Here is a 71,864-nt window from a genome sequence, read left to right as displayed (position 1 = left end):
ATAAAATTGTGTTGATCTTGTACTCTAAAACATTTACAAACTAATATTATTTCTCAAGCTTTTTGTGGATTCCTTGGTATTTTCTCCATTTAGATTATCATCTCATCTTCACATACAGACAGTTTTACTTTTCCTTAGGCAATATAATAGGATATATTACTATTCAACATTCAGTAGGCTATATTCCTTCCTATTCAACGTAGTAGGAATAGTCCTTTTACCTTTTAAATAAACGTTTTAAAAATTTAACTTTTAAATTTATGTATTTATTTATTTTTGCTTTATTTTCTTAGTAGAACCTCCATTAATATATTTAATAAAAGTGGTGAGAGCAGATATCGGTGCCTTGTTTCTGATGTTACAGAGAAAGCATTCAGTCTTTCACAGTGAAATATAATGTCGGTATAGGTTGTTTGTAGATCCTCTTTATGAGTTTCAGTATGTTCCTTTTCTATTCCTAGTTTGCTTGGAGTTTTTTTTTTTCTTCTTTTTTAAAATTTTTAAATTTTATTATTATTATTTTTACAACTTTATTGGAGTATAATTGCTTCACAATGGTGTGTTAGTTTCTGCTTTATAACAAAGTGAATCATTTATACATATACATCTGTTCCCATATCCCTTCCCTCTTGAGTCTCCCTCCCTCCCACCCTCCCTATCCTATCCCTCCAGGCAGTCACAAAGCACCGATCTGATCTCCCTGTGCTATGTGGCTGCTTCCCACTAGCTATCTACCTTATGTTTGGTAGTGTATATATGTCCATGCCTCTCTCTCGCTTTGTCACAGCTTACCCTTTCCCCTCCCCATATCCTCAAGTCCATTCACAAGTAGGTCTGTGTCTTTATTCCTGTTTTACCCCTAGGTTCTTCATGACATGTTTTTTCTTAAATTCCATATATATGTGTTAGCATACGGTATTTGTCTTTCTCTTTCTGACTTACTTCACTCTGTGTGACAGACTCTAGGTCTATCCACCTCATTACAAATAGCTCAATTTCGTTTCTTTTTATGGCTGAGTAATATTTCATTGTATATATGTGCCAAATCATGAATGGGATTGGATTTTGTCAAATGCTTTCTCTGCATTAATGGATAGGATCACATGACTTTTCCCCCTTAATCTATTGGATATGGTAGATTACATTGTTTGATTTTCAAATATTTAACCAACTTTGCATAACTGGAATAAATACCACCTATCATGGTATATTATTCTTTTTATATATTTCTGGATTTAATTTGCTAATATCTGGCTGAGGATTTTTACAGGCAATTTCATAAAACATATTGGTCTGTAGTTTTCTTCTTTCTATACTATTCCTGTCTGGCTTTGGTATCAAGGTAATACTGGCTTCATAAAATTAATTAGGAACTGTTCCCTCTACTTCTATTTCTTATCAAATCATGTAAAATTGGTTTTAATTCTTTAAGTCTTGGGTAAAAGTGAAACATCTAAGCCTGAATATTTCTTTTGGGAGTTTTTAAATGAAAAATCAGTGTTTCTAATGGTTACAGGAAAATTGAGATGATCTATTTCATCTTGGCTGAGTTTGGGTAGTTTTGGGTGTAGAAGCATTGGCCCATTTCATCTACATTTTTGAATTTAGAGTGTAGACTTGTTCCTAATAACTTGTCCCTTACTAACCTGCAGGATAGGTCATGGTATGCCTGGTCGCATTTCTGATAGCTGTGATTTGTGCCATCTCTCTTTCTACCTTTATCAGTCTTGCTAGATCTTTACTGATTAAATTGTTTATTTCCAAGAACCAGCCTTTTGTTTCATGGATCCCCCCCCCATTTTCCTGTTTTCAGTTTCATGGACTTCTGTTTCATCTTTATTATTTCCTTCTTTCTGCTTCTTTAGTGTTTTTTCCTCTTCCTTTTCTACTGTTGTGATATAGAACATGAGATTATTGCTTTGAAATACTTTCTTTCCCAATCCAGTGCTATAGACTTCCCTCTCAGCATTGCTTTCACTTCATTCCACACACTTGGATCTGTTACATCTCCATTGTCTTTTATTCTATGCATTAAAAAATGTTTCCTTGACGCTGTCGTTTTTACCCATGAGTTCTTTGGAATTGTGATGTTTAGTTTTCATGTGATTGAAGATTCTCCTGTTGTCTTTCTGTTATTGATTTCTAGTCTGATTCCATTATGGCTAGAGAACATACTCTGTATGACTTTAATTCTTTTTAATCTGCTAATGTTTTTTTATCGCCCAATATATGGTATATGAGTGAATGTTCCACGGACACTTGGATATGTATTCCGCTCTTATTGAGTGTGTTCTTTAAATGTCAGTTATGTCCTGTTGATTGAGGATGTTTTCAGTTCTTCCACATCCTTGCTGATTTTTCGGTCTGGTAGTTCTATAAATTGCTGTGTTGAAGTCTCAAATAATAACTGTGGATTTAAAATTTTCTCCTCTTACTACCTTTTTCAGTGTTTGCTTCATGTATGTTGAAGTTCTGTTGTTTGGTGCACACACATTTAGTATCACTAGGTCATCTAGGTGGATTATTCCTGTTATCTTTATGTAATGACCCTCTTTGCCCCTAATAATTTCCTTTGCTCTGAAATCTACTTTATATGATATTAATTGAGCCATTCCTGCTTTTTCTGATTAACGTTCACATGATATATCATTTTCATCCTTTTACTCTGAACTACCTCTATCATGATGTTTAAAGTAAGCTTCTTATAGACAGGATATAGTTGGATCATGCTTGTGATTTTTTAATCTACTCTTCCAATCTCTGTCTTTGACTTGGCTATTTAGATCATTTACAGTTAATGTAATTATTGCTATGTTAAAGATTAGGTCTACCATTTTATTTTTTGTTTTGTCTTTTACCTTAGTTTCTCAATCTTGTGTTTCTCTTATTTTGCCTTCTTGTGGGTTACTTAAACATTTTTTAATAAGCCCATTTTAATTTAATTTATTTGTAATCATTTGTGTATACTGTTTGTATAGTTTTCTTAGTGGTTGCTTTTGGCATTACAGTATACATATGTAACTTATCATAGCCTACTGCAATCAGTGTTTTATTACTTCAAGTGAAGTTTCAAAATTTTACTTCCATTTAGGTCTCTTAATAGTCCCCAGTTTTAAAGTATGATTTTCTGTAGTATTTCCTTTCTCTACATTGAGAACCACATCACATGATGTCATAATTTTAGCTTTGACCATCATATAGTATTTAAGAAACTCACGAGGCTAATGATAGTCTCTTATATTTACCCCATTTGTTTTCACCCATTCCATTGTTCCCCTTTTCTTTCTGAAGTTCCCAGTGTTCTGTTTTTGTTTTCTTATGTTTTCATAACTGTAGGTGATATCTGGGCTTTCCAGTGCCATTGGATATGAGTTTCAGGAAACCCTGAGCCTGGCTCACTTAATACTGCTGAGTTGGAGGGTTTGTGTATGTGGGGTCTGTTGGCTCAGCAGATGCTAGCAGACTAGACTAATGTTGATGGGGCTAGTGCCACAGGAGGATGGGTTCCCATCCGGGCTATGCTGCTGCTACAGTAGAGCAAGGGCCCCTCTACTCCAAGTGTGGGGCAGTGACCTGCTGCTGTCACGGCTTTGTATTAGGCTGCTTTTGCCTCAGGTGTGTGGTGGGATCCCTTGGAAGCTGCTGCTGCTGCTGTCAATCACAAGGTTAAATTCATTTCAGAAATACTTAAGTATAAATATATAACCTGGCTCTTGCAGAACCTCTGTATTTGTTTTTCATTGCTTTCATACAAATTACCCAAAATTTAGTGACTCAAAACAGGTAAATTTATTACAAGTCTGACATTGGTCTCAATGGAGTAAAGTAAAAGTGTTGGCAGGATCGACAGACGAATGGATAAAGATGTGGCACAGGGATTCCCTGGTGGCGCAGTGGTTGGGAGTCTGCCTGCTAATGCAGGGGACACGGGTCCTGCCCCGCTCCAGGAAGATCCCACATGCTGCGGAGTGGCTGGGCCCATAATCCATGGCTGCTGAGCCGGCGTGTCCGGAGCCTGTGCTCCGCAACGGGAGAGGCCGCAACAGTGAGAAGCCCATGTACTGAAAAAAAAAAAAAAAATGTGGCCCATATATACAATGGAATATTACTCAGCCATAAAAAGAAATTGAGTTATTTGTAGTGAGGTGGGTTGACCTAGAGAGTGTCATACAGAGTGAAGTACGTCAGAAAGGGAAAGACAAATACCATATGCTAACACATATATATGGAATATAAAAAAAATGGTTATGAAGAACCTAGGGGCAGGGCAGGGATAAAGATGCAGCCATAGAGAGTGGACTTGAGGACACAGGGAGGGGGAAGGGTAATCTGCGATGAAGTGAGAGAGTGGCATGGACATATATACACTACCAAATGTAAAATAGATAGCTAGTGGGAAGCAGCCACAAAGCGCAGGGAGATCAGCTCTGTGCTTTGTGTCCACCTAGAGGGGTGGGATAGGGAAGGGAGGGTGGTAGGGAGACGCAAGAGGGAGAGGATGTGGGGATATATGTATATGTATAGCTGATTCACTTTGTTATGAAGCAGAAACTAACACACCATTGTAAAGCAATTATACCGCAATATAGATGGTTAAAAAAGAAAAAAAAGTGTTGGCAGAGCTACATTCTTTTCTGGAGGCTCTTAGGGGTGTTTCTGTTCCCTGGACTTTATCTGCTTCCAGCGGTCACTTGTAGTCCTTGACTCAGAGTCCCCTTTCTCCACCTACAAAACCCAAAATGTTGCATCCCTCTGATTCTGCTTCTATTAGGACATCTCTCTCTTTCACTTTCTAAAGTTGGGAATGGTTTTCTGCTTTTAAGGACTCATGGAATTAGATTTGTTCCATGAGTTAATCCAGGATAATCTTTCTATCTCAAGGTCTATAACTTCAGTCATATCTGCAATGTCCTCTTCACCATGTAAGGTAACATATTAATAGGTTCCAGGGATTAGGGTGAGGGCATTTTTAGGAGCCATTATGCTGCCTACCACACACTTAACAAGTGACCTTGAGAAAATTACTGAGATTTTTAAAGCCTTACTTTCCTCAAACATAAAATGGAAAGAAAGATAACTAGTTAATATCATGAAAGTGAAACAGTATATATGAAATCAACTAATTCAGAAAATAAGATTTCTTCTTTTTCTTTATGATTTACATGATTCTCAGAGTTCAGTTACTTGAAGAGTTACGTTTTTTTAAACAGAACTAAGGAATTTCAGGGTTCAGGTGCTGTAAGGTTGTCTGAATTATCTGAGTAACAATTAGCTAAGCACAGGTGTAAAGCATTTGATTTACTCCCTAGTGTTGTTTATCTTCTCATCCCACTAAATGCATATCCCTTGTCTAGCTCCAGCCAGTAGGGTCAGAGCTTGTTTTACTGTTTAACTAAAGTTCAATTTAAATTCTCTCTACATCTCCAGATTCTCAGCCCTGGTTGCATATTATAATCACCTGGGGAGATTTCAAGAACTACTGATGTCAAATTTCTACCTATCATGGATATTTGAGGAGGGACCTGGAATGAAATGCTCTAGCTTATGGTTTTTGGAGCCAAATCATGTTTCTACAGATACTGTAGAAAGTATCTTCTAGGTATGAAAAGAGTTCAGATAAGTCAAATTTCTCAGTAATAGATGACAAGACTATGGCTTAGGTGGTAAATTTTCCATGTCAATTTGTCTGGACCACCATGCCCAGTTATTTGGTCAAATATTATTCTGGATATTTCTGTGATGACGTTTTTGTGTTCTTAAAAATTTTTTATTATTTATTTATTTATTTATTTATTTATTTATTTATATTTTTGGCTGCGTTGGGTCTTCGTTGCTGCACGTGGGCTTTCTGTATTTGTAGCAAGCGAGGGCTACTCTTCGTTGTGGTGCACGGGCTTCTCATTGCAGTGCCTTCTCTTGTTGCAGAGCATAGGCTCTAGGTGCATGGACTCAGTAGCTGTGGTGCGTGGGCTTAGTTGGTCCACGGCATGTGGGATCTTCCCAGACCAGGGCTCAAACCCGTGTCCCCTGCATTGGCAGGTGGATCCTTAACCACTGTTCCACCAGGGTAGTTCCTGAGATGGTGTTTTTGGATGAAATTCATATTTAAATTGGTGGTGGACTTTGAGTAAAGCAGATTATCCTCCATAATATGGGTGGGCCTCATCCAAGCACTTAAAGCTCTTAATAAAACAAAGACTGACTTCCCTGTTGCAGAAAGGAATTCTGCCAGAAGACTTACAGAAATTGAACTGCAACTCTTCCTAGAGTCTCTAGACAGCCTAACCTGCAGATTTTGAATTTACCAAGCCTCTATTGTGTGAACCAGTTGTTTAAAATCTCTCCCTCTCTTTCTCTATCTTTATATAGATATGGATATAGATATCAATATCGATATCTAGATCTATATCTATCAATATATATGGGCACATTGTATACACCTGCTGTTGGTTCTGTTTTTCTGGAGAACCTTGACTAATATAGTGGCCCATATAAATAAAAGGATGAACCCAAGTTCACCCAGGTAGAAAGTAGTACAATGAGAACTGGAACTTAAGGCCTCATGACTCATTCAGCTGTGAACACTGACCCGGAACTGGGGTCCGCAAACTCTGGCCCACTGATCAGATCTCGCTTGACTCCTGGTTTTGTACCTAATGTTTTGCTTGAACACAGCCGCACCCATTCATTAACGTATTGTGCATGGCTGTTTCTGTGCTACAGCAGCAGATGGGCAGTTGCAACGGAGATGTATGGTACACAAAATCCAAAATATTTCCTATCTGACCCTTTACAGAAAAGATCTGCTGACCCTTGATCTAGGATGCCATCTGTTTTCTGATAGCACTGAGGAGAATAATTCATGCACATTGTGATAGATTGTTAATCTCATGTCCTCCTTAGGTCAAAGATCTCTCAAATGCTCACCCTTAATAGTCAGCTTGGGGAGCACTGTCTGAGGATGCAGAAATATTTCTTGCCAGGTCTTTCCAATCCACACTGCTCCCTGACTATGGTTCTTAAAACCTATTTTTGAGAAAATTTTTATTGGAGTATAGTTGATTTGCAGTGTTGTTAGTTTCAGGTGTACAGCAAAGTGAATCAGTTATACATATACCCACTTTTTTTTTTTTTTTTTTTTTTGCGGCACGTGGGCCTCTCACTGTTGTGGCCTCTCCTGTTGTGGAGCACACTCTTCGGACGCGCAGGCTCAGCGGCCTTGGCTCATGGGCCCAGCCGCTCCGAGGCGTGTGGAATCTTCCCGGACTGTGGCACAAACCCGTGTCCCCTGCCTCGGCAGGCGGACTGTCAACCACTGTGTCACCAGGGAAGCCCCACTTTTATTTTTTTTTAGAGTCGTTTCCAAATAGCCCATTACAGAGTATTGAGTGGAGTTTCCTGTGCTAATAAGAAGAGCAGGTTCTTATTAGTTATCCATTTTATGTAGAGTAGTAGTGTGTATATTTCAGTCCCAATCTCCCAGTTTAGCCTCCCCTCCACAATCCCCTGGTAACCCTAAGTTTGTTTTCTACATCTGTGCCTCTACTTCTAAAACCTGTCTATTTTAACCAACTACCACTCATTGCTTACTGTCTCTGTCTTCATGTACTTGATAATAAATCTACTTCTTATTCTATCCTGGATGACATGTTCCAAGGACTGAGATAATACCTTATTCTACATAACTTGTCCTTGATATTGTCTATCTTGGGGTCTTCATCTATGTCCCAAAGAAGACAGTCACACTCTGTCTTCTAGTACTATTAATAATACCACATTTTAGGGCATGAATTTGACCCAGTGCACTGAACTATCCTTTTAGAAGCTGTATGCAACCTGTCACTGGGTTTTAGCACAGGGGTAGAACTCAGATTAGTGTTCATATTTAAACAAATCTACTTGACCAGAAACTTTTTGTCTGACCATTTATTTTATTACACCAATAACTTCTGTCTTTGCATCTATGATGTAAATATTTTTAATTTCCTAAATTATCTGAAAAATTATTTAGAGCTTCCGTTTCAATAGGCATTGGAATTGCTGTTATGACTATTTCATTATTTTATTTCCAAATGTTAAGTTAGGCTTCAAGCTTTGGCCAAGAGTAGACAGGAAAGGGTTTAAAAAGAAATGAAGAGTGGGAAAGATTTCTGATGCAAGGGAGACTTAATAAAGGTTTGATTTGGAATCAATAATTTATAATAAAGGTTTGATTTTGAATCAATAATTTATGTCATTGCAAACTAGCTCCCTGGTAAAATTCCACTCTTTGGCCATCATTAAGTACAGAAATTAACCATCAAAATATGCAGCGCTCTTCTTCATTTTCTAAAAACAAACCTACATCTAGATGAGAGGAGAAGTCATTTCATCACTCAGGCTCTGGACTTACGACTCCAAGTCCTGTCTTCTTTCAACCATACCTGCTACGTTTCTGTCTAACTACTTGAGCATGAGGTAATGGCTTCAGCATTCATCCCCTTCCTCAGTGTATAGCTTGGTGACTATGAGTAAGCGATCTAAAACTTGAGAACTTGGGTTCAAGTCTTGACTCTACAATTGACTTGTTGAGTTCTCTTGAGCATGTTATCTGTTTTTGCCTCAGTTTTCTCATCTATAAAATAGAGATAACATTACTTCTTTCAGCGAGTTGCTATGAGGGTTAAAAGAGAAAATTCATACAATGCAAGAATTTATCAGTTCTTGGAACACAATAAATACCGAAAATAAATGTTAGCCATGATCAAGGGCCCCTCATTTTATGGATAATATAGATTAGTTTATATAGGTCTAATATTTACATATACATAAACAGTTTGTACCTATATGTGTGTGTACGTTCTTCTTAGAAATTGAGCAGTCAACATTCACATCTAAAAGTATGTGCTCTGTGAAATGTAGATCTCCTGTGTACAGACACAGTGCTATAGTTGTCTGTTGCTACATAATAAAGAAGTCCAAACTTAGTGTTGAAACAAACAAAAATTTTAACATGTGCTCAGATTCTGAGGGTCAGCAGTTCAAAGAGTACACAGAGGAGGTGGCTTGTCTCTACTCCATGACTGATATCTGAAACCTCAGCTCATGAGGATTCAAATGGCTGGGGCTGGAATCATCTAGATAATTTTAATTCCCATGTCTGGCTCTTGAGATGGGATGACTTGAAGACTGGGCCCAACAAGGACTGTTGCCTGGAGTGCCTATAGATGGCTGCCCATGTGGCTTGGACTTTTCATAACATGGTAGTTAGGATTCAAGATAGAGTATCCCAAGAATGAGTGTCCAGAGTTAAAGCATTCCACAAGAATCATGCAAAAGCTGCATGACCTTTTATGATCTAGTCCTAGATGTTACAAAGCATCACTTTCATTATATACTATTGCAGGCATTGGGGATCGTTTTCCATAAAGTGTCAGACACTCAATATTTTAGGCTTTACAAGCCATACTGTCTCTTTTGCAACTACTTAGCTCTGCTGCTGTGATGTGAAAACAGACAGAAACAATACATATACTAAGGAACATGGCTGTGTTCCAATAAAGCTTCATTTATAAAAGCCGGTAGAGGGCTAGATTTGGCCCACCAGCCATAATTTACTGACCCCTGCTCTATTGTTTGAAGCCATGGAAAGCCTGCCTAAATTCAAGGGAAAATGGCCACATCTGGATGCGAAGAATGGCAATGAATCTGAGACCCTGTATTAAAACCACTACATAAGAGGATCTGTCTGCATACCTTGTTTCTCCCATGTATGGTGGATATGAGGTATTGGGACATGTTACATCTCTGTAAGCCTGGGTCAAGGTCAAAGTTGGAATCTGAACTCAATGACCTTGATTTCTGGAATAATTGGTAACTCTAATTATGATTTCCTTACACTCCTTACCCCAATAAATTATACCACAAAAGATAGATTTCAAGTAAACAGTTGCTTTATGGCAGATTTTTATTAAGTCTCCATTGACTGAATTATTCCATTTTGGTTGGAAAGCATGAGTTTTGTTTCTTTCCTAAAGAGATCTGCAACTTTTCAGATGTGGCATTTCACTCTACTGAGAGGGTGGTGTAGGCTTTTATAAAAGGAAAAAGCAGGGCAGGCTGAGTTCACTCAGATCCTACTAATGCTTACAGGAATAACCGAAACTGGAATACAGGCTTCCAGGTTTTCCTGTCCTGTGCTCTTTCCGGTAGGTGCCATGGTCTGCTGGGCCTGGCAGTAATAAGTTTTGACCTTTACCTCTCTACGCTATTGTGAAGTGGTATTGGGTTTTCTTAGCTTTCTTATGAGTTTGTACTAAATTGTGTCCATAAGGTAGGCTGAATTCCTCAGGGAAGGATGATAGATAGCTGTTAGTGTGTTATTACTGCAAATGTTGTGTTGGTTACCTTTTTTTCTTTTGTCCAGTTGTATCCTGAGCTTAAAAGTTATATTATCCGAAATGAAAGATGTGCATCTGGTGGAAAACACTAATTTAAGGGATGAAGATTCCTGATGATTGCTTCAGTCAACCCTTAATACACACTGAGCTTCATCAGTAAATAGACAACTCTCACACCTTTCCCTTGGAAGAGGTCGCATAATCAGGCTTTGTGTTGATTTCGCATTCTGTTCCTTAGAGATAGAAGAAATTAGCATAATTGGCTGGTACAGGGAAAGCACAAAGAACTTTCTTCTATTTTTGTGATGCATCCCGTAATAAGGGTTGAAAATGAGACTGGAGGTAAGAACGTGAAACTCAGAAGAGCAAAGGAGAGAGGATATTGTTTCTTTGAAAATATTCTTTCAGTGTTGGTCCAGAAGAAATATGACGCTGAGGAAATTTTTTTAAAAATGATTTTTGTGTTAACGATGTGAGTGTGGAATTAGTAAGAACAAGGAAGCAAGCATCCTTTTCCACCAAGGACTTGGGAGCAAATGAAACCATAAATACTCCCTGCTCTTGAAAACCCTTTTGGAGCAGTAATCAGAGGAGGGTAAAGGCAAAGCCTCAGGGCAGAGGTGTTCAGAGCAAAGGGATAGGAGGAGAACAAAAGGAGAGTGGATATTTTTAGAGCTGTCATTTTGAAATTTACCTGCTTCTGATTCAGTGCTGCTTTGCTACTGTGTTGGTCCAGTGGAAATCCTCAAAGCAGGAGCAGCCCTATTTTAAAATAATAAGGTTAGAGCAAGTGACTTGAATCCAGGGCTCTTTAGCTCAAGAGCACAGAGAGGAGTGTGAGGAAAGAGTGAGGCCACAAGGAATCGTTCACTGGGTACGTTTTCCCCAAACCTCACTAGCTGGGAGAAACTGACCACTGGATTATGTGCCTTGAAGAAAAGCAAAAGTGTTGAAAGCAAAGAGTGTGGAGCTTGATTAGAAAGCAAGCTCTATCATTTGGTCACCTGCTGATGATAATAGCATTGGCTGAGACCTGATCATTTACAATGAAGGCACTTCTGTAGGTAATAAGTTCCAGGAGGGCCAGAACTGAGTATGTCTGTTTCAGCATTTAGCATGGTTTAGCATCTTAGAGCCCGGTACATTATTGGCATATAGTAGACTGAAAAATGAATATTTGTGGATTGTCTGAATGAGTGGATGGATGTGTGTGATTCATATCCTATTTGCAGGTCCTATGCCCTACAGTGGATTTTCAGTGTCAGATTGTGAAAGTATTTATGACGGGGATTGGCATTGTTCCCTATCTAATGGATAAAGATTACACATCAAAGGACTTTACATTGACATCCCAAAAGCCTCATAGGAATTACTTAACAAAAAAATAAAATTGGATTCTGTATAATTTCTAATTTATAAGCTGGCCAGAACACTGGTATTTCAGCCAGTCCTCTGGGAGTTCCAGTGATGTCCCCATGATCATCCAGGCATAATCAGAATGGCTTTAGGATTTGGGAGCCAAAATGTTCCTCAGTATTTACTGCTTTGCTAGTTCATTTAAGAAAATGGACTATTGAAAAAATAGCTTCAGACACAATATGGCACATTTTATGATTTAGCATGAAATCTGAGAAATATAGAGGTTATCTGAAGCCTGCAATGGTAAAGTTCCCTCTGCTATTGAAGTTATTGTCTTTAAACAAAGATTCTACATCAGTAATTATATATATATATATATATATATATATATATATATATGTATATATATATCCGGCATTTTATCTTGATGTAACTTAAGTATTTCTATATATTATTCCCACATTTGGGAACAGAAATGTTGAAGTTATATCAAGATAAGAAGTTATTTATTAACAGCAATGCTTTTTCAAGAATCTATCAGGCAGCATTTGGAGGAAGAATAACTTTACACTGTTACAGTCTCCACAAATATTGCACACAATGATGTAAATGTTAAAGCTCTCATATAAGAAGAGTGGTATTCATATTTCCATCTACAGCTTGCAAAGAATCTAAAAGTTGCTTTTTCTGAAATAATGTGTGGGCCATCAAAATTCTATTTTCCCAGAAGTGCTCAGGGATGATCATAGTGAAAATAAAAGCACATGGAAAGAATATTAGTAAACGGTGGTTAGCAAGATTTCAGTGAGAGGTAGAAAAAGGTTAAGTTAATAAAAGAACCTAGGGGGCTTCCCTGGTGGCGCAGTGGTTGCGAGTCCGCCTGCCGGTGCAGGGGACGCGGGTTCGTGCCCGGGTACAAGAAGATCCCACATGCGGCAGAGCGGCTGCGCCCGTGAGCCATGGCCGCTGAGCCTGTGCGTACGGAGCCTGTGCTCCGCAATGGGAGAGGCCCGCATACCGCAAAAAACAAACAAACAAAAACTAGGTAAATGGGGAGATATTAGTAGACACTGTGAAGTTATTGAAGAAAATACCAACACTCTAGAAATCAGTTTATGGGAACTCTCATTTATGATGTTAATTTTTTTTTAACATAAAGTAGACACATCTCTCTTTTCCATTGAAACAAACAATAAACCTAAAAAAGGATCTGGGAAGGGAATAAAGAAGAGAAAATTCAAGAGTTGACTATTAGAGGGCTTCCCTGGTGGAGCAGTGGTTGAGAGTCCGCCTGCCGATGCAGGGGACACGGGTTTGTGCCCCGGTCCGGGAAGATCCCACATGCCGTGGAGCGGCTGAGCCCGTGAGCCATGGCCGCTGAGCCTGCGCGTCCGGAGCCTGTGCTCCGCAACGGGAGAGGCCACAACAGTGAGAGGCCCGCATACCGCAAAAAAAAAAAAAAAAAAAAAAAAAAGAATTTGTTTTTGGACATACTAAATTTGTGATGGCATGTGTGGACATGTGAAGTGGACAACTGGATATACTAGTCTGAATTTCAGCAGCAAGAGATTATCATGGCTGTAGATGAAAATCGGTAAATCATCATGGTATTTAAAGTCTTTAGATTTAAAGATGAAATCACTTTATAAGTAGGTGTAGGCAGAGAATACATGACGTTGAAGGACTGAGCCAGGAGACACTCCATCATCTAGAGGATTCGGCAAAGGATATAAGAAGTGAGCAGGGAGATAAGAGGAATTGTCTCATGAGCCAAGTGGTAGGTGTTAGAAGGAAGAGGGAGTTATTATTAATCCTACTGGTAGATTAAGATGAGAACTGATCATTTAATATAGGACTTGGCAACATATAATAGATATCACTAATAACCTTAAGAAGAATAGTTTCTATGTAGTGGAGAGGACAAAAATAGGTAAGTGGGAGATAAGGAAATGAAACATTAAGTAGAGCTATATTTTTCGAGTAGTTTTGCTCTAAAGAGGAGCAGGGCAATGGGGCAATGGTTAGAACTGGATATGGGAAGAAAGAAAGAATTTTTCCCTTTAAGATGGGAGGTATTAGATCTTTGCATGCTAATGAAAGCATCTGGTAGAGAGCAAATAATGGAAGATACAGGGAAGAGGAGACACAGTAGAAGAGAAATCCCTGATTCGGCCAGAAGGGAGGTATCCAGTGCAGAGTAGAGGGTTCGGCCTTAGAACAGAGGACAAACATTTCTTCTGCCAAAGGAAGAAGGAAGGCAGAACATGTGGTTTCAGATAGATCCAGGTAGGATGGTAGACTTGGTGTTTGGAGTTCACGGATATTCTATTTTGATCCCTCCTGTATTCTCAGTGAATTAGGAAGCAGCTGAGAATTTAAAGGAAGACATGTTATAGACATAAAGAAAGGGGAGTTATGAAATTGTTCTCTAGGACAGAAGAAAAGAGAATTGATTAAGCAATCAGTTTTCTAGTAAGTACTAAGAGTTCACATGGGGTAAAATGATTATGAATTTAAATGAGGCAAATTAGAAAGGTTGCTTGTTTTTTTTCTCCAGCCATGTTTAGTTGTTTGGCCCAGATGCTGAATTGGCATAAGTTCTATTTCACTAGGGCTGGCCTTTTGCACTGCCAATATGACTGAGAGTGAGGGCCAAGGGACTTCACAGTGTCTCTGCAAAAGAGTGATTCTAATGACAGACCATGGGCTCTAATCAGGGTAAGCAGAGAACTGAGGAATTAAGCCTTGAGCGCTACACTTGATTTTAACTGCATGTTGGAACACAAAACTGAAAATCTTGACTGATAATGGTATGGTAAGAGCAAACACAGCTAGAACCTCCACATTTCACTCTGTTACACAGGAATTCTCCGTGTTTCTTTCAGCTGAATTCCTGTCTCTAATTTCTTGATGCTTAATTCAGTGACATTATCTGAGGTGAGGTATGCATTTTTGATAAAGTCTTTCAGAAATGCATTTTACAAGACTACTTTTAATTTTAAAGTTGTTAGACTAGAAATAAGTTTAACAGAGCTTGCAATGTTTTCAAGTGCTTTTCTTTTCTCTAAAGAGACATTTGTTTGACTATTACAGCGAGTTCCATCCTTCAGGTGTTCATCCTCTGGCATTGAAAATAGGAGTAAAATGTAAAAATTAAACAAACATATTATCTTCAAACAGATATGGATCACTGTTTTCTTTCTAATATGGGCCAAATCTTGCTATTGACACCATGTCCATTTTTTCCCAGTGTAACTAGTTTATTACTAGTTTTCCCTTCATTGTGTGTATGAGACATGTTTGCCCCCTCATGGATGAATCTGGAACTGTCACCATGAATTTTTTCTTGTTTTTATTAGGGAAAAATAGACTGAAAGTATAGATATTGTGGTCAGTGGGAATTGTTTTTGAAGGAAATGTTGAGGCTGACCAAAAGAGGTTGAAATCACTAGATGTTTAACCTTCCTCAATTAGTTTCAGAACTTGGGATTATGTTAAGAACCACACTTTAAGTGAGTCTGGAAGAAGATGATAGACAAAAAGTTTAAATTTTGACATCCTTTTAAACTATGAGAACACAGAATTGTGAAGAAAGCTAGTCTCACTCTTATTTAAATATTAAAATGCTTAATGTTTGTAACTTAACTCAGAAGGATGAGATGGCTTTTCTTAAATTAGTTTAAGATTATATAAATATAAATGAAGGAAAACCTGCCATTGATTAATCTTCACTTGCTACATATAGAATTATACAAGTTATGAGAAAGTCCATTCTTAGGACTGTGTGAACAACAATGAATCTGACTTTCCCTTAAGTGTTTTCCCTAACATTCTAGAAAAATTAACTTCAATGTGCTGAATTAGACATTTATGACTTATTTGCTTGTTACTGTTTTCGTTTCTAGGAATAAGACCCAGTTTCTTTCCTCAAAAGAGTTTCAAGTTGATATAGAGACAAAAATTGCAATAAAGTGTAATAAATTCCACTGCAGAAGTTTGTACTTGATATAAATTAATATAAGTGCAAGCAATGTATTTTAAGTTCATTCTAGAGGAGTAGTTCAGAATAGCTTCGTAGAGGAGAAGACCTGAGCTATCTTGGGAGATGTTTAAACAGATGAGGAGTGGAGCCGGAGTTGGGAAGGCAAAGGCAGTGTAGCCTTAGAATGCAAATGTTCACAGACATGATTTGTGGCTTCACCATTCTTACCGACCTAATAAGGACACCTGCTGGTAGCTTCATCATCATCATCATCATGATCACCATCAACATCATCATCACCATCATGTTAATAAAGAATGGATATTTTTGCCAGGTAGTCAAACAAGCTCTTTACGTGTAGCACGTAGATGTGTTCTACGATCCGCCTTATGAGTTCAATCATTGTAATTATTCTCATTTTTCACATACAAAAATGAAGACTTAGAGAGATTAAGTAATTTGTTCAAATCTTGGTGTGTGCCCTTTCAACTCCATGCTCTGTACCTCTGTGCTTAACAGGCTAGGATGATTTGCCCATATTAAGGGCTCAAATATTGGTTGATAAGTATAATAATCTCATAAAAGGTAAAGTGAAGTAATCTGCTTTGATGTTTATGATGCAGTTTGGTGAATGCACTTAAGTGCCAATAGATGAATAATAAAAGTTAGAAACACACAAAAAATAGAGAAGAAAAATTCATATATGTATGTCTGTTGGGAACAAAAAATCCTGTTGAATGTCTAACTTCTTAGTAAATATCAGGATATCACATACACATCATTAGGCAGCATCAATGGAGTATCCTCTGTACCCTGCAAGAGGCACAGGGTACCTGTACCTCTGTGTTAAAAATGCACAGAAAGAAAATTCATATTTCCTGCACATTATAAATAAGGACATACTATGATCACTCTTTAAGAATGAAGTAATTTGAATTTTTAAATTTTCCTTATCAATTGGTGTATATGAATCATGTTAGGTGAAGAATTATTGGTTGATTGGATATTTTATGTTTTAATTCTTTAAAGAAAACAGTAAACAAATTCTTTTAGGCTTAAAATATCACATTCAGCAAATGAGTTATTATACTGAAGAAAGTGATGAATTCAGTAAAGTGTCTGGAATCTAAAATACTGTTATATAAGAAGTAATTGAAGGAACTGGGAATAGATGACATGAAGCAAGACCAGGAGAGAAGTAGGTGGTCGCTCTAAACTATTTTAGGAGTTGTCCTATGAAAACAGGTTCAGACTGTCCCACACGGAAGATTTTAGACCAAGTAGACAGGTTTAGGTTGATAAAAGGATGAATATTTTGACAAGTAGAACTTTTCAACTATAAAATGGACCGACTGCATTATAAACTCAAGAACTCCCTGTTACTGAAGTGCTCTAACAGAGGTTGAAGTTAAACAGTTGGAAAAGTAAGAGCCTTTACAGTGAGAAAATTCTATGATTCTATGGTTTTCAACTCATAAATTTGTGTAGTTCATCCATTTTACTCATTGTATACACTTAAGTATATTGTTCCTTGAAATGGCCATTCAAAGTTGTTTCCTGTGCCACACACTATGAATGTTAGGGTTGGTCCTGTGTAAATCTTACCCCCATTGAATTAGTATTAACCCTAAACAAGCAGCTTTCTTCCATAAGGAAACAAAAAAAAAAGAGGTTCAGAAATGTCCAAACTAAGTTTTTATAAAACTGTGTTATCAAATCTAATTTATCAAAAAACTTCAAACAGGGGCTTCCCTGGTGGTGCAGTGGTTGAGAGTCCACCTGCCGATGCAGGGGACACGGGTTCGTGCCCCGGTCCGGGAAGATCCCACATGCCGCGGAGTAGCTGGGCCCGTGAGCCATGGCCGCTGAGCCTGCGCGTCCGGAGCCTGTGCTCCACAACGGGAGAGGCCACAACAGTGAGAGGCCCGCGTACTGCAAAAAAAGAAAAAAAAAAAAAAAGGAAGATGCAGACCTGTACGCTTCAGGATTTTCTCACCAAAACCCCACACAATTTCTTTACTACTCCAGCCAAGTATGGCCTAGTCCTACCCTCATCCCTGTTTTTCTTGGTTTAGTAATAAAGAAAGAGATGGAAATAAAGAAGAGATATCAGGTAGGAAGTTATAAAATAGTGGGGAAAATAATATCAGTGAAGTCAAGTACCACCACCATTTACTAGTACTGAACTTTCAGCACCAACATTAATATTTTTTCCTGTTATATCTGTAAATGATAATAACTAATATGTACATAACAATTTTCAATTTAATCAAGTCTCATTTTTATAACTAACTACTTCACAACAAGTAACATGCTAAGGCAACATCAATAGATGAAAAAAGGTATTCCCTGGCCCCAAGGAATGTTGCCCAGGAGAAGACAGAGATATGTAAACAATACAATCAGAATACAGTGTAGCGAGTGCAGCAATCAGGCATGCAGAAGTGCAAGGGTAGCAAAAAGGAGCGTGTGATCACAACACTAAAAAGAAGACTGCACAAAAGACATAATATGTAAACTGAGGTTTGAAAAATGAAGTGGGTTGCCCAGGGAGAAAGGAATTCTTGGAGGAGGGAAAAGCATAAATGAAGACAGTGAATTGTTCATCTAATCCAGTAGTGAAGTAGGCAATGGCAGGAGAAATGATTGGACACAGGCGTCATGAATACTTGCATGTCTGCATTTTAGCAAGTCCATTCTAGAAACTTTGAGGATCAACTCGGGGGTGGAGGGCCGTGGGGGGGACAGAACTAGTCATTCCTGCAAGAAACACTGGAACCAGTTTCTACCAACCCACCAAAATAATGACTTCAAAGGCAACATGGTATCACAGAAAGGGCTTGTTTTTTTGTTTGTTTGTTTTTAGTTCATTAGGCCTCACTTAAAATTCTGATTCCACAATGCACTTGCTTTGGGATCTTGAACAACACTCATAACCTCTGCAAGTCTCAGTGTAGTAAGTTTATGTGATTACCTTCATCTGTAATATCCCTGCAATGCAATTTTAATGGAAACTCAAGTTCAGGTCAAAGACAAGTTTCTCTGTGACTTCTCCTCTGAATTGATTCAAAAGCCGTCTCTCCCGTCCTCATTTGGCTTCTCTTATGGAATCTCATAAAAACTTCTATGACCTCTTTCGTTTTTTTTCTGTTGTTGTTGTCTGTTTGTTTGTTTTTTTATTTAAGTACAGTTGATTTACAATGTTGTGTTACTTTCAGGTGTACAGCACAGTGATTCCTTTTTCACATTCTTTTCCCTTATAAGTTATTACAAAATATTGAGTAGAGTTCCCTGTGCCATAGAGGAGATCCTTGTTGTATCTATTCTATGCCTTATTTGAATGACCGTAGCACTTGTTGTCTGTATCATTTTTATGTCTCTGGTCGCTTTGTGACTGAAAATGAAAAATTTCCATTTGTTCATGTCCTGGCCCTTTCTTAAAAATGTGTTCATTTATATATTTCATATTTATTGACTACATCTTAGACACCGTGTTAACTGCTGGTTCTAGATGTTAGTAAAATATAGACCTTCCTGCTCAAAAAGTCACAGTACTTGTGGGAAAACAAAAAAATGAACAACCTATGTCTCAAAGAGCTTTGTCATTCCCAAAGAGAACACACCTAGTAGGTACAATAAATACATGTATCATACATAAATGTATAAATAGTTAATGGGATTAAAAACTAGAGATGACTGCTTTTCGATTCTGAGGAAATGATGATTATATTTCACCAGGAGCTCAATACCACTCTGAGAATGAGGGCTTAACCCCCGTCCTGACTCACTGCATCGCTTTTCTGTATAAAAATACACAAGTCTGTATATACGCTCTAGAAAAAGGCTTATCTGGCATGAATTTCAGATAGCAAGAAGAAAACTTCAAGAGGTTCAGACAAGCATCCAGAAGCTCAGATGATTGGCACTAATACAACTTGCTCGACAGGAAAATAGAGCTGTAAATCTCACAAAATTAGATGATCTTTGAAGAATTTCAAAACCTCCTGCTATTAATTGGAAATCCTAGAAGAACCGCTTCTTTTAAAGCATACTGATATGCTTTACAGCTTAATATTCAGAAGGCTATGTTTTGGCTAAGTGAGCTTCAGGAAAGAAGGAAACTTGTGGTTCAGTTCCATCTACTCTGGAACCTCTGGTCAAGACACCTACTTCTGTGCTCAGCCATCTTATCATCTGTAAAATGGAGGCAACTCTAAGAAAACTTAGTTACAGAGATGTTGCACAGTTTCATGTGTCATTGTCTTCATTTGTTTCAGAAAACCAATAACATCTAAGCTACTACTGCAAAGAGTGCAATGTTACCTGGGGTCATCTAGTGCAGCTCTGTCAAAGTAAAGAAAAGGAAAAGGGCCTAGAATAACTATAATTTTCCCAAGAGGGCACTATTATTTTATGGTAAATCTGAGTCAAGAACCCTGATCTCTTTGATGCCATTCCATTGTTCTTTCGTTGGGTTCTGAACAACCCAGAGAAAGAAAGGGAAATAAAACTCCTATGTGTTGTGTCACTGGTACAGGATGTGGCAAGATTGGAATTGGAGAACTACATATTAACAGGTATTTGGGAAATCCTTCAAACTAATTAAGATATATACCAGGTACATAAAAATCAGCATGTTTTCTCAAGATGATTCTATGGAATGAACAGAACTGGTAACTGAAGGTGTCTGTGTGCTGCAGTTCCAAACAGGATGGGTGAATGCTTGTTTTATGGCACCTTGAAGACTCCACCCCAACATACACATTAAAATAAAATTAACATTTCAACTGGGTCATATTTAATTCTACATGCTCTTGTAAGTCAGCAAAATATTCCATATATCATTTAAGTTGTCACTCACTTTCTTTTTTTTTTTTTTTTGCGGTACGCGGGCCTCTCACTGTTGTGGCCTCTCCCGTTGCGGAGCACAGGCTCCGGACGCGCAGGCTCAGCAGCCATGGCTCACGGGCCTAGCCACTCCGCGGCATGTGGGATCTTCCTGGACCGGGGCACAAACCCGTGTCGCCTGCATCGGCAGGTGGACTCTCAATCACTGCACCACCAGGGAAGCCCCATATCTGATTTTTGTATTAGGACTCTTCTAATTTTTTGTATACATTGGGAAGTAACTCATGTCTTTCTAAGGTGTATATCTTTGATTATATTTTCTATTTTCATAAAGCTTCTTGTATTCTCTACTCAAAACAGGTGTAAATAATGGCTGCATATAACTAATCAATAATCAGCCATTTTGTCCAGATTTTCAGATGTGTTGGTATAAATCTACCATAGTATTCTTCTGTAATTAAAAAAAACCAATTCTCTCTGTTTTATAGCTAGTCCCATCTCTATCATATTTGGCAAATATTGCTTATTTTATTGGTCTTTGTAAAGAACAAGCTTTTGGTTTTATTTGTCAAGTTTACTGCTTTTCTTCTCTATTTTTGACTTTTCTCTTGATTAATTTTGTCCTTCTACTCTTTGGGATTTACCTTGTTCTTTTTCTATGTCTACTGTCCATTTCCTGTAGCTTCAAGAGCCATTTTCAACAACTCAATGAGCTCTGCCAGCTGTGTCATGGCCACTTCATCATATGCCATTAAAACTTAATCTCGGGACTTCCCTGGTGGCACAGTGGTTAAGACTCCATGCTCCCAATGCAGGGGGCCCGGGTTCGATCCCTGGTTAGGGAACTGGATCCCACATGCATGCCACAACTAAGAGTTTGCATGCCACAACTAAACAGCTGGTGAGCTGCAACTAAGGAGCCCACATGCTGCATCTAAGACCCAGTGCAACTAAATAAATAAATATTAAAAAAAAAAACTTAATCTCATACACTGGGTGAAGACTCAGCAGTATTATTTTGCTTTCAAAATTGTTCTATGCCCTTGGATCCTTCTTCTTCTCCTAAATTAGCACTATCATCAGGGAAAATTCTAGTGAGCCTAGAATTCTAGGCTTGCCTTTCCTGCAGTTTCATAATAAAAGAAAACACATTTCCACCCTTTTGATGTTGATCAAAAATTTAGCAACACTTCTTTGCACTGTATTCAAATCCCAAAATATAAGCAAGCTTTCATGCACACAGGCTCACTGAAATGTCATAATTTTAAACTATGTATGACCTGGAACAATGACCTTTCCAGATACTCCACACTCTTCCTAGGTGTTCAGACTTTTTCATTCCTACAACATCTTTTACATATGGTCGATTTGTGTCATAAGTTCTTCCTCACTCCCACTTCTGAGTATATATGCAAAGGAAACATCATCATGATTTGAAGAGATATCTGTACTCCCATGTTCATTGTAGCATTATACACAAGAGCCAAGGTATGGAAACAACCTAAGTGTCCATAGTAGATTAATGGATAAAGGAAATATGGTATATATATGCAATAGAATATTATTCAACCTTAAAAAAGAAGAAAATCCTATCATTTAAGTCAACATGGATAAAACTGGAGGCCACTATGCTAAGTGAAATAAGACAAAGACAAATAGTGCATGATGTCACTTATATGTGGACTCTAAAAAAATAATGAAATAAATCAACTCTTCCCTCCCTGGACACTTTCCTCAGCAGAATCTAGCAGCCTCTACTATGAGTCTTATCTTTTTTTTTTTTTTATTGTTTGTACCAGATCACAACCTCAGGGAACCTATGTATTTACCGATGTATATCTACATTATAGTTTACCATTGTTCTTTTCCTTTGTAATTCATTCCTTCCACTTCTGGCATCAGAACCTCATTTTTACTTTGGAGAAGTCCTTGTGATTCAGGTAGGCTGTGTGTCTCCTCCCTAGGCTGTGTGACTTGGGGCTGGCTAGACACAGTGTTTTACATATACTCTATATGTCTTAAGTACTTATTTCTCTGTTTTCCATCATTTTCCCTCCAAATTTTTGTGTAGTTATTTTTAAATTGACATTTGTAATCCTTTCTTTTGTTTGACTAAGGTACTGTTCAACCGATCTTCTGAGTGCTTAATTTCAGCTTTTTTAATTCTAGAAGTTTCTTTTGGTTGCATTTCACAGATAATTTTTGCTTAAATTGTACATGTTGTCCCTTTTTTAATACATTAAGCATAATTTTAAATAATAGTTTCATTGAGATATAATTTACTTTCCATATTATTTAAAGTGTACAATTTAATGTGTTATGCATCTACCACCGCAATCAATTTTAGAACTTTCATCCACCCCCCAAAAGAAAAAGAATCTATTATCGGTCACTCACTCCCCCATTTCTCCAAACCCTAGGCAGCCACTAATATACTTTGTCTCTACAGATTTGTTTAGACTGGACATTGCATACAAATGGAATCATACAATTACTTAGCATGTTTTCAAGGTTCATCCATGTTGTAGCATGCATCAGTACTTGATTTCTTTTTATGGCTGAATAATATTCCATGGTGTGGATATTACTATGTTTCATTTATCCATTTACAGTAAATGGCCATTTGGATTACTTCCACTTTGGGACTCTTATGAATAATGCTGCTGTGGTTGGATTTACGTGCAAGTTTTGTATGCAGGTCTAGATTTGCTTTTTAAATTAACAGACTATTTTGGAGCAGTTTCTGGTTTAAAGAAAAATTAAGCAGAAAGGACAGAGTTCTCATACCTCCTTACCTCTCTACCCAGTTTCCCCTATTATTAACATCTTACATTAGCATAATACATTTGTTACAGTTAATGAACCAATATTGATACATTATTACTAACTAATGTCCATGGTTTACTTTAGACTTCACTCTTTGTTTTGTACAGTATATGATTTTTGACAAATGTGCAATAACCTATATCCACCATTACAGAAACATACGCCAGAGTTTCTTTGCCTTGAAAATTCCACGCTTCACCCATCCTTTTCTCCCTCACTACAACCTCTGGCAACCACTGATCTTTGAATGTCTCCACACTTTTGCCTTTTCCTAAATTTCATATAGCTTCAATCATATAATATGCATGTAGCCTTTGCAGATTGGCTTTTTTTCACTTAGCAATATACATTTAAGCTTCTTCCATGTCTTTTCATGGCTTCATAACCTTTTCTCTTCATTGCTCAAAGCTATTCCTTTGTACTGATATACCGTAGTTTGTTTATCCATTCACCTATTGAAAAACAGGTGATTTGATTGATTGATTGATTGATTGGTTGATTTCAAGTTTTGGCAATTATGAAAGAAACTGTTATAAACATCCATGTGCAGGTTTTCATGCGGACATAACTTTTCAGTTCCTATGGGTAAAGACCAAAGAGCATGATTACTAGATCACTGTATGTTAAAGTATGTTTCATTTTGTTAAGAAACTGCCAAGTATCCTGTTAGCAACAAATGAGAATTTCAGTTGTTCTGCATCTTCAACAACTTTGGTATTTCAGTGTTTGGATTTTAGCCATTTGAATAGGTGTGTAGTGGTATCTCATTATTGTTCTAATTTAAAATTCCCTGATGACATGGAATGTGTAGCATCTTTTCATATGCTTATTTGCCATGTGTCTATTTTCTTTGTTTAATCATAGTTGTTTTGTTTTGTTTTTTAACCAACGCCTACTAACTCTTGTCCTCCTGTGTCTATTTATATTGTCTTTTTTCTTTCTTTCTTTTATTTTTTTTTTGAGCTTTTGATCATTTAGTATGGTATGTCCAATTATTTTTTATATTAAAATTGGGCTTAACTTATTTTAGGAAACTGTAAAGATACCTCCACATTCTGGATGTTGTTATTGTTCTCTTGAAAAGATTTCCTTTTGCCCATGGCAGACAGTTACTACAGGGACTGGAAACCTTAGTCCATTCTCAGTTTGAGGTAATTCAAAGCTGTTTTTCAGTTTGTGTGAAGGGTGCTCTATTTCTGTCTTGTCCTTCCTCTACGGGTGTTGGTTGCCCTTTGGGATTACCATGTGAAAGTTTGGATTCTCCCTATTCCCAACTACCCTTGTACTTGTTAGGCTTTAAATGTAATGGTTTCCCGAGCCCTGTGAGACTAAGGATACGTGTAGCTTGTCATTCCATTAGTTGTTGCTTTTATCTTGAGCTCTTGCCGTTTGGCTTCTGTGGTTACAGTCTTTTGAACTCCTTGGCTTTTCAGCTCCTAGGCTGTATGAGTTGAATCAGCAAATGCCCCAAGGAGAAAAGCTGCACCAAATGTCAAGCTTGCGTCTGTGTTTCCCTTCTCTCCACAACTTGGCCCACATGTCTTGGTGTCTCTCTAACATTTGGATGCTGGCGAACCGATGTTTTCTTACTTTATCCAGGTTTCTAAAATTTCTTTAGACTTCCCTGATCTTATGTTATTATTGAAGTATCATCTCAATTATCCCTAGGAAGAAAATTTACAATTTTATATTTTATTATTTTATTTTCTATATTACCTCAGTTTCTGTAGAGACCTTTTACCTGATAGTTCAGTCTAGTTCCTGTGTTACCAGTAAGATGGAGATAGGTGGAGGCTAAGAATATTGGGGGGAAAATCACTGATGAATGATATGTCTCATTCTTTTTGTTTTTCCTCTCCTTATTTACTCTTGCAGCCTACATTTGCCCTTCTTGATTTGACCCAGTTGCCCAAATAAGCAACCCATTCTGGCAAAGACCTGACTTTACTCTCATAAATGTCTGCATGTTAGGATAAGCTAGATGATGAACACTATGCCAAAGTTCTTTGTGTGACCAGTCAGAATGGCCATCATCAAAAAATCTACAAACAATAAATGCTGGAGAGGCTGTGGAGAAAAGGGAACCCTCTTGCACTGTTGCTGGGAATGTACATTGATACAGCCACTATGGAGTACAGTATGGAGGTTCCCTAAAAAACTAAAAATAGAACTACTGTATGACCCAGCAATCCCACTACTGGGCATATACCCTAAAAAAAACGTAATTAGAGGAGACATGTACCACCATGTTCATTGCGACATTATTTACAATCGCCAGGACATGGAAACAACCTAAGTGTCCATCGACACTTAGATGAATGATAAAGATGTGGCACATATATACAATGGAATATTACTCAGCCATAAAAAGAAATGAAATTGAGTTATTTGCAGTGAGGTGGATGGACCTAGAGACTGTCATACAGAGTGAAGTAAGTCAGAAGGAGAAAAACAAATATCGTATGCTAACACAGATATATGGAATCTAAAAAAAAAAAAAATCATTCTGAAGAACCTAGGGGCAGGACCGGAATAAAGACGCAGACGTAGAGAATGGACTTGAGGACACGGGGAGGAGGAAGGGTAAGCTGGGATGAAGTAACAGAGTGGCTTGGACATATATACACTCCCAAATGTAAAATAGATACTAGTGGGAGGCAGCCGCATAGCACAGGGAGATCAGCTCGGTGCTTTGTGACCACCTAGAGGGGTGGGGTAGGGAGGGTGGGAGGGAGACACAAGAGCGAGGAGATATGGGGATATATGTATATGTATAGCTGATTCACTTTGTTATAAAGCAGAAACTAACACAGCATTGTAAAGCAATTATACTCCAATAAAGATGTTAAAAAGACAAAAAGTTAGAGAGTAAAAATATTCAAAAGAATTGGCCACACTCTTCCAACAGATTCTCCAACCTTTAGCAGAACAGAATTCACACTGAATCTGGTTTATGAGTAAAAGACAAGTCAACTTTAAAGTGGATCAGAGATGACAACATTTCTTTTCCATGTGCCTGATTTGGAGCCATATTTCTGCTGACCACTCAAAACCTTCCTCTTGAGTATTCTGTGATATATTAGAACCAGGAATAAGGGATGTTAGTGCTGGAAGGGTCAGCCAGTGGTCTGCGATTTAATTCGCATATCCTTTCTGCACCAGACTCTTAAGATCATTGAGTTAGCCTAAGAATTTTGAAGCTGTAGAATTCAAGACAGTACAGTACAATATGCCAATATTACTATTCTCCTGCTCTGACATTCTCCACTGATGGACAGATGAAGGAGAAGGAAGGGCAGTCAGCAGTAACTGAGAGTAAATGAAACTGGAATATTATAATTCAGTATCATTTGAGTGACTGAATTGGCTGGCAGAGTGTTCTCCGTTTAAGGGTGAGGGAAGATTAATTCTGCACATGACACCACTACTGTGTTTATACAAGTCTACTGGGACAGTTGTTTGCCTTGAATTGTTTTCTTCATTCATTTCAGTCAGACAGTTGTGTTGACTGGTTTTCCTTTTTGATGTATGAAATGACTGTTTGACTGAATTTACCATTTAATTTACACTAATGCACTGTAAAAATGATACATTAGTCAAATTGGATTAGCAGGTATGAAAATGTTTACCCCAGAACTAGACAGAAATATAATATTGCCTTCTATAGAAATGTAAGTCATATGCCCTGGATTTTGGAGAAATGTTCCAATTTTAATGATTTTGCCACGTTTCAAAAATGTAGGGTCACTGATCCCATAGTAAAAATAAGAAGATCTGTGAAGTCCAGAAAAAAATAGTTTTGTGTGACTCTGACAATCACATAACACAAAAGACAAAACTATGATGAGATAAATTTTACAGAGTTTCATACTTATCAATAGGTGTTTCTATGTTAAACTTTTGAGTCTTATTCTAAAAGTTCTTTAGGAACAAACACTTCAAATATATTCATAGAAAACCCTCTTTATTTATAATTCCATTCTTCCAATATTTATAGTTACTATGACAGGCCATTTCTCCACGACCCATCCCATGATTCTCTGCTCCTATTGAACATTTGGAAATTGGAGGCATGAGCAGGAAAGTGAAGCAGTTTTTGAGATTACTGAATAATGCTGATTTTATAAAGACTGCTTTATTCGAAAGTTGACAAACTTATTATGGTACCGATGGTTGGATACTACTCTTAGAGATGAAATAGGTCTTAAGGAATCTTCCGTATTCCATTCACCAATCTGTGTTCTTGTTCAAAGCAAAATTAATTCCTTTCAAAATTAACATATTAGCTTAATAATAATTTTTAATCTTAAAATAATCTATCTGTGAGAATGGGAATTTTGGGTAGGAAAAAGTGACAGAAGATGGGACAAAAAGAATTCATAGAAAGACAAAACAGAATTTTTTAAATGGTGGGTACAAACTTCTGTTTCCAACTATATCAGTTTACCTTAGGCCAGATAAATCATAAGCAACATTTGACTGTGAGCGTTAGAAAGCTACTGAGGTAGCCATGACCTAGAAAAGTAAAATAGAGAAAAAAGCTCACTGAAGTGAGAACAATATTCTGCACATGCTTTTCTAGCCCAGTCATTTAGAAACTACTGATGAAGAGCAAAAGTCTGAGAAACCAAATGTGGCTCCTAAGAGGTAGAAAAGCCAGTAGATCTTACGACAATGTCATAGGACTAAGGAAACCAGAGTTGGAATTGAGAAATAACAAGGCAGCTAGAATTTTAAGGACCAAAATCACAGAGAGAGTAAAGATTCAGAGAACGGAGCTGGATTTAGCAACAGTGTTCCCTTGCAGTATTTTCCATTTATAATAGGTAGACAAGGCAAGATGCTAAGAAGTCAAACAAAAGCTAACTGAAGTCAAAGCAAAGACTTAGTTGGCTCATAATGCTGTAGAGACAAAATTGGGGTTCAGAACCTATGAAAGATTTGTGGCCCAATGGAAAACTAATGATATGAATTAGGACATTGAAAGTCTCTATGTTTGTGTGTGTGTGTGTGTGTGTGTCTGTGTCTTTTGTGTGTGTGTGTGTGTGTCTGTGTGTTAGGAAGGTTGAGGCAACATCTACACTGAACCTTATAAAGAAGGAAAATGAGTATGAAGTTGGTCCAGTGACTGAGGCCAGCTGAGAGCCCAGATCTTCCCCTCTGCTCCCTACTTAAGAATAGGAAGTTCTCTCCTCAAGAAAATACAGTTAACCATTGAACAACGTAGGGGTTAGAGATGCTGACACCTTGTACAGTCAAAAATCCACATATAACTTTATGGTCGGCCCTTCTTATCTGTGGTTCTGAATCTGAGGATTCAACCAACCACAGATCATGTAGTACTGTATTACTTATTGAAAAAAAATCCATGTATAAGTGGATCTGTGCAGTTCAAACCCAGGTTGTTCAAAGGGCAACTGTAACGTCATTCAGGTTCCCTACAACTTGTCATATCCCAAGTCTGGTATTCACTGAAGAACCACCAAGACTACAAAGAAAAGGAGAATTAGAATAAAAAACAAAACAGAATCAGAATCATAGATGACCTAAACATTAAAGTTCATACATATTTTGGTAAATATTATCAAGTTCAAGAAAATAGATGACAAGGTGGAGAACTTAACTTGACAACTAGAAACTATAAACTGATTGAAGTTGAACTGATAGAATTAAAAATTATATGAAATTTAAAACTCGGTAGTGGATTGGACACAGGTAAAGAGAGGTAAGTGAACTGGAAGATAGAGTAGTAACAATATTAAGACTAAAGCATGGGAAACGAAAAGAATATAAAGTACACAAAAGCGCATTTGAGACATATGGGCCACAGTAAACATTTTTATCATATGTGTAAACTGGAGTCCAAAGAAAAAAGGAGAGAGAGATTGGGATGAAAACAATATTTCAGAAATATTAACAGCTGAGAGTTCTCTAAAACTAAAAAGAGTATATGGAGCCATAATTCAATAAGCACTAAAGAAAGCAACAAGAACAAATACAAAGAAAACCACACCTAAGATCACCACAGTACAATTCATGAATAGTAAAGAAAAACATGACATCTTAAAAGCAGCCCAAGGAAAAAGAGACAGATTACTTTCAAAGGAACAATAGGATTAAGATTACAGCTTTCTTCTCAATGAAACTGACTGGATACTAGAAAATAATGGAATAACATTTTTAAGTGCTAAAGAAAAGAACTGCCCATTGGGAATTCTAGAGGCAGAGAAAATGTTGTTTGGAAGGAAAGATGAAATAAGGAAATTTGCAGACAAACAAAATTTAGAAAATATGTTCTCATCAGAACTGACTGAATTAAATTATAAAGGGAGACCCGCAGGCAGAAGGAAGATTATCACAGACGAAAATAAGGACTTTATAAAGAATTATGTATAACAGAAAGGATAAATAAGTGGATAAACCTAAATAAAATCTAACTGCACAAAAGAGTAATAATAAAATATATCAAAAGTTAGAATGCATTAAAACAAATGGAAGAGGAAAAAGTAGTAAAAGAAATTTAAGATCTCAGCATTGCTTGAGAAGCAGTAAAAGAGCTAATAAGTCATGGTACATGTGGAACTGCTACTTATGTAAAAATAACAAGCTAATACAAGGGAAAATGGAATTTGAAGAAATCTAAAAGGAAGAAAGAAGAGCAAAAGGCACATAACAAGGTGGGACAAATAGTAAACGAGGAGTAAACGGTCTATAAGAAAATACATTAACTGTAAATACTCGAATTAAAGGACAAGGATTATTGAAACAAACAAAAAACCTAATTCTATGCCACCTACAAGAGACAAGAGTCAGATTGAAAATTAAAGGATTCAAAAATTATGTCCTGGGCTTCCCTGGTGGCGCAGTGGTTGGGAGTCCGCCTGCCGATGCAGGGGGCGCGGGTTCGTGCGCCGGTCTGGGAGGGTCCCACGTGCCGCGGGGCGACTGGGCCCGTGGGCCATGGCCGTTGAGCCTGCGCGTCTGGAGCCTGTGCTCCGCGGCGGGGGAGGACACAGCGGTGAGAGGCCCACATACCGCAAAAAAAAAAAAATTATGTCCTAACAACAATAAGTAAAATTGAAGAAGATTTTTTAATGTTAACATAGATTTGAAAGCAAAAAGTATCACTGGCGATAAGGCAGGATAATAAAACCCAATGTTACTTTACAAGGAATATATTATAAATCTACACTTCAATGCAATAGATGAAGGGAAATTCCAAAAAACTAAGTAGAAATAGAAAAATCTAAACTACCTAGATCAGTAACGTAGAACCACAAGAACAAATCAGCAGATTAGAGAAGATCTGAATACCATCATTAATAACTTTGGCCTACATTTACATAAAACACTGCACCAACAATGATGGAATATATATATTTCGCAGAAATTTTTAGGTGCACATGGCACATTTATAAAATTGACTATATTCCGGTTATAAAACAAGACTCCGAATAAGCAAGAAATTTAAAAATATATAACCAATATTTTACCAAATAGTTGGATATTAAAAACATACTTCTGATCATTATGTAGGTCAAAGATAAAGTCGCAATGGGAATTAGAATTTTATTAATTGAATGATAATGAAAATATGCCATAACAAAACCTGTGGGTTGCAAATAAAGCTGTGGTCACAGAGAAGTTTATGTATTCAAATTATATTCTCTAAATGTAAAAGGGAAAGGAATAAAGCAACTAGAAGATAACCTATCACCCTGAGGTAGGCAGCTCCTGAACTGTACCTGGTGGGGAAGGCAGGGCAGAACTTCAGGAGGCCAGCTGAGAGCACGGTGAACGCCATGTCAGGAGCAGTCTCCAAGAAAGAGCATATAATGCACAAAGGGATGACTAAAATATATTTAAGAGCTAGCACCTGACTCCTCTTAAGGATGACTTAACGTCACTGGGGAAAAAATAAGTGCTCGATGTAGAAGGTGAATAGCTTTATAATTCCCAGGAGAATCTTGGTACCAGGACCACACAATGAAGAACTTGGAGTCCCCGTGGCTAATCCAGCAGAGAGAAAAGGAGAAACAGAGATGCGAGAGAAACTAAAGGGAACTCTTGGTGCAATTTGGTGCTGCTGCAGGCCCAAGTCCAGGTATGTGCTCTCTAGCTCCCCATCTTAAATAAAAGCCACCATGTTCCTCAGTCTTTCAGGTACTTAGAATTTCTCTTTACAACCTGAAAATGGGGTCAGGTTTCCTGTCTGCATTGCTACAGTCCAAAATAGAGGCAGGATGGTTGAAATCTAAGGCTAAGAGTTCATTATGTTAGATATTATATAGCGAGGCAATTTAAAATCTTGAGAACAAAATATATGTACTTGAATAATGTCCATGTTGTAATTTATTAGGAGTAGACTAAGAAATGAAAATACTGTTCAGTTACCTGCCATGGTTTATATTGTGAACATGCACTATATTTGAGAGGAGGGATAGTCTTGTTCATTTTTTGTATTTGCACTTTAAGCATAGCCTGGGAAAACAGATGCAAGGCAAATATCTCTTGAATGAATGAATGAATGAAATACTAAGGTGGGAGAGTCTGCTTGGCAAGAAGCTTTTTAAGGACCCAACAACATGAAGTCCTTTACAACTCTCCAACAACAGATCCTTCAGGCGGTTACCCTGCCCTGTTCCAGATATCAGGCCTGGAAAGGCTACAGAGGACTTGGGAAACCCTGCAATTCAATATGGCTCTCAATGTCCTTGTTGGTTCCAAGGTGGAATCAGGCCTAAATCTCTAAATCTGAATCCCAGGACCCATTTCTGCCCCAATTTGCTTTTCAAAGGCTTTGAGATACTCAGTGATCACTATTTTTTTTTTGGCCGCACCGCGCCGCATGCGGGATCTTAGTTTCCCGACAAGGGATCCAACCTGTGCCTCCTGCGGTGGAAGCTCAGAGTCAACCACTGGACCACCAGGGAAGTCCCTCAGTGGTCACTCTAAACATAACTCATAGAACACTCTTTTAACTCTCCAGTACAACATTCCTTGATATATTCCAGAATATACCCACCTGTCATTTTCCATGAAGAAACTGGGACTCAGAGTCATGAGTTGCTAAAGGTCACACAGGGGCGAATATGGGGTACTGGACCTTATTCAGCTGGACTCCTGGTCCACTGCTCATGTAAATGATGATTTCATATCCCCCTCCCTCTCCCCACATCTCCCTCTGCACACATCTAAACTACACTCTGGAAGACCAAGGAATCTAAACCAAAGCTCAAACAGAAACAAAACCCGGAGCAAGTGGGAAACGGTCTGATTTGACCCACTAATGGTACAGATAGGGGAAACCGAGGCTCAGAGAATAACAGCGTCTTGCCCAAAGTCATTCAGGGAATCAGTACTAGGTCAGAACTCCCAAGGTTGCCCCAAGTTTTGGAGACAACCTTTGCGCAGTTTTTCCTTTCTGGCTGTTCAGATCACAAATGCCCCTCGCCCTCTCTAAGCGTATGGCCAAAGCTTATTTTTGATGGGGGTCGGGGTTAGGAGTGGGTGGAGGGGTGTTTGCCCAAGACTGGATGTAACGCCACCCAACGCAAGGCCGGACCTGGGAACCCGCTCCCCTCTTCGGCCAGGCAAGCGGCTTCGGCTCAGAGAGAGCGACGGCTCCCACCTCCCCTCCCGCCAGCTACGCCTTTTCCTCCCGCCTCAGGCTCCATACCCTCCGGCCGGCCGGTCGGGCTGGAAGCTGAGGCCGACGGAGGACGCCGAGCCGGAGGGCATCCGCGGTCTCCAAGGTCCACAGCCTCACGCGCCTCCGCCCTTAGCAACAAGGCGCTCGTCGCTAGGGCTGGAGTTCTGGCGAAAATCCTCCGGGCGCCCTCGCCGGCCGCCGAATCGCCGTTCCTCTCGCCTGACGTCTCCCGGGGTCGAGCCGAGAGCGCCCCGCCCTGCCTTCTTACTGCAACAGTGCGTGGACGAAGTTCCAGAGAATAGGATCGATGTGCCCAAGACCGCGCTGCCAGAGAATCTATATAATCCAAGGAAAGAGGGTATTACTGTAATAGCCACGGAGAAAGCACTTAATAAATGTCCTCTTTTAACTTATTCTTCATCCAGATAGAGATGTTGCTTTATTTCTTTGGCGTTTTCCCTGATACCACCCAGGCAGAGATCCCTCTTTGTATACTTCCCCGGGTCTCCCACTTCCCTATTCCTTTCATTCTTTCGTTCATCAAACCTTTATAGCCCATCACCATAGCAAAGAGACCCCGCAGTACTTCTTGAGGTCCAATGGGAAGACAGTTCCGGAAACTGACAGCAGCTACAAGACAAAGTTTTGTAGTTGCAGTCGAATTGCTTCTAGACTAGAGTCTATTCGTCTCTGTATTCCTAGTACAGAGCACAGGGTTTGCTAACGGTTTGTTGAATGTTTGTTGAATGAATGAACAAATGAATAAATGAATGAATGGCAAGGACCTTAGCCAACATTTCTTTCACACCCTAATAGGTGCCTCCTGCAGTGTTGATCTCCCAGCAGAACTGCCTTCAATGACGACTTGTGCAGTTTCTGAAAGTTAGGTGTCTGTGGGAATGGAGGTTGGGATGGTGAGGGAAATGTACCTTCACAGAATGTCAGGGCTGGCCATGGCGTCTGTCATCCAACCCAGAGAGGGAATCCCCTCCACAGCCTCCCCATCAGGGTTCCTCTAGCCCCTGTTGATGTTGCCTCAGTGTTGATGCATTCATTACTTTATTAGTCAGTGACCTGTTGTGAGGAGACCTCCCGCCTGACAGGAGCTGTTGTGACTTGCAACATTGATCTAGTTCAGAGCTGAGGGCTCTCCCTAGAAACTCAATAACAACCTGGCAATCAGGAGAGACTGACTGCTTTGCCCTGGGCTAGGCTCAGTGCAGCCACAGAGTTGACTTACCAGATCCCTGCCGGTAATATGCTCTGGGAATGCAGCCCCTCTGGAAGATGCTTTAGGCTTAAGGCACCTGAGACTCCCAAACTGGTATCTCTAGCCAGACTTCTCCTTAGATCTAAATATACACCTGCTTCCTGCCCATCTCCACCTAGCTATCTAAAAGACACTTTGTCCTTGACATGACTCACACTGGAAACATTATCTTCCCCCCAAACCTGTTCTTCCTCTTTCTCTCTGAGTACTGGGCACCACCATTCATCAATCACGCAAGCCAAGGATCTAGGAGTCATTTGTAACTTCACCGTCTCCTCTTTGTTCCAGAACAAACCCCAAGACCTCTCAATTCTGACTCCAAAATATCATAAAAATAAAAATCTCTCCACTTCTCTCTACCCACCGCCCTGGTTCAGGCCAACATCATCCCAGGGTGTAATGGATTTAAAGGGCCACAAGTTTGTTGTAGCTTCTCCTATCAGAGCTGGCCTTGTCACTTCTTTTGACCAATATAATGTGGTGGAAGTGACATTGTGTTACTTTTGAATTGAAGCCTCAGAAGTTCTAGTAGTTTCTGCTCTCATCTTGGAACACTGCCGCCATGGGAAGAAGCCCAGGCAAGCCTGTTTAAGACACATGGCCCAACCAATAGGTAGCACCTAATGCCAGACATATGGCATTTTAGACCATCCAGCCCCAGCTGAGCAATCAGATGACTGCGACCCCAGGAGTAACCATCAGAAAAACAGCCCAGCTGAGCTCAGTTCAGCCCCATTTGCCAACCCACAGAAATGTGAGCAAATAAACAATTGCCATTTTAAGCTGCTACGCTTTGGGATGGTTTCTTACACACAACAGATAGCTAATGTCCAAATTCCTTCCTTAGGTCTATAAGGTTTGGTATATACCTTTTGAGCCTCATCTTCCACCTCCACCACCCATACTATACGCTACAGTGGTTGAAACTGCTTGCAGCTCCTTGGCTCTTCAGCTGTCACCTGTGAATCCTTGCATAGCTGTTCCCTCTGCCTAGGGCTCCTTACTTCCTTCACCTATCTCTGCCTAACTATTTATCCTCAGCTTACAGACCACCTCCCTCTCTACCCTCAAGTCTTGCCTACCATTCCTGTCTTCCTCCAGACTGAGTTAGCCAACTTTCCTTTGTGCTTACAAAAACCACACACTTTCCCCAGCCTAGCATAATTTCTCATTTGCTTGTCTTTCTCACTTGACTGGGAGTTCTGTGTGGGCAGTGACTGATTGATTACCCCTGGATCTATTGCTGGTGTCTAACCCAGGGTCTAGCACAGCGCTGCAATAAAACATTCTACTATGATGTTAGTGCCCTGTATCTGCACTGTCCAGTAGCTGGCCCCAAGCCACCTGTGGCTACTGAGCACCTGAAATGTGGCTAGTGCAACTAAAGAACGGCTTTTTAAGTTGTATTCAATTTTAACTTTAAGTAGCCATATGTGGCTAGTGGCTATGGTATTGGACAGCACAGTTCTAACACATAGTAAATGCTCATTGAGTATTTTTGGCATGGTTGTATTTTTTTCTTCTCTCTCTCTCTTTTTTTTTTTTTCTTTTTAAACAACCACTTCTGGTCATTATGTTCACTTCTCACCCTCCAAATACTGATGCATATAAGGATGGAGGTGATCCTCTATGATGTTAAGATTTCTTTCCCATGGTTGTATTTTTTTCTTTCTTTTTTTAATCATTGAGTATTTCTGAATAAAAAATGAAAGAGGGGGATAGTCATGGACAGCCGATTAGGACACAAGATGGAATGCTGTGGGTGTAAGCAACATAAGCTCACGTACCCCTCCTTCCCCTACACCTTTCATCCCCTCGGCTTAACGCTACCAGTGCCTCTAACTCTGCCTTGTATAAATATAATCCTAGTCCTTGGCTTTTTACTGCCTGAGCTGGTTATTCTCTCCTGGACTAGCCCAGTTTGATATTGTCTCTCCTCTGAAGTGGGCTGGTCCTGAGAGCCTTCCGGAGACAAGATCTGGTCTCATCCGGTCCCTTCTGGATCTGCTCTGGCCAGAGCAAAGAGGACTCTCTCTCCTCAGGGGCCTGGACTTCACCACATGTGGTCTGAGGCTGTCTGCACTGGCAGGCTGCCGAGTCCCTCTTAAAGGTGACAGCTGAGGCCGGTTGTGCTGTGAATACATCACAGGAGAAAAGAAGTCACAGTGTTGAGAGTCTTTTTGCCACTGCTGGAAACCATGCAGACCCCAGTCAGATGATTTCCAGCCCTGACACCAGAGACAGGCAGGCAGACAAGGGCTGGGTCTGCCGTTAAAGAGCAGGCCTGCGGGAGAGCAAAGGCCGGGAATTGTCCTTTCCAATAGACCTTCCCAAATGTTCACTACTAAAAAGTTAAAAAAAAAAAAAAAGACCAAAACCAAATGTCATAAGCAAGTGAAAAGTCAGATTATAGAGCAGAATGTACAGATAATCCCAATTTTTAAAAAATAAATACGTTCCGGACATCCTTGGTGGTGCAGTGGATAGGAATCCGCCTGCCAATGCAGGGGACACGGGGTTTGATCCCTGGTCCAGGAAGATCTCACATGCAGCAGAGCAACTAAGCCTGTGCGCCACAACTACTGAGCCTGAGGTCTAGAGCCTGTGAGCCACAACTACTGAGCCCACGTGCTGCAGCTACTGAAGACTGTGCGCCTAGAGCCCATGCTCTGCAACAAGAGAAGCCACCTCAAGGAGAAGCCCGCGCACTGCAAAGAAGAGTAGCCCCTGCTCACCACAACTAGAGAAAGCCCACTCACAGCAACGAAGACACAATGCAGCCCAAAATAAATAAATAAATAAATAAATAAATACGTTCCCACCTGTGTCATACAGTAGGAGCTAATGAATATTTTATCATGGGTGTGTGAGGATCTGTAAATATACTGGTAGTACCGTTTCAGAATGTAAATTGTGTACGGTTCTTTGGTGAGGGGAGAGAGCAGAGTTCATGGTATAAAAAGAAATTGTGCCCTTGCTTCTCCCTCTGTATGGAAAGCTCCTTCCCCAGATATTCTCACAGTTTGCTTGCTGTCTTTATCTAGGGCACAGTTCCAGTGCCACACCTTCAAGAGACCTCCTCCATCATCTGTTCTAGATCAGCACTTCCGTCAAGCCCTCCTTCCTATAACACGGGAGTCTTTTTTGTAGCTCTTATCACTTACCAACATTATATTACATATCCATGTGTTTTATTTGTCCTGGAGAGTAGACGTCGTTCTTCTTTACTATTGTATCCTCAGTGTCTTAAATGTGGCCTGGCACATAGGTAGATGCTCAATAAACCTGTTGAATGACTAAAATGTAACAAAGGTGTCCATTCTTCTCTGTCCCCTGCTCACTGTGTCCTGTCTAGGCAAGCCCTAAAGTTCAAATTCAGCCCTCACCCTCCCACCAAGGCTCCAGAGGTCACCTTAGAGCAGCAGCTTACAAACATTTCAAAAATCCCCAGTGCTCACTGAAACAACCAAAAAACCCTTACTATGAGCAATGTTTTCTGCTTCCTTTCATTCTTTCCTTTCATTCTTTTTTCTTGCTTTGTTTTCTTTCCTTCTTTCTTTCTTTCTTCCTTCCTTCCTCCCTTCCTCCCTTCTTTCTCTTTCTCTCTTTCTCCCTTTCTTTTTCTCTTTTAAAAAAATAAATTTATTTATATTTTATTTTTGGCTGCGTTGGTTCTTCATTGTGACGAATGGAGGCTACTCTTCGTTGCAGTGCGTGGGCTTCTTATTGCGGTGGCTTCTCTTGCTGCAGAGCACGGGTTCTAGGAGTGTGGGCTTCAGTAGTTGTGGTGTGCCGGCTCAGTAGTTGTGGCTCACGGGCTCTAGAGCGCAGGCCCAGTAGTTGTGACACACGGGGTTAGTTGCTCCGCAGCACGTGGGATCTTCCTGGACCAGGGCTCAAACCCAAGTGCCCTGCATTGGCAGGCAGATTCTTAACCACTGTGCCACCAGGGAAATCCTCTTTTCTTTTCTTTCTTGTCTCCACCGTCTTAGGGCAGTGTTTCTAGGAGCAGCCAGAGGGCACATTTGTAGCCTAGTCTCAGCACAACTGCCACAAATAAAGATTCCTGGGTCCATGACAGACTTGTGAATGAGAATCTTACTGGGAAGTCTGTATGCTTAACTACCCTTCTCCCCTGACCACTCCAGGTGATTCTGAAGTCTGATAAAGCTTGAGAGCCACCACTTGGGAGTTTATGAGTATCCTGAGGCTTCCCGTGGGGACATATGTTGGGCAGGGTCTGATATACATTAAGGGAAGGGGCTGATCCTCCAGTTCCAGTCTAACTCCGCCCCTGAGGGCTGGAACAGATGATTCTAATTTTATGAAAGTAAATCCATTCCCACCTAAGCCCCTTTCACTGTCTAGTCCCTCTGCCTGGGAGCACTTCTGGGGATTTTGCCCCTGCTTTCCTGCCTCCAGTCCTCCTAGGGCTACCACAGCTCTAAGGTCACACCCAGTGAAGGGGCCCCACTTTCCCCAAGGACCTTAACCCCTTCTTCTCCCCCTGCTCTCCCCAGTCTCTTTTCCCTCCACACAAAATCACCTTCTGTTTTATGTGTTCTTACCATACAGTTTAATAGCCCTCCGCTGCTTCAGCCCTTAGAATAACAACAAAAAATTCTAGCCACAATGTCTATGGTGGCTCATTTCCATCTCCATCCCCAGATGAGGGCAACACTGTTACAAGGACTTCACCCTTTCACTGGGATGCGCTAGAAACTTCTTTTCATGCCAGGAACACCACACCCCCTTAGCCGAAGAATCTTACACAATTTTCATCCTGAAAACTTGCTACAAGTATATTTACAGATCCTTACATGTATAATAAAACTTTTATTAGCCCCTAGGATATGCCATACACCCAAGCTAAGCACTTTGCAGATAAGAGCCCATTTAATTCTTGAAGCAGCTCTCAGGGATAGATACTATTATCACCCCCATTTTAGAGATGAGGAAACTGAGGCACTAAATAATCTGACCAAGTTCCCATAACTGTAAGTGGTGTAGATCTGGGGCTGAAGCTGTAGGCGCTGAGAGAAGGGAAGGATTCTCTTCCCTTTGTATAGCTGTCGCTTAGAGGGGCCTCAGGGTTGAGGTGCCTGAGCCCCAACATGCAGCAGGATGTAGTAATGTGTTTCTTTAGCATTTCGTTCTTACAAGTGTCCAGTTTCTGAACTCAGAATACCCTCTGTCACCCGAGGCCTGGCCCCTTCTCCCTTTGGCTGAGTTCTCTCCTCAGCCCTCTGCCAAGACCTCCTAAAGTGGAGGTTGGGGGCTGGGGAGCTGCACTCTCCCTGTATACCCAGGCAGACTGGTCTGGATCCCCCGCAGAGGGTTCTTTCTGGCTTTAGATTCCTTTATCAAATCCTAAGAAAAAAAGTCCCAAGACAGCTAAGGTATTATTAGCAGTAGTTCCTTCTGGGTATGGGTTTTTCATCCATGTGCTTATTTGCACATTCTATTTTCTTCAGTAAAGATGCATTACTTTTTTCAATACTAGTTTAAAAATTTTTTTCAAATTAAGAAAACTTGGATGTAAATACTTTGGGGAAATCAGCCTAACACAGATGTTCCTCCTTGGGCCTTGATATACAATTTTAAAAGTATGAATCATATTACCACAAGTCAAACTGCCTGAGTTCCAATCACACTACTACCAAATAGTAACTGTGACCCCCCGCAGCAAGATCCTAAATCCTCATAAAAATGGGGATCATAGTAGTACTTTCCTTGTACTGTTAGCAGACTCTTAGCAATTGCAGCCACTGTCTGAGCTCCAGATACTGTTTTGTGTTTTAACTCATTTAATCCTCAGCACAAGTCTGTGAGGTAATTACCCACGTAATGCCCGTTTTGCAGGTGAGACACTGGAGGGTACTCAGCCAGTAAGCAGCTAAATGGGATTTGAGCTCACACAGTCTGACACCAGAACCTAGCTTTAAGCAACTTGTTTAAAGTTGCCTGTGAAAAGGAGCTGTTGTATTACATGATGGAATGCTTGTAAGGCGCTTAGCAAAATCATGGCACTTAATAAGTGCTCAGTTAATAGTGCTCAGTTTCCTACAATCACATAATATTTTGTGTTTTATGTTTATTATAAAACACACACACACAAAACGCGATTTAATTCAGCAAAAAATCTAAAAGACTGCTGAAGCGGGCGGGGTCTGTCCCGGGGTGGGGCGGGGTGTGGGCGGACGCCCACCCGACTGCGAGAGCCCGGCGGGAGGAAGAGCCGCGGCCAGCGTACCAGGCGCTCGGCGGGGCCCGGGGGCGGGCTCAGGGAGGCCCCGCCCAGCCGCCACCTGCGACAGGTGGATTGCGCGGCGCCGGGCGCTCGGCCATGTCAGTGGAGAGTGCAGGGCAGGGGCCGTGGCCCGGGCCGGGGCCGGGGCCGGGGCCGGGGCCGGGGCCGGGGCCGGGGTCGGGGTCCGAGCCGGGGCCGCTCTGCCCCGAACACGGCCAGGTTCTGAGGTGGTTCTGCTGCTCTGAACGACGGCCCGTGTGCGCCGCCTGCGCGGGACTGGGCGGCCGCTGCCGGGGGCACCGCATCCGCCGGGCCGAGGAGCGCGCGGAAGAGCTGCGGGTGAGCGGACGTGGGAGCTGGTGGGCGGCGGGCTCCTCCGGAAGAAGGGGGCGCCGGCGGGGAGGCGCTGGGCGAGACCCAGCGGGGACCCAGCAGTGGGTCCGGGAGTCCAGGCTCCGCAGTGGCACTGGCTGTAGAACGAGGCGGTTAAGGGTGTGGCTTCTGGAGTCTGGCTGACCTGAGTTCGAGTCCCACCTCCATCAGGTCCTCCCTGTGAGTCTCGTAATCTCTGAGCCTCAGTGTCCTCATTTGTAGTTTGGGGGCCTTTATTAGAGTTTTTCTGCGATGGGGCTGGCCTTGGGCAATAAAGGGCTCCACTGCTCCAGTTGCCCGGGACAAGGTGTGCCCCAGCTTCCGCCCCGTTAGTAACTTGATAAAACTCGGCCCCTCCTCGCTCCTTAGCCCCTCGGCTCAAAGCCCCTCCCCTCATCCACCCTTCAGCCTTCCTGGTAAGGTGGTTTCTTTTCCCTTTCAGGATTGGCCTGGACTGTACTTCAAGCCGATTTCACTTGGGTAAACGGAGGGGGCGGGGAAGATATCGGGAGGTTCCTACTGGAACCCTTCACCTAGGGTTTCTTTCTCCCAACCTCCACTTCCAGATTGGCTCCAAGCTAGCCACCTTCCTGTCACCAACCTTCCCTGAGATTGGAGAGTCAAGTGGCCATGGGGCTTCCTGCCTCCTTCCACCCCAGCTGTGGTCCCTGGGGGTTTCCTTGCAATTTGATTCTCCCAACCTCTCCTTGGAGTTCTGCCCAGCTGTGAGGCCAGAGGGCTCAGACTGGATAGTAATAAACATACCTGACAGGGTGCTGGGACGAGGGATTCAGTTATTCAATGGCACCTGAAGGCTCCTGGTTGGTCCTACTTGTCACCACTTTCCCCATAGTGATGATGAAAATAAGCTTGGATAATGTGGTATAATGAACTTGCACAATGGATAGAGACTTTGCAAGTTCCAAAGCACCTAAATATCCGTTGTCTCATTCCAACCAGACCTTTGAAGCAGTGGCCCTACATTTTACAGATGGGAGAACGGAGGCCCAGAGAGGAGAGTAACTTTTTCACGTTTCTTAATGTTCAGGGCCTGAACCAGTGGAGTCATTGACTAGGCCAGAGAAAACCACCTCTGCTTCAGTGGTTGGAGGGAGGAAGTGATGCTAATGGGAGTGAGAATTTAATAAAACCTTAAAAAAAAAGTTTCCATCAAGGCTGAATCTGAGTGGTAGAAGGAGTGAAGCCTGGGCCAGGGTGGCTGGCCTGCTGCTTGTTTTGGAATGCACTCTGCCCCGGAGCAGAGTGCCTTCCCTGAACCCTGCTGAGGCCCTTAGCATATTCATCTTCTTTTCCTGGAGGGAGATGTGTCTTGCCCTCTCTCCCTCCAATTTTGAGTAGACTGTGGCTTTTTTGCAGGCTTCCCCTGTCCCTCCAGCCAGCAAAGAAATTTTGCCCCAGGGCAAGATTGTTACTGAACTGGGCAAAATCAGCCCCAGTTCAACAACCTGTCTCTTACCTTCTGGATACCTGCCCTGTAGCTTTTCAGAAGCTAGTCTCAGTTCCCTCAATCCTATGGTGTGTGGTGACCACAGCTTCCTTCCAGTTGACTCAGTTCTTTAACTGTGTATTTGGACCGGTGAAGTGTAAGACTGATTCCTAATTGTGGTTGGAAGGATTTACAAGAGCTGCCTAGAAGAGACAGCTGAGTGGCCCTTTGGCAGATGGAACTGGGGCAAAGCTCTCAGGGGAAATGGTGGAGGAACTGCCGCTTGGAAGGGCTCCAGTTGTTACCTGGAGAAATGGAGTAGCAAAGCAGGGGCCTGGCCATGTCTCCTTGGGCAAGTAACTTCTCTGTGAGCCTCAGCTTCTTCATTTCTAAAACTCTCCCCTGCTCTCATGGCCGATGCTCACAGCTTCGGGAGCTGTGAGCTGCTGAAACTCTTGTGACCAAGGAAGTGGGTGTTATTCATTCAACAAATATTTATTCAGCACCTTCCATGTATAGGAACTCTCTTCCAGGTTGTAGGACATAGAGAAAAAGTCAAAGTCATGGTGCTTATGTGCCTGAGGTGGGGGGGGGCAAATACCAAAAACCGTAAACAGACCCATGATATACAGTCAGAGAGTGAAAACGCAGGGGAGAAAAATAAGCTAAGTAAGGGAATGGGGTGTGGGGATGGTCAGAGAAGGCTTCTGAAGAGGTAACATGGAGTCAGGGAGCAAGACATATATGGGAGAAGACTGCTGGAGACAGAAGAAACAACAGGTGCAAAGGCACTGAGGTCAGGACAAGTTTGGTGTGTTTATGGAATGGTAAGAAGGCCAGTGTGGGGAGTGGTAGGAGGTGACATTGGAGAGATATGCAGATATGCAGAGTCCCATCAGGTGGGGCCTTGTTGGCTAAGTTCTCACTGTGGGTGTATTGGAAAGCCATTGGAGGGTTTTGAGCTGGGATGAGACTTGATCTGATTTCCTTACCAAAGGTGGCAGTGGCTAATGGGCGGGGGGGGGGGGCGGGGGGGCGTGGTCAAGAATAAAAGCCCACTTAGGAGACTCTAACAGCAGTTCCTGTGAGAGATAAAGGTGATCTGGGTGGAACAGCAGAAGTAGAGGAGACCAGAAGTGTCCAGAGGAGAGACAGAATAATAAAGAGCCACCAGATTTAAGGATAAAGAGGGAAGTAGGGCCACAGAAGGGGATGATGGACAGTGAAAAGTGGTAAGACTAATGTATTGGTGACTCCATCTAAGCTGAAGAATCGTTGGAATGGAGATTCTAGGGTACGTGATCTAGAAGGATGGGAAGTGGTGGGCAGGGTGCAGGATCCTTGAAATGAAGATTTTGGAAGCTGTGTAGTTTTCAATAATGATGAGATCTGAGATAATGACCGTGGGAGTGGGTGGCTGAGGTGGGGTAAAAGGAAAAAAGTCACTGAAATGGAGTGAATGGACCAGTGTGGATCAAGCTAGTGAGAAGCAGCCGCATAGCACAGGGAGATCAGCTCGGTGCTTTGTGACCACCTAGAGGGGTGGGATAGGGAGGGTGGGAGGGAGGGAGATGCAAGAGGGAAGAGATATGGGAACATATGTATATGTATAGCTGATTCACTTTGTTATAAAGCAGAAACTAACCATTGTAAAGCAATTATATGCCAAAAAAGATGTTAAAAAAAAAAAAAGACACCATGGGTGTCATTTGTGCTGCAGAACAAGATTGTGGACCAGTGTGAGAGGCTGCAGTTACAGAGTGCTACCATCACCAAGTATGTGGCTGACGTCCTGCCAGGGAAGAACCAGAGAGCAGTGGTAGGTAATTCTTCTGCTTTCCCTCCTCCTCTGGGCCCCCTCCTAGGATAAGACCTCAGCCTTAGGGGCTTGGACCAGTCTATGGTCCCTTCCCAACCTCACAGACTCATTGTGCTGTTAGCGAAGTTGGATGCCCAGGAAGGATGGTTTCCCCTCTCTTTGAGCCTTGGTTTTGCCATCTGGGCAGAGTGGATTATTCCCAGCACATATTTGGTGCAAAGACTCCGATAGAAGATGACTTTCTTCAGGTAAAGGATCAGGAAGGGTAGCATTCCCTTATCATCTTAATTATTTTGTGCTCAGCCCCAGTATTATAAAAATAACCTATGGATTTTACATTGCATATTCTTTTTTTTTTTTTTGCGGTACGCGGGCCTCTCACTGCTGTGGCCTCTCCCGTTGCGGAGCACAGGCTCTGGACGTGCAGGCTCAGCAGCCATGGCTCACGGGCCCAGCCGCTCTGCAGCATGTGGGATCTTCTCAGACCAGGGCACGAACCCGTGTCCCCTGCATCGGCAGGCGGACTCTCGACCACCGCGCCACCAGGAAAGCCCCTACATTACATATTCTTTATGACAATCTTATGCAGTAGATGGTAGTAACATCCCTGTTTACAGATGGGGAAATGGGTCCTGTAGAGGTTAAGTGACTCACAGCCTCCTGCCAGAGTCAGTTCTATGAGCTGGGTCTTCTGACGCTCAGCAGGTGATCCCTCTGCAACACCTCACTGCGGATCCTTTATTCAGTTGACTCATTGCCACTGCTACATCTTTACTCTCAAGTATGCCCTTCAAGGGCAGGGGCTATGAATTTCTTCCTGCACATCCCCTCCCTCATTCCCCCAAAGTACATGGAGCAGGCTTGGCACTATTTTAGTATTGGGTTGGCCAAAAAGTTCGTTCAGGCTTTGCCATACCATCTTATAGAAAAACCCAAACGAACTTTTTGGCCAACCTAATTAAAAAAATAAATAAATGATTTTGATTGCAAGGAACAGAGCCCAGTTGAACTGGCATAAGCAAAACAGAGAATTTCTTGGCCTGATACAAGAGTCTTTCAGAACCTAAAGGGGACTAGAACCAGGAATGAGCAAGCTGCTAGAAGTCTAGGCAGCTATTCTGTGTACATCTCTGCTTTTCTCTGCACGATGATTTCTCCCTCTCTCACTCTCTTTTTCCTCAGCCTTTTTATTTTCTTGTCTTAAATGCACTGGCTAAGACCTCAGTACAATGTCAAATAGAAGCTTTTGTCGGGGAATACTTACAACATTTTGCCATTTATTTAATTATTTAAGAAATCTCTGTGAGCACCTACCACACACTAAGCACTGTTGGTCTATGTGCTAGAGATTCCACAGTGAACAAAACGTACGAAAATTTCTGTTTTCATGGAGCCTACATTCTAGTCAGGGGAGAGGGGTAATAACAAATAAAATATATGCTATATCAAAAGGTGATAAGTGCTATGGAGAAATATAACAGGAAGGGGAATTGGTCATGTTGAGGATGGGGGTTGTAATTGCATATGCTGTGATCAGGAATCACCTAGTTAAGAAGATTGATATTTGCACAGAATTTATGGGAGGTGAGGGAATGGACCATATATCTGGGGGAAGAGTGTTCCAAAACGGGGGAAAGGCAAGTGCAAAAACCCTGAGGTGGGGGTGTACCTGGCAAGTTGGAGTAGCAGCCAGGAGGCCTATGAGGTTGAAGCAGAGTGAACAAGTGAGAAGGCAAAGGAGATGAAATTAGAGGCGAGCAGTGCAGGGGGCTGGGTAGAATCCTCACCGGTCAAAAGGCTGGGTAAAAGGCTGGGACTTTGCCTTTTATTTGGGGAAGGTGGGAAGTCATTAGAAATAAGACAATATGACTTAAGATTTAAAAGGAAGGCTCTGGCTGCTGTGTTGAGAAGTGACCATAGGCAGCAAAGGTGAAAGCAGGGAGACCAATTAAGAAGCTGTTGTAGTAATCCAGGTGAGAGACATGAGTGGTGTGGACCTGAGTGATGGTGGTAGGAATGGTGAGAAGTTGTGTGTGTGTGTGTGTGTGTGTGTGTGTGTGTTTCTTTTTTGAAGGAAGGAACCTCAGGATTTGTGGATAGATTGGATGTAGGCTATGAGAAAAAGGGAGGAGGGGTCAGGAAAACTCTTACTTTTTTTGATTTGAGCAACTGGAGGGATGGAGCAGCCATTTAACAAGGTGGGGAAGGACTGCATGTAGAGTGATGGTTGGTGGAGGAGGAGATTAGGAGTTCAGTTGTATATGTGTTAGGCTGGAGATGCCTATTAGACATCCAAGTGAAGATGTTGAATAGGTAGCTGGATATATGAGTTGGGAGAGGGCTGGGCTGGAGACATAAATTTGAGATTCATCAGTGTACAAGTGAGTGTATAAAGTGAAAGCCATGGGAAAGGATGAGATCTCTAAGTAAATAAGTACAGATAGAAAAAAGCAGGGGGACTTCCCTGGTGTTCCAGTGGTTAAGAATCTGCCTTCCAATGCAAGGGACATGGGTTCGACCCCTGGTCAGGGAACTAAGATCCCACATGCCACAGGGCAACTAAGCCTGCGTGCCACAACTAGAGAGCCTGTGTGCCACTGCTGAGCCCGCGTGCCACAACTAAGACCTGACACAGCCAAATAAATAAATAAAAAGTGGAAACAACTTAAAAAAAAAAAAAGCAGGGGTCCGAGGGCTGAGCTCTAGGGCACTTCAACCTTTAACCATTGAGAAGATAGGAACAGGCAAAGTAGACCAAGAAGTAGCAATCAATGAGCTACGAGTAAAACTAAGAGAGTGTGTTGTGTCCCACAATAGGTTTCAAGGAGGTGGGGGAGATCATTGGTGTCAAATGTTGCAGAGAGATCAAGTCAGGTGAGAAATGAGAATGGACTATTTAGTTACATGCTCATCACTGGAGATCCTGACAAGAGGAGTTTTGTAGAGCATTGCCTTGAAAGTTTGATTAGCATGGGTTTCAGAGAGTGTAGGAGAAGAGCAATTTGGGATAGTTGGCCTAGATGACTCTTGAGGAACTTTGCTGTAGAAGGGAGCTGAGAAATGGGATGATAGTGAAGGGGGATATGGGATCAAGAGGGTTATATGTTTGCTTTGTTTTTAAGATGGGGGAAATTACTCTGTGTGTGTATGCTGATAGGAATTGTCCAGTAGACAGGGGAAAATTAATGATGCAGGAGAAGAGGGATAATCTGGTATAGCAAAGGGGATGGGATCTAGTAAATAAGTAGAAGCGTTGGCCGTAGGTAAGAGCACGGGCAGTTTACCCACAGAAATAGGGAAGACAGAATGTATGAACACAGGTGCAGGTAGATGGGTGGATGATGGGCAGAGCTCATTGAAGTTCTCTTTTGATTGCTTCTATTTTCGTTATTATTTTCTCTTTATAACTTTTTTCCTTCAATTTTTTAGGGATTTACTCTGTTGTTTGTTAACTTCCTGCGTTGAACACAGTCTATTGATTTGAGTCATTTTTCATTTTCAAAGTGATCATTTAAGCTATATATTTCCTTCTAGATACTGACAGAGGGACATTCCACAATTTTGATATAGTATTTTCAGTTTCATTCAGTTATAAGTATTTTAAAATCTCCATTATGACTTTCTTGTTTTGCTATGTTATTAGATTTTTTATTATTTTATTAATTATGCTTTAAAATTTCCAAATATATGTGTTTTTTTTGTGTTTTTTTTTACTGATTTCTAACTTAACTGCATTGTGATGTGTATGATAGAAGTTGTTTGAAATTTGTTGAGACTTGCTTCATGCCCTAAAGGATGGTCAATTTAGGTGAACGTTTCACATTCACTTGAAAAAATGTGTAGGATTCTATATATATATATTAATTAAGCTTACTGATAGGTTCAAATCTTCTCTATATTTACTAATTTTATTGCCAGATTTATTGATTACTGGCAAAGGGCATTTATATTTTCATACTATGCTGTGAACTTGTCTATTTTTCTTTATAATTCTGTCAATTCTTTTTATATTTTGGTGATATTTATTAAATGTGTATATTTAGATTTGTCATGTATTCCTGGTAAAACGTCCCTTTTATCACTTTGTAGTGACCTTTTATGCTCAGGAATTCTTTTTGTCTTAAAAACTATTTTGTCCTTTGTTCGTTACTAGGCTAACAAGTGTTTTCCAGATATATTGCTTTCTTTCCTTTTACTTTCAACTTCTTACGTTCTTACGTTTTAGGTGTATGTCTTAAAACTGGATTTTGTTTCCTTTTTTAAAAAAGTCCAGTCTGATAATCCCTGCCTTTTACCTAGGGAGTTTAATCAATTTATCACTATTGTGATTGCTGATATACTTGGATTTATGGCTATCATTTTATTTTACGTTTTCTATGTAGTCCACTTTTTCTATGCTTTTTTTCTTCCTTTCCTTCCTTCTGTTGAGTTAATCAACCCCTCCTCCCTCCTTTTTCCCTGTGCTAGCTTGAAAGTTATACCTTCTATTTACAGTCTATTTTTGGTCCCCTTAAGATTTTAACACAAATAAATAATGTCTAAAATGAATCAACCCGAATGATACAAGTACCATAAGAATGCTTTCAGTCAATAACCCCTCAGGTCTTACATGTTGTCCAATATTTTAGTTAAAGTACATCTTTTAATAATTCCCTCATTCATAGGAAGTTATCCATTTTCATTTATTTATTAATTTATTTAGGCTGCGCCAGATCTTTAGTTGCGGCATGTGGGATCCTTTGTTGCAGCACGTGGAATCTTTGGTTGCAGCATGCGGGCTCATAGTTGCCACATGCAGGCTTCCCAGTTGTGGCATGTGGACTCCTTAGTTGCGGCATGCATGCGGGATCTAGTTCCCTGACCAGGGATCGAACCCAGGCCACCTGCACTGGGAGTGTGGAGTCTTCCCCACTGGACCACCAGGGAAGTCCCAGAAGTTTTCCATTTTGATCAGAGAGGCCTTTATTGTGCTCTAATTTTTGCATGATGGTTTAGATGAGTATAAGATTCTAAAGTAAATCACAAGCCCTATTCAGGGCAACTAGTTGAGTCCTCAGCTCTTGATTACACTGGTTTTCAGTTTCCTCTCTACTTTTGGGCTCCAGGGGATTTCCTTTCCCGAGCTGCCAGAGTAGCTTCACTTTTTAAAAAAAATTTATTTATTTATTTATTTATTTATTTATTTATTGGCTGCATTGGGTCTTCGTTGCTGCGTGCGGGCTTTCTCTAGTTGTGGCAAGCGGGGCTACTCTTCACTGCGGTACACAGGCTTCTCACTGTGGTGGCTTCTCTTGTTGTGGAGCATGGGCTCTAGGTGCGCAGGCTTCAGTAGTTGTGGCTCGTGGGCTCAGTAGTTTTGGCTCACAGGCTCTAGAGTTCAGGTTCAGTAGTTGTGGCACACAGGCTTAGTTGTTCCCCAGCATGTGGGATCTTCCCAGACCAGGGCTCGAACCCGTGTCCCCTGCATTCGCAGGGGGATTCTTAACCACTGCGCCACCAGGGAAGCCATAGCTTCACTTTTAAAAGGATGTTTTGAGCTATTTTTCCAGCACTTCTGTGTTTTGTTCTGGGAGGGATTTTAGTTTATTCAGGCATATCTGTGGTGAGCAAAGTTTTCTTTTTTCTCTGCTATTTTTTTCTGGGAATGACAAGAAATATGTTGAAATTGACTGCAGCCTTCTTGTCTGGGAGTATCTGGTGCATATTGGGTCTGTCCTTGGTCCTGATCACGAAGTACAAATGTGGCTGCAGAGACCCACCCATGGGAAAGGCATTGAAGTGGCATAGAGAGAAGAGCAACACCTAATGTAATCAAATATTTATGTGCTGGACCTTGTTCTATTTACTTTATATGTATTAACTCATTTAATCCTCACAATAGCCTTATGAGGTTGGTACTATTATTATCCTCATTTGACATATTAGAAAACTGAGGCACAGGGAAGATAGTAATACGCTCAACATTCCACAGATAGTAAGTGGAACAGCTAAGATTTAAACCCAGGCACTGTTTCTACAGCCTAATTTCCTAACCACTGCCTTATGTTGCCTCAAAAGAACACTGGAGTTGGAGTCTGAATCTCTGGGTTCACTTGGCCATTCACTCAGCCACTCTCTCTTCTCCACTGGGCAAACTGTGGGTCTCAGTTTCTTCTGAAGCAGGTCTTCAGGGGCAGGGAATGAGGAGAGCTGCTGGCTACCTGTGACTTTCTGGCATGAAGGAAACAGTTCTGCTCTCACTTGTCTGGCAAGAGTGCAGAAGCTTCATGCAACAGTGCCTTTGAGGAGGCTAGGTTACCAGATGGCATTGGTATAGGGGAATAGTGTTGGACTGAGAGTCGACAGAACTGGGTTCTAGCCCCTGCTCTGCCATTGACTTGGCATGTGAGCACTCCCAAGAGATCTTTTACTAGTTGGAAGAAACTTTCCCATTCAGCCATTCAGTAAATATTTGAGCACCTACTCTGTGCTAGATGCTGTGCTACCTGCTAGGGGACACATGTTAACTTCATTGACTTAGAATTGATTTCAGCCCTCCTGCGTGGAAGGTGAGAATTCTATCATGGAAGCAGTTAGAATGAACAGATTTGGGACGTAATGAGCTTTTTGTCCTCAGCCATGGCCACAATATTAACTGGACCACTGTTGGTGTGCATCCTGTTGATGGGGAAGACTTCTTAGTCCTTTCTGCTCTGCAATTCTATGATTCTCTGACCTTGGTCTCTTGACCTTGGGATTCCCATCTGTGAAAAGCAGGTGATTCCAGCTGATCTGTAAGTCCCGCCCAGCTCTTTCATTCTGTCATCTTAGCTCCATGAGATATGGCCTGGATGTCTGGATCTCAAAGTTCTTTACCCTTAACCACATTTGGGAAATCTTAGGGCTCGGATGGTTTAAGCACTGTTTAAGCATTGCCCTTACTGTACCCGTGGCAGACATTGCTAATCAATCTCAGCACTCCTTCCGGCTGAGCCCAAGCCCTCCTAATCTTGACTGGGGCTCTGCCAGGACTCCTTGTTTTACCTTTTGTCAGAGCACAGCCAGTGCAGCACGGGAACTGGTCCTCCAGCGGCTGGGTCTGGTGAGGAGTCTGTGTGAGACCGAGGAGCAGAGGCTGCTGGAACAGGTGCACGGTGAAGAGGAGCGGGCCCATCAGAGTATACTGACGCAGCGAGTACACTGGGCCGAGGCACTGCAGAAGCTCGACACCATCCGCACCAGCCTGGTGGACATGCTCACCCATCTGGATGACCTCCAGCTGATTGTAAGTCAGGCAAGGGTGAAGACACAACCAGTTGGCCAGACTCTCCCAGGGTCTGAAAACATTGAGAATGTTTATTGGTAGGAAGTAGGTGGAAAATGATAATTTGGAGAATGTTTATTGGTAGGAGGTAGGTGGAAAATGATTAATTTGGAAAAGGGATGAGACGGGGCAATAGAACTATATGGATTTTTTTTTTTTGCACTTGGTAATTATTCTTTCAATAGTGAGCAAATATTTACTGAGTGCTTACTGTATGCCAAGCATTGTGCTATGGGGTGGAGGTATAGGATACAGCTGTCAGCAACTCACAGCCTTATGGAAGAGACACATGTATAGAACTGATAATTAGGATATGGAGGGATACGTGCTATGGTAGAGGGCACTACTGGGATCTGGGGCCCCTGCAGTCCAGCCTTGAGGGAGTGGTAGTCAGGGAAGGCTTCCTGAATTAAGCAACTTAGAAGCTGATGCCTGAAAGACAAGAGTCACAGCTTTATTAAAGGAAGTGGGGAGGAGGAGAGAGACCAGAAGCTCGAAGAGAGAACACTGCACTGACAAGGGGTCCACTGCAAATACAGAGCTCATCCTCACTCCTAACACCCAGAAATTACCATGGCCAATATGCTGGTACATATCCTTTCAAAGTATTTTATATAGATAACGCAGGTACCTGCAGTTCTAAGGTGACAGTGCGCCATCTGAGTAGATGCGCCAAGCATAGAAATGAGAATGTGGAACAACCGAGCTGTCCCGCTGCAGTTCAAGGGGGGCGGTTTCCGTAACTGTCCCAGATTGTGCGTTCATTTCATTACACAGCTTCCATGTGCCGAGCACATTCTGCCCCAAACGTTGGGACAGTCACAGCGGAAGACTCAGAAAGAGTCCTAGCCGTTGAGCCGGTGACAGGCTTGGTGGGGGATGAAATGTTGAATAAATATGTGATTGTCCTGAAGTGTAGCTGAGGGAAACCCAGGATGCCGTGGGCCACAGGGGACAGGGGTTCACTGATGGGGGAGGTACGTGAAGAAGGATCCATAGAGTTTTGTGCGGGGTCTTAAAGAAGGAGTAGACACTTGTATTCTAGAGTTTCTGTCCACGTGGAACCCTCCATGCAAGTTGATTATATTTAAGTCTTGATGACTGCCTGCTGGGTTTCTGGTGCCAAGCCTGACTCTGCTTTCTTTTCTCACAGCAGAAGGAGCAGGAGATTTTTGAGAGGTGAGTATGGCCCCCAGTATTTGCTTGGGCAGTCACGGAAACCACGGCCTTAGGCCTCTTCTTAGTCCATTGCCGTCAGGCCCCGCTGCTCCTGGGAGGACGCTCATGGGCAGCTGAGTACCTTCCCTGAAGCCAGGCTCAATGGACGAGGGTCTTCCTGCCCTTAGCTTGGAGAGCCGCTTTAGACCCATGTGGAAGGGCAGTGAAATAAATAATGAGTCAGAGGCTTGCCGTGGGCTTTCTTAAATATTATCCTATTAAAAAACGTACAATCACCCTGTGGAAGGAGTTTCCCACCCCCATCTACAGATGAGAATGCTGAGGCTCAAAGAGGGGAAGGGACTTGCCTAAGCCCCAGAGCTGGGGCTTGGACCCACACCTGACACCTGACCCAGTACTGTCTTCTCTACCTCACTTCCCCTTTCTCTGATGAAAGAATCTTTGAAATTTAAGTCTGCATTACCACTCAAAACTTCATTTTAATTATGCAATAATAAAAGAGTTTTGCCAGGCCCTAACTGAGTTCTGAAAGGTTCTGAGATCCAAGAGCCTGAGGAAGTGGCCAAGAGGGTGTAATTTTCCAGGCAAAGAAATTAAATTCTTACACTGTGTGTGTGAGATTTCAGAGCTGTACTTGGGGAGCACAGTCCATTCTTCTTTATTTTTATATTTAAGTTCAATAGCAATACATGTACATGGGAGAAAGAAAAATTTTTCACCAGTTTAAAACCATTTAAAATTTAAGATGTCTCCATCACCTCTTCCCAATCCTGTTCCCAGTGGTGATCAGTTTTAACAGTTAGATATGTGTCTTGTAGGCTTTCCTGTGTTTAGTTATAGGAGAGTGTGTGGGATTTCTTTTTCCTCTTAAATTTTTTTTTGAAAACGTAGATGGGATCGTTTCATACTTGTTTTATAACTTATTAGGCTGTCTATCTTGGAATCTTTCCATATCAGTACATTTATATTTACCTCACTTTTTGGAAAGTCTTTGAACTATTCCTCAGTACAGATGCTCCTAAATTTAATTTACTGTCTCCTTACAGTCTTTCCATGCTTCTGCTAGTCTTCTCTTTCTCCTTTATCTTCAGCATCTTCCTTTAACAGTCTGTCCTCAATATCAAGCTGATCTGATTTTTGAAAAAAGGTTTTATCTTTATTTTTTGTTTTGAAATATTTTAAACTTACAGAAAAGTTGCTAAAATAGTATAATGAACTTAGAAATATTTTATTTATTTATCTATTTATTTTTGGCTGCTTTGGGTCTTCGTTGCTGCGTGCGGGCTCTCTCTAGTTACGGTGAGCGGGGGCTACTTTTCGTTGCGGTGCACGGGCTTCTCATTGTGGTGGCTTCTCTTGTTGCGGAGCACGGGTTCTAGGTGCACGGGCTTCAGTAGTTGTGCCACGAGGGCTTCAGTAGTTGTGGCTCATGGGCTCTAGAGCGCAGGCTCAGTAGTTGTGGCGCATGGGCTTAGTTGCTCCGCGGCATGTGGGATCTTCCCGGACCAGGGCTCGAACCTGTATCCCCTGCATTGGCAGGCGGATTCTTAACAACTGCGCCACCAGGGAAGCCCTGAACTTAGGAATATTAATTGATAATATTTGGTCACATTTGCTCTCTCTGTTTCTTATCTGTCTCTTTTTTCCTGTTTGTCTTCCTGTCTGTCTGCCTATCTATCTATCTACCTAATGTATATATAAAACAACTTATTCTTTTCTGACCTATTTGAGAGTAAGTTGCAGAAAGCACGACTTTTAATCCCTAAATACTTCAATGTGGATTTCCGAAGAACAGACATTCTCTTACATAACCACAGCATACTTATTTATTTATTTAATTTTGGCTGCTCTGCGCAGCTTGTGGGATTTTAGTTCCCCAACCAGGAATTGAACCCGGGCCCTCAGCAGTGAGAGCACAGAGTCCTAACCACTGGACCGCCAGGGAATTCCCCCATGGTGTACTTATTAAATTCAGGAAAACTCATGTTTATGTAATACTATTATCTAATATACAGTCTGTATTCAAATGTTGCCAGTTGTACTAAGAATGTTCTTAACAGTGTTTGGATTTTTTCCCCCTGATCCATCTGGTCTTTTTAAATCTGTAATTGTGCCTTAACCTCTTATTTTCTAAACACTTTTAAAGAGTCTGAGGACAGTTTTATAGAATATCTCGCAATTTGAGTTTATTTAATGTTATCTCATGATTAGATTCAGGTTATGCATTTTGAGCAGGAATATTTCATAAGTGATGTGTCCTCAGCCCATCATACCAGGGGACACATAATGTCATTTTGTTCCATTATCAGGGATATTAGGGTTTTTTTTAATGTATGTATTTTATTTATTTAATTTTGGTTGCGTTGGGTCTTCATTGCTGCAAGCGGGCTTTCTCTAGTTGCGACTAGCCGGGGCTACTCTTTTGTTTGTTTGTTTGTTTGTTTTGTGGTACGCGGGCCTCTCACTGCTGTGGCCTCTCCCATTGCGGAGCACAGGCTCCGGACGCGCAGGCTCAGCAGCCATGGCTCACGGGCCCAGCCGCTCCACAGCATGCGGGATCCTCCCGGACCGGGGCACGAACCCGTGTCCCCTGCATCGGCAGGTGGACTCTCAACCACTGCGCCACCAGGGAAGCCCCGGGGCTACTCTTTGTTGTGATGCACGACCTTCTCATGGGGGTGGCTTCTCTTGTTGCGGAGCATGGGCTCTAGGTGCGCGGGCTTCAGTAGTTGTGGCACGTGGGCTCAGTAGTTGTGGCTCGCGGGCTCTAGAGCACAGGCTCAGTAGTTGTGGCGCACTGGCTTAGTTGCTCTGCGGCATGTGGGATCTTCCTGGACCAGGGCTTGAACCTGTGTCCCCTGCATTGGCAGGCGGATTCTTAACCACTACACCACCAGGGAAGCCCCAGGGATATTAATTTTTAAAATTGAAATATAATTGACATACAATATTAAATTTGTTTTTTTTAATTGAAGTATAGTTGATATACAATATTATATAAGTTACAGGTGTACAATATAGTGACTCAATTTTTAAAGGTTATAATTCAGTTATAGTTATTATAAAATATTAACTATATTTCCTGTGTTGTACAATATATCCTTGTAGCTTTTTTTTATACATAATGGTTTATACTTCTTAATCCTGTACCCCTATGTTGCCCATCCCTCCTTTCCTCTCCCCACTGATAAACACTAGTTCTCTATATCCCTGTACCTTTTTTGTTATAGTCACCAGTTTTTGTTTTTTAGATTCCACATATAAGTGATATCATACAATGTTTGTCTGTTTGACTTACTTCACTGATCATAATACCCTCCAGGTCCATCCATGTTGTTGCAAATGGCAAAATTTCTTTTTTTTTTTTTTTTTTTTTTTTTTTTTTTTTTTTTGGCAGTACGCGGGCCTCTCACTGTTGTGGCCTCTCCCGTCGCGGAGCACAGGCTCCGGACGCGCAGGCTCAGCGGCCATGGCTCACGGGCCGAGCCGCTCCGCGGCACGCGGGATCCTCCCGGACCGGGGCACGAACCCGTGTCCCCTGCATCGGCAGGCGGACTCTCAACCACTGCGCCACCAGGGAAGCCCAAAATTTCTTTTTTTTATGGCTGAGTGGTATTCCATTGTATATATGTACCACATCTTCTTTATCCATTCATCTGTTGATGGACACTTAGGTAGCTTCCATATCTTGGCAATTGTAAATAATGCTGCTATGAACGTTGGGGCTCATCTATCTTTTTGAATTAGTGTTTTGGTTTTTTTGGGGTATATACCCAGGAATGGAATTGCTGGGTCATATAGTAGTTCTATTTTTAGTTTTTTGAGAAACCTCCGTATTGTTTTCCACAGTGGCTGCACCAAGTTATATTCCCACCAACAGTGTATAAGAATTCCCTTTTCTCCACACCCTTTCCAGCATTTATTGTTTGTAGATTTTTTGATGATGGCCGTTCTGACAGGTGTGAGGTGATACCTCATTGTGGTTTTGATTTGCATTTCCCTAATGATTAATGATGTTGAGCATCTTTTCATGTGCCTGTTGGCCATCTGTTATGTCCTCTTTGGAAAAATGTGTATTCAGGTCTTCTGCCCATTTTTTTTTGTTTTTGTTTTTGAGTTGTATGAGTTGTTTATATATTTTGGCTATTAATCCCTTATGGATCATATAAATCTGCAAGTATTTTCTCCCATTCAGTAAGTTGTCTTTTCATTTTGTTGATGGTTTCCTTTGCTGTGCAAAAGCCTTTAAGTTTAATTATGTCCCTTTTTTTTTTTTTTTTTTTTTTTTGCAGTACGTGGGCCTCTCACTGTTGTGGCTCTCCCGTTGCGGAGCACAGGCTCCGGACGCGCAGGCTCAGCGGCCACGGCTCACGGGCCTAGCCGCTCTGTGGCATGTGGGATCTTCCCGGACCGGGGCATGAACCTGTGTCCCCTGCATTGGCAGGCAGACTCTCAACCACTGCGCCCTCAGGGAAGCCCCATTTGTTTTTGTTTTTATTTCCTTTGCTTTAGGAGATGGATCCAAAAAAATATTGCTACAATTTATGTCAAAGAGTGTTCTGCCTATGTTTTCCTCTAGGAGTTTTATGGTTTCCAGTCTTATATTTAGGTCTTTAATACACTTTGAATTTATTTTTGTATATGGTGATAGAGAATGTTCTAATTTCATTCTTTTACATGTAGCTGCCCAGTTTTCCCAGCACCACTTATTGAAGAGACTGTTTTTTCTCCATTGTATCTTCTTGCCTCCTTCATCTTGTAGGTTTATTTCTGAGCTCTCTGTTCTGTTCCATTGATCTATGTGTCTGTTTTTGTGCCAGTACCATACTGTTTCAATTACTGTAGCTTTGTAGTATAGTCTGAAGTCAGGAAGCATGATTCCTCCAGCTCTGTTCTTCTTTCTCAAGATTGTTTTGGCTATTTGGGGTCTTTTGTGTTTCCATAAGAATTTTAAAATTATTCTAGTTCTGTGAAAAATGCCAGTGGTATTTTGACAGGGAATGCATTGAATCTGTAGATTGCCTTGGGTAATATGGTCATTTTAACAATATTCTTCCAATCCAAAAACATGGTGTATCTTTCCATCTGTTTGTGTCATCTTCAATTTCTTTCATCAGTGTTTTATAGTTTTCTGAGTACAGGTCTTTTACCTCCTTAGGTAGGTTTATTCCTAGGTGTTTTATTCTTTTTGTTTTTTGGGTATTTTATTCTTTTTGATGTGATGGTAAATGGGATTGTTTCCTTAATTTCTCTTTCTGACAGTTCGTTGTTAGTGTATGGAAATGCAACAGATTTCTCTATATTAATTTTGTATCCTGCAACTTTACCACATTCACTGATGAGCTCTAGTAGTTTTCGGGTGGCATCTTGAGGATTTTCTATGTATAGTATCATGTCATCTGCAAACAGTGACAGTTTTACTTCTTCCTTTCCAATTTGGATTCCTTTTATTCATTTATTTTGTTGCCTGATTGCTGTGTCTAGGACTTAGTTTGCTTGTTTATTCACTTATTTAGTATCAATATAGACTCATTGATTCTTATTTTATTCAGTGCATTATAATCTGTTATATAATAATAACTATTATTAACTTTGATCTTCAAAGTCTCCCAGATTTGGCCAGTAGGAGCCCCTTCAAGCCAGATCCTGTGTCCTTTTGACAACTCCTCATCATTCTTTGAGTACTTTCTTGCTTTCTGGCACAAGAAGATATCCTAGGCTCAACGTGTTCTTTTCCTGCCTCAGCCTGGAATCAGCTAATTTCTCCAGGGTGTCTTGGGTTTTTTTTTAGTGGGGAATTGTATTTAAAAACCAAGATTGAGCCATTAGGTGTGTTCATTGCTACTAATGCGTCATTGCTTCCAGGCCTTCCCAGTGGACAGTATACAGAGCTAGGGAGTGTGTGTGCATGTAACTTTTTTATTCCTGAGTTTGTATCACAACTTCTAATTCCAGTCAAACACCACTGGATTTTTCCTTTCCAATATATTTATTCATCTGTTCAGTCCTATGATACACGCAATGTTGTTTGAGAGTTGCTAAACCCATAATATGATTGACAAGCCTACTAGTAGAGTTCAAGATTTGTTTGTAGTCCTTTGTGCCTTTGTGCCTTTAGACTGGGGGTGCATACTCTCAAAGTAGAGTCGGCCCTCCATTTCCATGGTTTCCCCATTCATAGATTCAACCAAACATGGATTTGAATGTTTTCGAATCTGCAGATGGGGAACCTCGTATACAGAGAGCTTGACTGTAAGGGACTTGAACACCCCATGGATTTTCGTATTTGTGGGGGGTCTGGAACCAGTCCCCCCAGGATATGGAGGGATGACTGTACTGTTTTCAAAACCTATTTGTTGGCCCCCAAGGTTATTTTCACATCTGTGGCTGAGCTCAACCCTGGCCTGCCACGGCAGCAGGTTCCCCTGCACCGACTGGGTATTCTGGTCCTGGCCAGGGCCCTGTTGTGTCCCAGCCCCATTTCACTCCCGCTCCTTTGGGGTCATGAGTTTTCTCTTCTGCACCATGAGGTACCTGGACCAGCTGGTTCTCTAGACTCTAGTGTCTACGATTGGCCTCAGATTTGCTCTGATGATGATTTAGCACGGCTGACACCAGCTCCTATTTCCTCCTCACCTGTTGGCTGGGGCTTCTCCAGAGCCAGCCTCAGTGCTTTGAGGAGATGGCAACAGAGCCTCTCTTGTCCTGACCACAAGGAGCCTTTGTAACCAGAGCCTGCTTTCAGCTTTTCTAGGGCTCTGTTAACCTCGCTCCTCCCAAGCCAGAGCAGTCAGTGTCGGTCTTACAAACAAAGAGCTCACATCTATGAGGAGACATGTCCCACCCTCTCCCCCGTCCTCTGTTTATGGACGGAGCCACAGGATTTGGGGAAGAGAGTGTGTGCTGTGGCTTCCCTGCTGCCTGAGCTCAAAGGCCATCTGGGATTAGAGACAGTGGGGACAAGAGAAGCCACTGCAATGAGAACCCCGCTTCTCATATATTTTCTACTAAAAATCAAGGTGTCAAGACAGGAAAATATTACTGGTTTTGTTATGACAAGAAAACAAGTAAGAATTGTGAATTCACAAGGGATGAAAACACAAGACATTGTTCTCATTATACATAGAGTATTACAATAAGCTGATTAGCTGTGGACTATTACAACGTTTAAGACTTCACATACACACATGTACATTGAAACAAGAAACACAGGACAATTTTAATCTTCGATATGTCATAACTACCAAGAGAAAGAACATCACTGATTTGAGTCTAATTGTTTTCCTGGCATGCAATCATTATATAGGCCAGGCCTAGAGCATACTGTATATTGTTAAAGACATCTTTAGGCAAATATAAACATGCTCGTTGGGGAGCTTTTTCTCCCTACCCAAACTGGCTTTCTCAGAAGCCAGCTCAGAGGTCTGTGAAGCCCTGTGGTGAACCCTCACTTTGCCCCACACCCCTTCAGATTTTACTTCAAGTCAGGGGAAAGATTATGTTGAATGGTGCCTGGATCCCAGCCTGGGTTTGTTCTGTTTTTGCATGGAGGCAACAGTTGAATCCAGGTCTTCTTTTTAGCTTGGGTGCTTTCTCTGAATCTCCGTTCTTTCCTGTCAAATGGAATAACAACTGCCTCCCAGGTTATAGCAAAGATCATATGAGACTCTCTATAGAAAACAGCAAGCCCAGAGCCTGGCTGCTTAATAAATGGCAGTACTCCCCTCCTAAGCATCTTATGTTCCCAAATCCCTTCCAACAAAACCCAGTGCCCCCTGTGAGCTGAAGAGAGGTAGTTATTGGGAGCAAAGTGCTATGACTACTTTATGGTTGGGGTGATCACTGATAGGTCCTTCTTGCGTGACCCTTCAGGGCTGTTTGCATTTTAAGAGGAGAGGAATGGCTGTACCTTCTGACCACACCAGTAGATTTTGCTGCAATAGGTTTTGTAGGAAGGCAAGATTTTCTCCACGCAGGTCGGTGGAGCGGAAAGACTGCGGCACAAGAGGCTCAGGTCCTCCTCCCAGCTCTGCTGCTAACTCACCAGAGACACTGGCAAGTTGCTTCCCCCATAGGACACACTGACTACAAGTTCTAATACTGGCACCAAGTATTCACCTCCCTGTAAACCGTGTGCCTTGCTGGAATTAAGGCTCCAGGGCATAGAGGGAATGCCCACCTTCTCTTTTGGCTCCAACCCCCTTTTGGGGCTCCTGTGTGGGGCCTGGCTGCCATTCTTTGTGTCACCCCTGTGGGAAGAGGATTTGAGTTCTGTCCCCCTCCTGTGTTGATCCAGATACATTTCCAGAACCTTCCTAAATCTCTTTTTTTTTTTTTTCCCTGCATAAGGACGGAGGAAGCAGAGGGCATTTTGGATCCCAAGGAGTCGGAAAAGTTAAACTTTAACGAGAAGTGCACTCGCAGCCCACTACTGACCCAGCTCTGGGCGACAGCCGTTCTCGGGTCCCTCTCAGGTTAGGAGCTGCTGGAGCCTGGCACCAGTTGGAGCAACTGGGCTTCTGTCTGTCTCTCTGTCTGTCTGGGGTTTGCTGCTGGGTCACAGTGGGGACCGGTGCATCTGGGATCTCCGGTTAAGCAACCAGTGATACTGGATGCAGGCTTGTCTATGGAGTCAAGGTTCTGGACAGGCCTGGGGCAGCGGGCCAGGTCCTCCCTGTTTCCAGACCAGCCTGCTCTGTGGTTGGGTCTGGGATAAATCTTGTTCCTGGAAATTACTTCCTCCTTAAGTCCTGCCCTAGTGCAAGAGCTCAGCATTATTTCTTGGAAACCTAGTTTCTCTTTAAGAAGATATAATTGATGGGCAACTGGAGAGCATCCGGAGCGAGAACTGAGCTGCCCGGATTCGTCTCACTTACTAACTTAACATTGATCAGGCCAGCTAACATGGTCTCCTGCCTCCAGGAATTCCCCGAGTGGGAGGGTTCTCACAGCAGGCTTCCCCCAAGCTAGATGGAAGCTTCCACACTGCCCGTTGTGGTATTTTCACAATTCACAGTAAGGTTAGGTTAACGGATTGAATTTTTCTCAGTTTTAATTCTCCCTCCCTGCACGTCATCCCTAAAACGTTCGTACAAGCTATAGCTCGGCTCTAGATTCTGGTATCCGATGGTGCCTGACCTGCCAGCAGTCCCATCTGGGTAGTTGTAGGAAACTGCGTATCTGAGGCTTCCGAGCCTCCAGGAACCACGTCGCTAGGACACGTCTGATCTGGAAACTGCAGATATGCCCAACTAGAATGCGGTATGATCAGTGTTAGATGCTAAATGTAGGAACAACATGCTGGGTCTTCATTTTTGCCCCTGCCACCAACTTGGTGTGTGACCTCGGGCAACTCGCTTCTCCTCTCTGGGTCTTGTATCTATCAAAGTTAACAGATGAGGGTCTTGGACTAATAATAACTACTGTGATCAGGGCCACAATTTATTGAGCACTTATTAATGCTCGGCACTTTACATGGATCATCTTACTTGATCCTCACATCCACCCTGTGATAAGTCCTACTCTGATCCCCATTTTACAGATGAGGAATCTGAGGCTGAGAGAGTAAATGGCTTATCTGCCAGTGAGTGGTGAGGAAGCCCTTTGCTACGTGGCAGGGCCAGGTTAGGGCTGAGGGTGGGCCTTGGGCAAGTCTGAGAATTCTTTCTGGCAGGCACGGAGGACGTGCGTATCAACGAGAGGACTGTCAGCCCCTTCCTGCAATTGTCAGATGATCAAAGGACCCTGACCTTCAACGCCAAGAAGTCCAAGACCTGTGCAGATGGCCCGGAGCGCTTTGACCACTGGCCCAATGCCCTGGCCACCACTTCCTTCCAGGCTGGGCTGCATGCCTGGATGGTGAACGTCGAAAACAGTTGTGCCTATAAGGTGGGTGTGGCCTTAGGCCAGCTGCCCCGCAAGGGTTCTGGCAGTGACTCTCGTCTGGGCTACAATGCCTTCTCCTGGGTCTTCTCCCGCTACGACCAGGAGTTCCGTTTCTCACACGATGGGCAGCACGAGCCCCTGGCACTGCTGCGCTGCCCAGCTCAGCTGGGGGTGCTGCTGGACTTGCAGGCACAGGAGCTGCTGTTCTATGAGCCAGCCTCGGGCACGGTGCTCCACACCCACCACGCGTCCTTCCCTGGGCCCCTCTTCCCAGTCTTTGCTGTGGCTGACCAGACCATTTCCATCGTCCGCTGACCTTTGGCCATGGGGAGACCAGGTCTACCTCCCCACCACCCTTTCAGGCCATGTTTCTACCCAGTGTCTTTTTCCCAGATGTTGCCTGTGCCCAATGGGCAGCTTTTAGGAGGGGTTCTGGGTACAACCATTAAAAGCTGGGCATCTGTGGGGAACCTGCTACTCCCTGGGCCTTGGTTTCCCAAATGCACTGTGCATCTGCCCCTCTGAGGGTGTCTTGTTCACCGCTTTATCTCTGGCATCCAGCATGGTACGTGGTGCATAGTGAGCGTGCGATAAATATTTGGCCAGCAAGTGGACGTTATGGATGGATGGATGGTGGGTGGATGGATGGACGGACAGGTGTCTGGATGCATGTGGTATAGACTCTTCTGGAGCAGCACTGCCCCCAGTAGATGCCATTCTCTGGCAGAAAAGCCTGTGGCTAAAGCTCTATCATCCCCTCAGTTCAGTGTTTCTCAGTCCTTTTCATGACATGGCATACAGAGGAAGTATTTTTCTGGCACAAGGACAACCTGGAAGGGATTTAGAATTCCTGCCAGGCTGCTGTTGGCCAGAGGACTCCGGCCCGTAGGGCTGTGTCCTCACCCAGGTTTTGCATAGCCACTGGGAAGACTGAGGGGACCCTGTCTCCAGGTAGCCTGGCTGCAGCACACCCATCAGCAGTGCTGCCTTGGACTAGGCAGGGCTCCAGCCAGCACCCACCCGTGGCAACAGGGACGAGCTTTTCCCCCAACTGCAGCTGATGCGTGCTCCCAACTAACGCCTTCTCTAACATAATATGGGGACCAGGGTGAGGCCTTCAAGCCAGAAAGGGCTGAGGGAGTAAGAGGGCCAGCCTTAGGGAACATGTACATTATTAAAGGTTTTCAAAGATTGAAAATTTCTTCCATGTTCTTTGTTGGTAACTGGGCAAATCTACCAGGTGCCAGCTCAGATCTTGGTGGTATGTTTGCTGGGAAAGGGATATCTTCCTCACCCCCATGCACATTCCCAGGTATAGGCGGGAGGCAGCTCAGCCTACACAGCTGAAAGAGCCTGGAGACAGGGTTCTGTGCCCTGCATCGCGGGAACTGAGGGCAAGTCCCTTCCTGTCCCCTGAGGAGGTCACTTTAGAACAGTGGTCCTCTCATTTTGTTTCATCTGGGAACACAGTTCAAAGGCAATCTTACCTGCAACTTACCTATAAGGCTCTTGGGCTCAAAGATGGGGGCCAGAGCCCTCCCCACTCTTCAGTTTGCTCAATAATTTCCTTGAAACACCGGGTGGATCAAATCAACTTTTTCAGTTGACATGACTTCTGAGGCCCTTGCAGCTCTGAAACCACAGCTCATGACCCATCTCCTCACTGCCTGACAGTTGGGAATTAATGTTGGGTCACCCGGCCTCAGCACCAAGCCCAAGGAAGACAGACCCACAAGAGGTTTGGCCAAGACTGAGAAGAGCTTCCCTGCCTTTGCCTGGGCACAGTCTCTGCTCAAACCTGGGTCAAAGCCAATTTCTTCCACTTGGCACCCAAAGGCCCCCAGGCCATGCTCCCCCAACCACCAGTCTAACTCCCCACAGCAGTCTTCAGTCCACAGTTTGTGGGTCCACTGCCAGGAATGCCCCTCTTATCCCTCTGCCCATCTACGGGCCACCCCCAGCTCAGGGTCCACTCCAGAGCCCTCCCCGCCTGTTGGCACCAGAACATACACCGTGTATGCCTGTTTGTGTGCTTTTTACCTGTGGTACCCCCTGTGCCTGGCACTGGGCAAGGCACAGGTGTCCAGTAGATACGACCTAGAGAGGTGTGTGAAGGGGGAAAGGCAGGAAGAGACATGGAATTTTAAAAGCCCAACCTACTTCAGTCTCCAGTGATTCCCCCCATATTCCCTGCACTCCTGCCACCTCGTGCTCCAGTCCCCGTTCCCTGTGCTTTCCCACCCCCAAGCTATTCCTATGACTGGGGTGCCCTTCAAGACCGCCATCCTTAGGACACCTTCTCTATTCTCCCTGGATCCCCACTGCATTATGTCTTGTGTGACATGGATCCCATTCTACTTCTAACCTCGCAGTCAAGCCAATGGGCTTCGGAGTCAGACACGCCTAAATGAGAACTCCAGTACCCGCAGGTACTAAGCTCTGATCTCAGGCTTCTCAGGGGAGAGTCGCAGAGGCTTCAGGGCCTGAATGAAGGGCCCCAGGACCTCTGCTTCAACCCTAGCAGTTTCTCATTTTTCCTGTTTTGCATGTTGGAGCTCCACATAAGCTCTCCCATGACAAAAGGCCCTGCTGCTAAAAAGAAAGTTTGAAAGTGTTGGTTTTGAAGCTAGTTGGGCCCTCATGAATCTTGTTGGTGGTGAGGGGGACTGGTGGTAGAAAATGGACACAGGTGTGAGGAATGAAGCATCTCAGAGACCAGGAGCTGGTTAGTGGCGCAGGGTTGAATGCCCCGCATTCACTGCTTTATAGTCCGAATGCATTATGGAGGCTGCAGGGGGAGGGGTGAAGGCCAGATCTCAGGGAAGGAAGGGGCTCCCTGTCTCCAGTGTCTGTTGGGCCCGACCGCTTCCCTCGCCAGACTCAAAGCCCTGGGGGTGAGCCCTCCAGGCAGTCAAGGGCAGGCAGGAGATGGGACAGTGAGGGGAGGACGTGTTCTTGGGGTACAGAATCCTTGACCGCAGGGTCCAAAGGCTCAGGGCCAGCCACCAGGAAGCTGTGCATACCTACGGCCCGTGCTCCCTTGTAATCACAGTGGTAACTGTCCCCAATGTGGGCTGCCACTGCCGGTTCCACCTGAGCAAGGCGCAAGGCCTCATGGAAAATGCGGGGATCGGGCTTGGGCCAGCCGGCAGCCTCGGAGGTCAGCACAAACTCGAAGTGTTCCTGCAGACCAAGACCCGCCAGGATGTCCTCCAGTCGTCGGTCAAAGTTGGAGACCACTGCCAGCCTCAGACCTCGTTTTCGGCACCCCCTCAGGGTGGCCTCAGCCCCCTCCAACACCTGCCAGGTGCGGGAACTGCTGAAGTCCTCGTACAACTGCTCAGCGATGGGGGCCACAGCCTGGGCATCCCGAACGCCTGCCTGGTGGAAGGTCTGCAGGACCACATCCAGCCACCACTGGCGGGAGGTGAGGCCGCGGCTCAGGCCATAGCTGGGGAAGCTGTGGCTCTGAGCCCTGTACGCCCGCCCGAAGGCCTGTCCCAGGGCCGCGGCCTCCACCTCCAGCCCATGGGCCCGGGCCTTGGCGGCATATTCCTCCCCCACGGGGTGGCGGAGCCTGAGCAGCGTGTCCTTCACGTCCCACGTCAGCAGTTTTAACTGGAGCCGACGCGCCATGGGTCTGCAGGAGGGGAGCCAGGCCACCCCACTTCCACCTCTGCCTCAGGTCCGGGGGCCTCTAGGGGAGGTGGAGCTGGACGGCACCGCGCCCAACAACCTGATGGTCTTCTCTTTCCAGGCTTCGTGGGTCAGATCTGCTGGCACTTAGGTAACGTCTTCACAGCAGCAGATCCTGGAGTGTGAGGGCAAGTGAGGTGGAAGTTCAGGCCCCGGAGTCCGAGACAGACTGGGTTCAAATTCTGACACTGCCAACTCACTGTGTGACCCTAAGAGTGTCACTCTCTGAAGCCCAGTCTCTTCATGTGTAAGAAGAGCACAGTGACTCAACCTCCTAAGACTGTTGGACTAAATGAGATTATCTGTTCACTCCACCTATTATGTGCTAGATGTTGGGAAAGGGACAGATTTCTAGGCCTCATGGCATGCACAGGCATTAAAGAACAGGGGGTACAGCTATCGGACAAAGAACTACATGAATACTTAAGCATAACGAAGACAGCATGTACCATGAGGAAGGATATCAATCCAGAAGCCCGATTTAGTCTTTGTTGTCAGGGAACTTCCTAAGCAAGTGACATTTCAGTGGAGATCTGAGAAAGCCTGTTCAGGAAATGGAGGTGATTAAATATTCCTGGCACTGGAAACAGCAAGTGCAAAGGCCCTGAGGCAGGGCAAGGAGTCTGGTGCTTTGGGTAGATAGGGGCCAGCTCAGCCAGGGCCTCGTAGGTCAGCTAAGGAAACAATTATTATGACTGCTATTACTATTGTTCGGAACGTGAAAGACAGCAGTGTCTTTGCAGACCATCTGACCCACCCCTTGACTGTTCAGCTGGGAAAGACTGAGCGAGAGAGGGGCAGATATTTGCCTAAGGTCACAGCCAGCCAGCGGCACAGCCAGGACTAGAACCCAAACCTCCACATTCTCTGGCCAGTACTCCCTTCCACTGCTTAGGCGTACTTGGATTTAAAAAAAAAAAAAAAATCTGATTTTAGTGAACCTGTACAGCCGAGGACAAAAGGCAGGACAGAGCAGCCTGTTCCTACCTGTCTTGAAGCCTCTCTAAGCCCCAGATGATGACGCCTGCCTGGGTGGAGAGCCAGTGAAGGATTACTGACCCAGTGCACAGAAAACAAATCCCTCAGCCTAAAGTCTAGAGGCTGGACGCAGCTTCTTGCCCCAGACGGAACTGATTACAGACATGCAACCTGTTCAGCTAAAACCTGAGGGGCCAGAGTTCAAAGTGCTGCCAAGTTGTTGCTGAGGGACGGACTTGGCTGGTGAATCTGGGGACAAGCCCTAGAGGAAGTTTGTCAAGGAAATGAATTTGTCAGTCTGGAACTTAGGGAGACCCGTCCAAAGACCCTCTCATTTTGCAGGTAGGTAGACGGAGGCCCAGAGAGGGGCGGGAACTCGTCCAGAGTCACTCAGGGAGCCACTGGCATAGCTAAGACTAGAACAAAGGGCCCAGAGCGTTTTCCATTTCTGGAAGCCGAAGTTGGGGCCTCTGGCTGCAGGCCTGAATTGCTCACCCTCCCTCCCCACCTCCAGGGTTCGGTGGCGCCAAAGTCCAGGTAGCCTTCTGCTAGAGCGACATCTCTACCCCTGCGGTATGCAGCGGAACCTCCCGCGCCAGTCCCCGGGGCACACGACCCACCTGCCTAGCGGGGAAGCCGGTCAAGAAGGAAGCCGCAGCCGCACGCCCGCTCAGGAAAGGGCGCAGAACCTCGGCGGCGCCCCTCTTCTCCCGTGTCCCAGCCCTCCGCCTGCCTGCCTCCTCCGCCTGCCTGCCTCCTCCGCATCGCCCCGCCCCTTCCGCATCGCCCCGCCCCTTCCGCATCGCCCCGCCCCTTCCGCATCGCCCCGCCCCGCCCCCTCCACTTCTCCTTTCTGTCCTCTCCGCTTGCTCCCGCTGCAGCTTCACCTTCCTCAACCCGGAACTCCTCCTCCCAAGGATCCGGACACCACCCCCCACGCCCCCCACTCCCCGGAGGTAACCAGCCTGATTTGGGAGGTGGGAATTTGGGTCCCGGTCTCGCTTGCTGAGTGCTGGGTTAACTTGGGCAAGGCGCTGCCCCTCTCTGGTCTGAGTGCCCCGTCGGTACTAAGAGGGAATTGCTTTCAGGTGGAAACCTTTTTTTTTTTTTAAAGAAGATGTTGAGGGTAGGAGGTTCTTAATTTATTTATTTATTTTTCCTGTGTTGGGTCTTCGTTTCTGTGCGAGGGCTTTCTCTAGTTGTGGCAAGCGGGGGCCAGCCACTCTTCATCGCGGTGCGCGGGCCTCTCACTATCGCGGCCTCTCTTGCTGCGGAGCACAAGCTCCAGTCGCGCAGGCTCAGTAGTTGTGGCTCACAGGCCTAGTTGCTCCGCGGCATCTGGGATCCTCCCAGACCAGGGCTCGAACCCGTATCCCCTGCATTAGCAGGCAGATTCTCAACTACTGCGCCACCAGGGAAGCCCTGAAACCTGTCTTAACCCAAGACAAGTTGCTGAGGGTAGAGTCCTCTGCAGTAACCTGCTGATTTTTTTTTTCTTTTGATGAAAAAAAAAGTTGTCCTGTTCATCTCAAAAATGTTTGAAAATACAAAGTGTACAAAGTGAAAAGCAAAAGCCCAACCTCATTCATTCACTAACTGCTTATTGAACATCTACTCTGTGCCTGACCCTGTTCTTCACGGAGTATATAGCGAGAAATAAGACGGGGTTCCTGCCTTCATGCAACATGGCATGGCAGACAAAAATCAAGATTTCAGAAGTGGTAAGAGCTATAGAGGTAGAAAACAGTGGTTTCATGAGCAGTGACGGAGGGGAGGGGGCCTCTTTGGATGAACCAGTTAGGGGAGGAGCAAAAGATCTGAATGGCAGCCAGGAGAAGCTTAAGGACAAGTACAGCTGAGCAAGGGCAATGGCCTCACCATTTCCCAACCACCTCCCAGTGATTGCTGCAGTTTTGGTTGTTATGCTATCAGACATTTTTCTAGGAGCACACAAATATGCATGCAATTTTCTTTCTTCCTTCCCTCCACCCCCCCCCGTTTTTTTTAAATAAAAACAAAACATCCTCCTATATGCCAAGGCTGGTCTGTTAATTTCATTCAGAACTGCCTCACCCTCACTGGGCTCAGGCCTGTGAGGAAACAAAGGTGAGAGTCTCAGACCTTGGCTGGCAAGGGAGAGCCTGACTCCGGGCCTTTCTCTTTTTCTGAGTAACTTTTTCAGCTGAGAAAAGGGAGGCTTGCATATCACAGGAAAGCCAATGAGAGGTCCTGCTATTTTGAAACAAGCTTCTTTTTGATTCGTCAGTTCAAAAATGGATCCACTTCCTGGGTATAGTTTCCTTCCTAAGGCAGATGACAAATTCCTAGAGGGTTTCATCCTTTGATCTACCCTGTGTGGACTCTGGCCTGGTGATTGCTCCTGGAGGGACCTGGCATGTCACAATACTGGCTGCTGGCTTAGGTTATTTCTCTTTGAGAAACCAAGCTTCTTACATGAGGGCTTTTTCCTTGAGATTCTCATCCAAAAGCACTAAGTAAACCCAGGCTGGGCCCACCAGACACACATCTCTCTCTCTCTAAAATTTCATTTAGGGAATTCCCTGGTGGTCCAGTGGTTAGGACTCCATGCTTGCCAAGGGTGCGGCTTCAATCCCTGGTCAGGGAAGATCCTGCAAGCTGCGTGGCATGGCCAAAAAAAAAAAGAAAAAAAATCAAATTTCATTTACTTTTTTTAAAACTTTTATTAAACTATACATAGAGAAAAGTGCAAAGAAGTGTATATGTCCTTGAATTTTTACAAAGTGAACATACCTATGCAGTCAGTACCAAGACCAAGAAAGAGAATATCTCCAGAACCCTGGTGTCCCTGTCCTCTCCAAGTCACTTATTCCCATGAAGGGGAACCACTACGCTGACTTCTAAATTCATGGTTATACTTGTCTTTGAACTGTATCTAAATGGAATACAGCATGCACTCTTTTGTCTTGCTTCCTTTGCTCAAAATTTTAGTTGTAAGATTCATCCATGTTGCTTTGAGTAGTTACAGGTCATTCATTCTCCTTCCTGTGATATTCCATTATATGAATACCCCACATTTTATTGTTGATGGACATTTGGGTTATCTCCAGTTTTTGGTTATTACAAATATTAGAAAATGTTGCTATGGACATTCTTGAACACATCTTTTGGTCACATGTGTACGCATTTCTGTTGGGTAAATCCCTAGATGTGGAATCACTAGGCTATACATATGTGTATGTCCAGTTTCAGTAGATGGGGCAAGTTTTCTGAAGTGGTTGTACCAGTCGTGTGAGATTCCACTTGCTCCACAGTCTCAAAAATTGGCATTGTTGGGCCTCCCTGGTGGCACAGTAGCTAAGAATCCGCCTGCCAATGTAGGGGACACGGATTCGAGCCCTGGTCCGGGAAGATCCCATGTGCCGCGGAGCAACTAAGTCCGTGCACCACAACTACTGAGCCTGCGCTCTAGAGCCCGCGAGCCACAACTACTGAACCCGCGTGCCACAACTACTGAAGCCCACGCACCCAGAGCCCGTGCTCCACAACAAGAGAAGCCACCGCAATGAGAAGCCCGTGCACCACAATGAAGAGTAGCCCCCGCTCACCACAACTTCTGTGCACAGCAACGAAGACCCAATGCAGCCAAAAATAAATAAATTAATTTTTTAAAAATTGGCATTGTCGGGGCTTCCCTGGTGGCGCAGTGGTTGACAGTCCGCCTGCTGATGCAGGGGGCGCGGGTTCGTGCCCCGGTCCGGGAGGATCCCGCGTGCCGCGGAGCGGCTGGGTCCGTGAGCCATGGCTGCTGGGCCTGCGCGTCCGGAGCCTGTGCTCCGCAGTGGGAGGGGCCGCAACGGTGAGAGGCCTGTGTACCGCAAAAAAAAAAACAAAAAACAAAAAAAAAAAATTGGCATTGTCTATTTTTTTTTAATTTTAGGCATTCTGATAGATGTATGGTGGTATCTCATTACGGTTTTAATTTTAATTTCTCCGTTGACTAGTGAAGATAATACCTTTTCACGTGTATTGGCCAAGTTTTCACTTAATTTACATGAATAACACACGAATATATCCTTGTTAGATATAATACATGAATCTAAAAATGCACTTCTAGCTAAGGTAATACATAAAAGGAGAAAGTCCCTCTAAAAGCAATCCCTCACCTCTACCCCTTGCCATCCCTCCCAGACTTTTGAGCACTGGGCTTGGAGTTAGGAGACCTGAATCCAGCCTTGGTCTGCCACTGACTTGTGTGAATTTGGACAAGTCCCATTTCTGAATCTGTCTCTCATCTATAGAATTAGAGTGGTTACTTAGATGGTCTCTAAGGACCTCTTTACTTTGATAGCCTGAGCACTGTTTCCGTGATTACAAGAAACTCCATGTGTTGGGAATGGCCATTTGCCCGCATATCCATTCTCTCCATCTTCCTTAGTAATTGAACCCCTGAGTTTTAGCTGAGCACAGGGCTGCCCCACCAGGCTCTGTTTTCCAGCCTCCCTTACACAACTAGGTGTGACCCTGTGACTAAGTTCAGACAAGGGCAGAATGGTGTGTACAACTTTCAGGTTGGACCCTTGTAAAGAAGCGTCATGCCCTCCATTTGCCCTTCTCCTCTTTCTGCTGACTGAAAAGAG

General features: G+C 43.1%; 2 protein-coding genes across 3 annotated transcripts; one reads left to right on the top strand and one right to left on the bottom strand.

Moving 5' to 3' along the window:
- Positions 1–40,487: 40,487 nt before the first annotated feature.
- Positions 40,488–63,745, top strand: BSPRY (B-box and SPRY domain containing). Of its 2 annotated transcripts, none has more exons than XM_081238368.1 (6): positions 40,488–40,905; positions 44,106–44,204; positions 51,238–51,468; positions 52,664–52,686; positions 61,036–61,160; positions 62,360–63,745. In XM_081238368.1, exons 1-6 carry the CDS (start codon positions 40,663–40,665, stop codon positions 62,884–62,886), a joined length of 1,248 nt encoding a protein of 415 aa, XP_081094494.1. In that variant the 5' UTR covers positions 40,488–40,662; the 3' UTR covers positions 62,887–63,745. The 2 variants fall into 2 exon arrangements, with proteins under 2 accessions (XP_081094494.1, XP_081094493.1); XM_081238367.1 differs by having other exon boundaries at positions 52,661–52,686.
- Positions 63,746–65,334: 1,589 nt separating this feature from the next.
- Positions 65,335–67,974, bottom strand: HDHD3 (haloacid dehalogenase like hydrolase domain containing 3). Its single transcript, XM_081237713.1, has 2 exons — positions 67,866–67,974; positions 65,335–66,382 (listed from the first exon to the last, which is right to left on the bottom strand). The coding sequence occupies exon 2, from the start codon at positions 66,205–66,207 to the stop codon at positions 65,452–65,454; it is 756 nt and encodes a 251-aa protein (XP_081093839.1). The 5' UTR covers positions 66,208–66,382; positions 67,866–67,974; the 3' UTR covers positions 65,335–65,451.
- Between the last annotated feature and the right edge of the window lie 3,890 nt (positions 67,975–71,864).

Source organism: Mesoplodon bidens, assembly GCF_964165515.1.
Source record: "Mesoplodon bidens genome assembly, chromosome: 6".
NCBI lineage: Eukaryota > Metazoa > Chordata > Mammalia > Artiodactyla > Ziphiidae > Mesoplodon > Mesoplodon bidens.
Note: the sequence above shows the minus strand (reverse complement) of the source record. Positions and strands in the feature narration are given on the sequence as shown.

Bases quoted from the DNA above. Each gene is read 5' to 3' on its own strand.
- BSPRY (XM_081238367.1), top strand. From the start codon at position 40,663: ATGTCAGTGGAGAGTGCAGGGCAGGGGCCGTGGCCCGGGCCGGGGCCG. The intron at 40,906-44,105 runs GTGAGCGGACGT...TTTGTGCTGCAG, and splicing joins AGCGCGCGGAAGAGCTGCGG to AACAAGATTGTGGACCAGTG. The intron at 51,469-52,660 runs GTAAGTCAGGCA...CTTTTCTCACAG, and splicing joins TGGATGACCTCCAGCTGATT to CAGAAGGAGCAGGAGATTTT.
- HDHD3 (XM_081237713.1), bottom strand. From the start codon at position 66,207: ATGGCGCGTCGGCTCCAGTTAAAACTGCTGACGTGGGACGTGAAGGAC.